We start from the raw sequence: 72,089 nt of genomic DNA on the forward strand, positions 1-72,089 counted from the left end.
ATAGCGCCCCCCACTTCCCTACCCACCCATTCCCATTCTTTTGGCCCTGGCATTCCCCTATATTGGGGCATATAAAGTTTGCAAGTCCAATGGGCCTCTCTTTCCATTGATGGCCGACTAGGCCATCTTTCGATACAAATATTCTAACATCATTGTACATTCATGGAAAATATTTCTTCCCCAAAATAGATGTTTAAATAAGAGCTGTGATATACTACAAATATATTCCTGCTGGGTCTCAGCGGTACCCATAACTCACCTCCCCCAGGTCCCCTTGTATTCTTCTCCCCATCACTAGTTCTTTTTCACACATTTTCAGAAATTGGCTTAGAAGTCTTTGTCTCTACTTGAATTTAAAGAGTGTCTGGAATAAGTTGCTCAGAAGTACACCTCATCAACTACTCCTGGAGAACTTTCTATCGGTGCTGGTCTGGATGCTTCCCTACTCACAAGTGAAACAGTGAGATCCCGGAACACCTGCATCTCCTGTCTTAGCAGACAGCCACCAAGGAGATGTAAAATGTCTTTGCTTTTGTGTTCATTGCCATAGAGTGATGACACTACTTTCTGAAGTCATGGTATATAAAATGGCAGACAAGCAATATATATCTGTAATTCTATCATGTTTGAGGTGTCAGAACTAAATCATAAGAAGAGAATTTTATTCCCATGGATATGTTCCAATCATATGGTGGAGTACAGTAAAATTTGAGAAACATATTAATCACACATGTGGAAAGATGAGAGATGGGCTAGTCATTTTTGCTCATCTAAGAGTTGTGATTTGGGAAGTCTTTTTTTTCTGTTGTGTGATATGATCAAATATGCTGAAATGTTGAGCAGGTATTGTGTAATGGGTGTAAGGGTGTACACATGGTAATATATTTTAGTATTTTAAATTAAAATAGGCAGTATCTTGCATTCTTTTGTAAAGTCTATTAGCAAAAAGCAATGAAATGGCTTTTACCCGAGAATGAAAAGTATCTAAAGGAGAAAGTGATCATATCTAAAGGTCAAAGCAAGAGAAAAGTGGCATGATTAACTGAGGGTAAACTGACATTAATTTCTTGACTGGAAACTACTGAATCCCGCTCTTAGAGAACAGAGGGAGCCCTGTAAATCCACATAATGATGCTACCCCAGAGCAATGAGCTCGTCCTCACAGGCTGTCTCTTAAGACTTTCCTGGACCTGATCTGTTCTGTGGCTCTTCTGTAGAAACCTGTGAAGAGCTTCCTGCCTTGCCAGTAATACCACCTACTCACTGTTGCCCAGTCTCCCCTTCCTCTCTGTGTAAGCTCACAGAGACATTGGCAAGAAGCTAGGTGGTTTTGGCAATTCCTGTGATAAACAAGCAATTAATGAAAAAAAAAAAAAAAAGGAAGCAAACACCCTCTACTTGTGAGTATAGTTTAGGGAGTCTGAAAGAAGTCTCAACACATTTTTCTGAAACCTCTATGGATTTGACTTTTTTTCTTGCTGAGAAGTATTCTGGCGTTTCAATATTTGTACCTAATTACCTAAACAGATGGTGCTGAGACACACCAGTACTCATTATAACACTGTAAAAATGTATATCACTTGTGTTTCTTTAATTTTCCCTTACACTGAAATTCTGTGCTTGTGTGGCTCCTCCCTGTTCAGCTAAACACGGCAAGAAGACATTATTCATCGAAAAAATATTTAAAGAATGCATATTAGGAGCTACACAGAGTTTGACTTTGTGGGTAATCATGTCACGTTAGTCTCTTGATGTATAGACTGGATGGTATGCCTGGGGACATGTCATATTTAAGCCCTCATGAAACATTTGTGCTTGCTAGCATATCCATAAAGGGCTCAGATAATCATTTTTATGTACATTGTAAAGTAATTTAAGGTTCAAATGAGAATATTTATTGCACAAAAATAATGTATTCTCATAATTCTTTAGCTCATCAACATTTTGTATTTCATCAGCCATTCTTAGCAGAAATCTGCATTAGATATAAATTTGCAAGTGCCTACATATGTGACCTTATATGCAGAAGTAGTGGTACATTTTTTGAAACTTAGATATGCAGCTAAGAAAGCCTTTGACCTCGAACAGACAACTAAAGAAACAAAGTTGTCTTGTGGAAAACTGACTGCTCTTGAACCTGGCATATACCCTTTACCAAATCCAGATCAGGCTTTCAACAATCTTGCTTCTCTGGAGAGCTTGACTATTTTGAATGTCTTCTATTGTGTATTGGTCAAATCACTCATTGAGAACATGGGGCTATCGAATTCCTTCCTTCACTTAAGTGAATTTGGGGGACAAAGAGAAGTCAACAACTGAAAATGTTGTTGTCTATCGTTCGTGGTATCAATTCCTGTGGAGTTTTGTTGCAGATTCATGCATAGAGATTTTTACTTTTTTGTCCTTTGTGCTGAATCCTGTCATGTCATCAATATCTAGCCTTCTGCTTTGCCCACTCCCCTACTCCATCCATCTTTCAAGTTATCCCGTGGTTAAGATATTAGACTTGTTTGTAGGAAGACATAGACCAATAAATGGCACAGGAAAGGAAGTCCACAGACAGGCCAAATATATATTGTGCATATGTTTGAAGTCATCTGGATAAAGATGACATTTTTTATCAGGAGAAAAAGGGATGAATTATTGAACATACAGAACTGGGCCAATTGGCTATCCATGTGGAAAAGGAAGACAAACTAAATCCATACCTCACAACATGCAGACTAATAAAATCCAGATGAATTAAACATTCAGATGTCAAGAATGGGAACCAAGAATCTCTGAAGTGAACTGTAGTTGGGTATATGCTGCTGGCACAAGCTGAGGAAGGTATAGACTGCAAAGAAGTGGGTAATAAACTGACGGCATTATATGGATTTTCTGATAGTCATAAAGTATAACTATTGGCAACACTTTGAAGCATGTAACACACAATATTTATATTCATTTCAGAAATATATAATATTAAAATGAGTATAGCAGCTGAAAAATGCATAGTATGCACAATTGTTATTAACCATTGAAAGTAAGTAACCAAAATTCAGGGGAGAAATAATAGACAAATGCAGGAAAAAAGTTAAATAGTGATACAAATCCTAGTTTACCTGTAAATGTGGGAAGTGGTTTGGCTTATGTATTATTTGCAGAAATATAAACTCCTTGTATGACACTGGGATTACACTGATTGTTGATGGTGGGTAGCTCAGAAAAATATGGCAAGATAATAGGAAAGATATATATTTAAATTTAAATTGTATTCAAGTGCTTGCTGGAAATGAAATATGCAAGCATCATGTTGTTTAAGATATTTAAATGTCCTATATCCCCAGTGTTGTTAGTCACAGCTAAGGTCATCCTGAGTGAGTTTTGGATGCCATGCTTATCCCAGAGCTCCGTCCTGTCCTGGAGATGCCTCTCACCTTCTCACCCCTGTCAGTTGCAGGTTTCCATTTATTTTCATGGCCATTTGGCCATCTCTTCTACAATCTGAAGAGGCCACTTCCTGTAGTCAGACAGAAACCCCATTGGAGCGATAGAGACAACAACTCACAAACTTTTCTCTCCAAAATTTATCCTGTCTACAAGAAATACAGGCATAGGAAATAGAGCAGAGACTGAGGGAATAGCCAAGCAATAATAGACCTAACTTGAAACCTATACCATTGGCAAGCAACAATCCCTTACACTATTAATAACATTATATTACAGGCAGGAGCATGTTGTCCTCTGAGAGGCTCCACCCAGCAGCTGACTCAACAGATAGAGATACCCACAGCCTAACAGTGGATGGAGCTTGGGAACTCATAGGAAGAAGGATTGCAGGTCCAAAGGGGATAGTAACTCCACAGGAAGACTAACAGAGACAACTAACCTGGACCCTTGGGGCTTTCAGAGTCTAAACCACCAATTGAAGAACATGCATAGACTGGACCTAGGCCTGCAAACATATATGTAGCAGATGTAGAGAATTTTCTTTTTGTTGGTCTCAAACAACTGGAGTAGGGCTATCCCAAAAGCTATTGCCTGTCCTTGGGATATGTTCCTCTATCTGGGCTGCCTTGTCAGGCCTCAGTGGGAGAGGAAGCACCTAGCCTCAGAGACACTTGATGTGCCAGGTGGGAGGATACCTGAAGGGGTGGGGGGCACCTACCCAGAGGAGAAGGGAGGGGTGATGGAATATGGATTGTGGGAGGGGATGACCAGGAGTGAGCAGTAAATAGGATGTAAAGTGAATAAGTAAAAAGTAAAATAAATATTAAAATGACAAAGGAACATAAAAAATATGGTTTAATGTTAAAAGCTGTGTGTGTGTGTGTGTGCGTGTGTAAATAAAGAATAGACTAAAACATACAGAACGTCAAATGAGAATTTAAATATTCTATTTATACTGATTAAATGAGCTTAAGAATCATCTTATAAATGTATATTATTTAAATTAACCTGAGCTTTAAACTAAAAGTCATTACTGGCTATCCCTAGTCATATTTAATTAAACAATAGGCACATATTACTAGTTGTTACCATATTAGAAAGATGAGAAAATAGAAAATTTCCATTACTGCAAAAAGTTCATTTAGTAATTCTGTTAAATAATGATAAGCACAAATTAGCATAGTTTATTAGATTATATTCTGGGAAATTTTAATGACAACTTGACTAGAATTACCAGCAGAAATTCTCTATGAGGAATATTCTAGATAACCTTGGCCTGTAGGCATCTCTGTGAGACATTCCCTTGATTGTTAATTGATTTAAGAGAACCCAGCCTGCTGTGGGAGGCATCATTCCTTAGGAAGGTGATCCTGAACTACATAGGAAAACTAGTCCTATCTCTGAACAAGAAAATAGCAGCATCTGTGGTTCATGGTAACATTATTTGGCTGTGATGTGGATGTTTTGGTCAGAGTAGCAGGAATGCCTGCTTTGGCAGAATAATGTCTTCAGTTTCTTTACTCTTAACCTTTACATCCCTCAGTGGTGGACTATTACCTGGAAATTTAAACTAAATGAATGTTTTCTTACCCACTGTTGCTTTGTTCAGGTTATTTTCAAATCGATTGAAATTTATTTATAACATATAGACTCATCGAAATAATAAATTTCTGTACTATGAAAATACTAATAAACAGACAAGAATTAATTTACATATACTGCCTTTACTTCATAAAACCACCAGTAATTTTGATGAAATCATTAATAAAAATGAGGAAATAGGAAGAATGTATAATGTAATTATAGAAATAACTATAGACAAAGTCCAATTGAAAATAATTTTTGATGAACTGGTAAACTAATTTCAAAATCTTCTTATGAACACTTTTGGTTCTATCAATAATTTGCCCAACAAATGAAAGAAATCGCTACTATGTTTTCCTTAAAGCTTTTACCAGAGTACTAAGAACAGAAAAGTTTAAGCAAACATATTAAATTTTGACTCTATTTTGTTACTAAATTTATAGATTAGCATATTTCTCAGCCTTTTTTAAAGATGCATTTATATGAGTACACTGTTGCTGTCTTCAGACACACCAGAAGATGGCATCCGATCTCATTATAGATGGTTGTGAGTCACCATGGGGTTGCTGGGATTTGAACTCAGGACTTCCAGAAGAGCAGTCAGTGCTCTTAACCACTGAGCCATCTCTTCAGCCTATTGCTCAGCCACTTAAAAAAGGTTTTATTTGCAATTGGTAATTAACACAGAGACCCACACCTGGACACTATATGAGAATGGGATACTTTGAAATATTGAGCCTGAAGTGGGGTGTCTTTTTCACAACCTTCTTTTCTGGGCTCAGAGATCTATATAGAAAGAAAGAGGCAGAAATAATCCATAAGAGGTAGTGTTGATGGATAACTCCAGGGAATAGAATTTCTAGACATAATTGCTCTGAGGCACATGCAAACTGACTAAGGTTGTTACAGCACATACATGGCCTGCATAAGTGTGAGGCAGACAATATCGCAGCACTGAGAAGGTGAGGTGGACCCCCAAACAAACACTAAACCAAAAAGCTCTTTGGAATTGAGACATTTGGGAGAAAGAAAAAGGTTTCATCCATGAGGTAACATAGGGTATATCAAACACACCCTAGGCCAGGCTTCATGCTGAGATATAGTTGGACAACACAAAAGAAACCCCATAATTTTTGTGTGTGAACAGGCCCTTGCTTACTGGGTTTTAGAGAGAAAGAAAAGTTAAATGTGCATAGATGTGTAGACAGTGGGAAGATATCCAAGTAGGTAGGGAGAGAAAAGAATATAGTAAAATATATTCTAGGAAATTTTAAAAATTAAGTCAATAAAACTGTCTGGGTACGTATAGACTTTTATGGTATGGTATGATTTCGTTCTTATGCTCCTCCATTTATATGCACTGGTTCTCTTGTCAAATTAGAATATTTCAAGTATCGTGCCTGTTTATAATCCCAAAACTAGTGAATATGGCAGTGATATTTCAAATAAAACAAATGAAGGTGACTGTCTCTACATGAAGCTGCTTTTGGTTTTAATTTCTTGTATAATCACAGATATACACACAGAATTTTCAACCATTTATTTACTAGAGGACATATTCCTCTTTTTGTTATGTTGACACTGAAGTCTATAGTGCCTCCTGTAAAAGTTCACTTACTCTAATTTTCTCATTTGAAACTGTGAGAATCTTGAATTTGTGACTCTCAGAATCTGCTGACAAGTAATTGAGAAAGTTTTTTCTTTTTTTCCTTTTTTATTAGATATTTTCTTCATTTACATTTCAAATGCAATCCTCAAAGCTCCCTATACCCTCCCCCCACCCTGCTCCCCAACTGCCCCACTCCCACTTCCTTGCCCTGGCATTCCCCTGTACAGGGGCATATGATCTTTGCAGTACCAAGGGCCTTTCCTCCCATTGATGGCCAACTAGGCCATTCTCTGCTACATATGCTACTAGAGACACAGCTCTGGGGGGTACTCTGTCAATAAGACAAAAGGGCCACCAACAGATTGGGAAAGGATCTTTACCAATCCTAAATCAGATAGGGGACTAATATCCAATATATATAAAAAAAACACTCAAGAAGATGGACTCCAGAAAATCAAATAACCCTATTAAAAGTGGGGTACAGAGCTAAACATAGAATTCTCAACTGAGGAATACTGAATGGCCGAGAAGCACCTGAAAAATGTTCAACATCCTTAATCATCAGGGAAATGCAAATCACAACAACTCTGAGATTCCACCTCACACCAGTCAGAATGGCTAAGATCAAAAATTCAGGTGACAGCAGATGCTGGTGAGGATGTGGAGAAAGAGGGACACTTCTCCATTGTTGGTGAGATTGCAAGCTGGTAGAGCCACTTGAGAAAGTTATTTCTAATCACAGTGCTTTTTTTCCCAGAGGTATAATGTATCTGACAAACCTTTGCTTCTTAAGTGACTTTGCTGAACATTAGGAGATAACAGCGATTGCTGTGCCTCATTGGTTTGCTGTCTTCACAGAGACCTGATCTAACAATCACCAACTGCAGCAATCTATAAAGAACTCGTGTACTGTGTTCTCTTCTTCCAATCCCCTAAATCCAATGAAGAAAAGAGTGAATGGAAAACATTTTACCTTTTGACACTGAGCGTGTTGCTTAATCATAAAGCACCCACACATAATAACTAACAATAATTACTTAGTAAAGATTTGCCATGATATTGAAGTAAACTTCCAGCCACCATAATAGAACTAAGGCCTTAGAAAACTTCCCAGAAACCGTCTTCTTCTCGATAAAGGGATACTCCTGGTCCTAAACAGAACTGCTACCACATGGCAGGGGAGCTCATACTCCCTTGAGCTTTTGTGTGCAACAGTTTTATGGGTTGCCATATTTTTAAAAGAATGCCAAAGAGTAGAGGTAAACTCTTACAGTGTGAGAGAAAACCTCATATTTGTCTAAAGTATAAATTCAGGGACAAGAGCCATTTCCATAATTTGGAGTTCAGTTGTCTACAGTATTTGGAATTAGAAACTTTTACTTTAATTGGGAAAAAAATTAAAATGACAATTACACTTTCCCATCATGTACTTAAGATATTAGATGGGATCCGCAAGGGCTAGAAGACCTCTATAGTTTCACTAGGATCACAATTTATCTTGTTAATATGCATGAAAATGGGATAATTCACCCTTTTGTTAGTCAAGTATTTATATCTTTGCTATGCTAGAATTTATGTCTTAAGTTTAACTTTGCTTCTTGCCACATTCAATAGATTGATAACTTTTATTCAGTTTGTAATTAGGTCTGTTATATTTGATTCAAAGAAGTTAAAGTGCCTTGACTGTTTATCAGGTCTTAGAGTCAGATGCAGATATTTACACTCAATCAATGAAAAGCAGCTGCTGACCCCTGTGGTTGAATTAGAGAAAAATCAAGAAGAAGCTGAGGAGGAGCGTGATCCTGTAGAAGGATCAGCAGTCTCAATTATCCTGGACACCCAAGATCTCTCAGGTCTTGACTACCAACCAGGCACCATACACCAGCTGATATTAGGCCCCCAACATGCATACAGTAGAGGACTGCTGGATCTAAGTTCAACCAGAGAAGATGCACCTAACCCTCAAGAGACTAGAGTCCCCAGAGAGTTTAGAGGCCTTGTTGGGTGGGTGATAGGTAGTGGGGACATCCTTGTGGAGATAGGGAATGGGTTTTAGGTATGGGATGTAGAACAGTTGGAAGGTGGACTGGAAGGGGATTAAAATCTGGAGTTTAAAAAAAGAAAGAAAGAAAGAGAGAGAGAGAGAGGTAAGAAAGAAAGGTACTAGAATGAATTATATCTTTGTAGTAATTTAAATATCATCATCAATATGCTGTACAATGGTATCTGCCTTTGCTTTAGAAATGAAATGTACCTCTAATTTATATGAATGGTTTATTCTCCTGGTCTCAATATAATCCATTAGTTCTTTTATCTTTCACCTTTCTTCTATATGTATACTGATGTCAATGAGTACTCAGTGAAGGACTCTCTTAACAGGCTTTTTTTCATCTCTCTGTTCCCCATTTTGCCTTCCATGCGCCTTTACATCCTGAATAGAACAAGGAGGAACTCTCATATCAGGCCACTTTAGGCTCGTTTGGCACCTGCCTCTCTGATTAGTTACATAAGACATTCTTAAGCTTGATTTAACCTACCAAATCAGTATAATACTAACCTCTCAGAGAGGCTGTACCTAATGAAATTATCATAACAACTTTTCCTATTCAAAATATTCAGACTTCCAGTTTTTGAAATAACATTCAAGATTATTCAATTCCTTATTTAGAATAGATAACTACTCTAATAACTACCTATTCTTTTTATTTTCCCAGTGTTGTTATAGATATGCTTTTGCCCTAATACTAGAGACACAGATTGCTTCTCACTGGAGTTTCTTATTCGGGGCAATTAACTGTTTAATTTCTTATTTTACAAGCAAAATCCTGAGTTAAATCCCTGCATGTGCTATAGAATTGTTCTTAAGAAAATGATGGCAATCTATGTTAAAAAATATGACATTAGTTGGTGCTAGCTAATTCCATAGTGCCTTCACTTTTATGCATCTTTTTTATTAATTATTCCACTGAAGGAAACAAATATGGGATTATAAGTCTTCACTCAGTCTTTTTAAAATACAGTGATGGATTCTACGTGGGATGAGTTACTTTCTCACCATCATTCCATTTCCACTCACAAGAGTAGAAGACAAACAAAATATGCAATATGCATTCACTCCTAGAATCAGTGCTTGGGAAGCTTACTAGTCAGTTTCAACATCTTATTTTACTAAATTCTCTTGATAGTATAAGGTTTGAAAATATTATTTATCTGACATCCATAAGAAAACATAAAATGGCATGACAGAAACTATAGTACTTTCTCTTGCATAAAATGTGACTCTCTGGAGTTCATATAATAACATATACCCTAGCAGTTGGCTCTCCATATGTGGTTGATTCTTGAGTTAATATATATTGTCCCTAATCCCCAAATGCATTATTACTTAACTGATCCCATTAATATTATCATTATTTATGTGGCAGGCTTGATTCTGCATTCTCTTTTGAGCAAAGAGCTCAAATCTTGAATACATCTAAAGAGGTGGAAAATGGGCATGAATAATGTTCACAGGACTTGTCTTTCCCTGGGATGTTTTTTTAGGTCTGAGAAAGGACACAATTAAAAGGAAGGATACTTCACTGTAGAACTGTATCCATTTAATCAAGGTCAGAGAAAAGACACCACCAGGAAGAGCATGGGAGGTTCACTATGAATCATTTACCACCTGTCACTGGCAGGACAGGTAGTGGATCAAAAACCAAGCAGTCAGAGATGAACATAGATGAGATGGCAGAGAAAATAAGCACAGATCACAGAGTTATTCATTGGGGCTGGAAAGAAAGACAAAGCAGTTTAGAGGCCAGAATGTCCCATGAAATTTCAGAGCCTTTTGTGTGTATGAATAGAGTTCTCAGAAAGCTATAGATGGGAGAATTTCCTTGATGGTTACAGATTCAGAAACACGACCATGCCTAGCAGCTATTTTGAATTAGTTTCTTCCAATTCATCCATTCCAGCACATAAGAATTCAAGACATACTGAAACTTACCATAAAAGCTAGAGGTTTTATATGTCTAACAATTTCTACCTGTGAGATCCTGGATGAGGAGCCCCTGGCTGAAATGCAGAGGCTGTGCATAGCGAAGTGTAGCAGCTAACAGTGGGAACATAGATAGGCATTTCCATGCCTTTCTTTTTAGTTGAATGGCAAGAAGTGAAAATGTGATGGGAGCTATCTAAATTAAATCCCCAAATCAAAGTCGGCTTTGTTAGTTTGTTCATGGCCCAGCCTTGTTTGGAAGAGTCTATCTTTTGGAATGAAATGCTTATCAGCTTAATCCTATTGAAGAAGCTTAATTGTTTCTGTGTTTGTTGTTCTTCACTTTATTGTTTAATTCTCTTAGCAACTTGCATGTTCTTCAAGAAGAATAAGAAGAGCAAGAACATTCTCAATTAAAGCTAAACCTTTTCAGCCATTAGCCCAATCCCCTGATTAACAAAGGACATTTTTTTGTCTCTTTTAATGAGTTGTCAGTTTTACCATAGGGTAGACTTATGAATTTAAATTAAAGCAGGAACAAATGGAATTTCATCTGTTGTAAAACACAAACAGTATGGTAGTACAGGGACTGATGCCAAAATGGTGTTATTCAAGGTTCATAAATGATCCCAGTGGATACACAGCAGAATTTCCCTGTTTGAAAATTCAGTTTTTTGAAGAAATGCTAAGGCAGTAAAAATCTAAGATATGTCTTATTGAATCCAGATTTTTCTTTTCTATGCCTTCTGACCCACTTTTTGTATGGCATAATATTGTATCTCGTATGAATTTGTGATGGCAGCCTCTCATTATTTGAAGATCCAAACATCAAGAGTCAGAATATACTAATCATCACATCATGGTCTAAGTCAGTGTGGTGTTGACTCCCTTAGGAATTACAGGTGGATTTGACTGTAGAAAAATAAAAGACCACTGACGGTTGGGTGTAGTAGCAAACTTCCCTAATATAGTTTTATAAGTAAGACTATTATCATATCACTGTGACAAGGTTATAAAAATAAATGAATAATGAGCAATGAACAGCTTACTTGGCTTGTTAAGAAAAAAAAAGAGCTGATTTTTTTAATGCTGATTAACCAATTTAATAATTTATGCAAATCACTTAATCTATTCTTTATTTTTTATTTTGATCAAGCACATGCCTAAGCAATAATATAACATTTTAATAATCAGAACTCAAAGCAATTTTTAAATTATACCACCTGTATTACTGTAAGGATATTTAATCATATTTCAAAAATACCATTGTTACTGATAAATTAAATTCACTCTGTATAAGTAGCTAGTTTTGCTAATTTTTATTTTAAATAATGACTTATCTGCAATTGATCTTATATTAATTAGGTTTGTCTTTTTTTTTTTTTTGACCTATCAGCAACTTTAAATACAAAAGTGGTGATGACAAAAAAATAACTTCAAAGATACCCAAAAATTTATCTAGGATGATTTTAATAAGTGACTCACATAGTTATATAAGGCATTTTCTTAACATTATATTATTAACAATGTTGATTAATGTCACTTTCTTATAAAAGAAGCGGATACTTTTGCCTAATTTGATATATGTTTTAGGAAAATTCACATTTCCTACCTATACACACACATACACACACACAGAGACACACACAGACACAGACACACAAACACACACATATAGTCATAGCTATATATGTATATTTGTGTATATATAAACATACATATGTATAGTCTTAGTTACTACTATATATATAAGCTATGTATATGTTTGTATATATGCATATGTATATATATATATACACACACAAACACACAAATTACATTCATGTCATAGAACTGCTTTTATTCATCCTGGTATTGTAATGGATGCTTAAAGGTATTTGTAATACTGAAAATCAGAAATATAAAACTGGAAAGACTCTTGGTATCTGTCTTATTTGTGCTTCCTGAAACCCATCTGAACTTCATATAAACGCAGGCAGGCATGGGAAGGGCTGGGAGAATAATGAGTCCTCCAAGATTTTTTGTATAATTTTAATTTATTGGAGTGTTCATGAAAAATGTCTTAGCATTATTATTATGCAGTTTAACAAGAATAATTTGAAAATAAATTTTCTAATTTTTATCTGTTACATGAAGATCTACCGCCCTGAAGATGTATGTGCTCTTATTATTGTTATATCTTGCAAGCAGAATGGTTTAGAATCTTGTTCTCATTTTTATTGTATATATTTTATGACTTAGAAAAGACCCAGACAGACAAGGAAATGCCTGAAGCAATCAAAGCTTCTACAGTGTGAGTTTTTAATGTAAAGAATAGAATTTAAGAAAAGCTTTGAATCCAAGGCTGTATCTGGTCTTTAATCTATTAGGGATGGGAGGTACTTTGGTGTTTCAATGCAGCATTTCCTTTTAAGGACTTTAAGTTTCATTGTGTTGCTGTGCTAAAACATCATGACTACCCCCACATCCAAAAAATCAATTTAGTGGAGAATTGATATATTTGTCTCACAGTTCCAGGTTACAGTCCATTACTGGGGGAAGTTAAGGCAGAAATTCAAGCACCTAGCCAAGTCCTATCCAAGTCCAAGTGAATCAAGGACCTCCACATAAAACCAGACACACTGAAACTAATAGAAAAGAAGATGGGGAAGAGCTTCAAGCACATGGGCACGGGAAATTTTCCTAAACAGAACACCAATAACTTATGCTCTAAGACCAAGAACTGACAAATGGGACCTCATAAAATTACAAAGCTTCTGTAAGGCAAAAGGTACTGTCAATAGGACAAAATGGCAAACAAAAGATTGGGAAAAGACCTTACCAACACAACATCCTGTAGAGGGATAATATCCAATATATACGAAGAGCTCAAGAAGTTAGACTCCAGAGAACCAAATACTCCTATTAAAAATGCGGTACAGAACTAAATAAAGAATTCTCAACTAAGGAATATCAAATGGCTGAGAAGCACTGAAGAACTTTTCAACATCTTTAGTCATCAGGGAAATGCAAATCAAAGCAACCCTGAGATTCCACCTCACAGCAGTCAGAATGGCTAAGCTCAAAAAGTCAAGTGACAGCAAATGCTGGTGAGGATGTGGAGAAAGAGCAACACTCCTCCACTGCTGTTGGGATTGCAAGCTGGTACAACCAATCTGGAAATCAGTTTGGTTGTTCTTCAGAAAATTGGACACAGCACTACCTGAGGACTCAGCTATAACACTCTTGGGCATATACCCAGAAGATGCTCCAACATGTAGTAAGAACACATGCTCCACTATGTTCATAGCAGCCTTATTTATAATAGCCAGGAGATAGAATGAACCCATATATCCTTCAACAGAGTAATGGATACAGTCAATGTGGTACATTTTCATAATGGAGTAATACTCAGCTATTAAAAAACAGTGTAGGCTCGGTGTGGTGGTGCACGCCTTTAATCCCAGTACTTGGGAGGCAGAGGCAGGTGAATTTCTGAGTTCGAGGCCAGCCTGGTCTACAGAGTGAGTTCCAGGACAGCCAGAGCTACACAGAGAAACCCTGTCTTGGAAAAACAACAACAACAACAACAACAACAACAACAACAGTGGATTTATGAAATTCTTAGGCAAATGGATGAAACTAGAACATATCATCCTGTGTGAGGAAACCCAATCGCAAAAGAACACACATGGTATATGCACTCACTGATAAATGGATATTATCCCAGAAGCTCGGAATACCCACGATACAATTCACAGAAGCTAAAAAAAAAAAAAAAGTAAGACCAAAGTATGGATGCTTTGGACCATCTTAGAATGGGGAACAAAATATGCATGGGAGGAGTTACAGAGACAAAGTATAGAGCAGAGTCTGAAGGAATGACCATTTAGAGACTTCCCCACTTGGGGATCCATCCCAAACACAGTCAACAAACCTAGACACTGGTGTGGATGCCAACAAGTGCTTGCTGACAGGAGCATGGTATAGCTGTCTCTTGAGAAGCTCTCCTGTGCCTAACAAATACAGAGGTGGATGCTCTCAGCCAACCATTGGACTGAGCACAAGGTCCCCAATGGATGAGCTAAAGAAAGTACTGAAGAGCAGAACGAGCTTGCAGCCCCATAGGAGGAACAACAATATGAACTAAGCAGTACCCCCAGAGCTTCCGGGGACAAACTTCCAACCAAAGAGTATACATGGAGGGACCCATGGCTCCAGTGGCATTTGCAGCAGAGGAAGACCTTGTTGAACATCAATGGGAGGAGAGGCCCTTGGTCCTGAGAAGGCTTGATGCCCCAGTGTAGGGGAATGCAGGACAGGGAAGCAGGAGTGGGTTGGTTGGTGAGAAGGGGAGGGGGAATGGGATAGGGGAGTTTTGGAGAGGAAACCAGGAAAGGGGATACAATTTGAAATGTAAATAAAGAAAATGTCTAAAATAAATAAATAAATAAATAAACAAACAAACAAACAAACAAGTAGATAGATGATAGATAGATAGATAAATGATTTAGAGCCAAAAATAAATAAAAATAAGCAAAGAGAGAATGAACCAATGTACATGTGCCTACTGTACTAAGACATCCAGGATTGATGCTTAGGAATTGTACTGAACAAGCCCTCCAGCTTCAATCAATGAAATGAATTCAGTGTTATGAATTACATAAAAAAATAAATCCCTAAAATTTTAAAATTCAACTAAAGCAATAGTTCCTAATAGACCAGCTAACCTAACTGAAGAGTTCCTTAGTACCTTCTTTGCACGTGGTACTAAGTTGTATCAAGTTATCATTTAATGATCATAAGATGTCAGGCTGACTGATCTCAATTGACCCTAGTCCATGACTTTATGCACAGGGGAGGAATAAAATATGAATGGTTGAAGACAACTGCATCTTATTTTATTGTAGTTTTGTTTTCTGATGATAAAGCCCTGATGTGCAGATAAAGGTTTTACAGAGTGACACCAGGGATGACATGGAAACAATGTCAAGGTCAATCTTGATACTATTGAAATATCTGGCAACTCAGAGCACAGGAGAAGGTGTTCAATGATTCACAAAGACAAGGAAAAAGGAGTCCCACCCCCATGAAACCTGCCCTTGTTTTCCTGACTGACATCTTTTTCCAGAACAGTAAGTGATACACAATTATTCTTTTCAATATAGTTTATCAAATGCAAAGCAAATATATTTAGAGCTCATGGTTTGTTTTTTTATTTTGTTTTGCTTTGTTTTGTTTTGTTTTGCTTTTCCATATTCAGATAGATGAAAAATCCATTATCAAGGTCAGCTGCACTGACAAGGACATCACAGTGACCAAGTGGCTGACTCTGCGGCACTTTGCCTCGATGCCATTTTGTTGCTCAAAATGAAGATAAATTTCACTATTTCCCTTGCTTGCATAATCTTAGTGTCACATTCCAGACTGCTAGTAGCTTTTCCACATATAAATTATTGGGCTATCGCTTCACAGAGTCTGGTGTGCTGCTATTTTAAGCAGACTGTGCATCTTCTCTGCCCTCTCCTTGGAAGTATCTCTGTTACAGACCCATTAGAGGGAACAGAACTGCTGTTAGTGGTCCACGTTTGGAATCAGATTGCTAAAAGCATGCATATTTGATGAGGCTAGCCTAAATAAAAGGTTATGATGTTTAATAGTCTATAAAAGGCAAATAAAAATATGGAAATATCATCTTAGTATTAGTGGATGTCAAACTCAAAAATTAGGAAAAATATTTTTGTTGGGCTAATAAGAATTATCCTACAGCATTTCCTGTTAGAAGAGTGAATTTTTTTTTTAATAATTAGGTGTTAAAAGTATTAATTCATAGCTTCAATTATTAGCATTATAAGAATTATAATTAATTTTATACTACAAATTAATCATAAAAGGAAATACTCTATGTCAAAGAATAAATATGGTTCATGCATAATATATATTTTAATAATATCATATTTGTTAGTTTTTATGCTTTTAGCCTATGAATAACTGAGAGTTTAAAGTCATCAAGCAAGCAAACAAAAGGGCATGCCATTCATTTGCATATGCCTTTAACTGAAGATAACATACAGTGAGTGGAAGTAGATCTGTCCCCAAGCCCACATGTCCAGATATCTTCTCCTTTTCAAAACACTATGATGGTTTACATTGAATTTAAAGTTCAAATGATAATATTAAATGAAGGCCAACACCTATTCTCATATCTATTGTTTGCTTAAGTCTTTCTCATATCTATCCTTTGCTTCCGACTTCTCTGTTTGGTGATAGTGTTTCTGCCACACCCACAGCTCTCATTTAATGATTTCATTTCATGTAATATCACTGTAATGTCTGATAAAGCCCAGGACTGGCTTTGTGCAAACCCTTTATGCTTCCTTTTAAGGATCTCTTTGACATTTCGCATGTAGATGACATTTCAAATAAACCAGAATGTATCCTGAAGAATTTTTTCCTTCGGTGTAAATTCAATTGGTTTATTGGATAAAGGGTGATGGTCCCTCCGGAAGTGACCATCAATGGCTGGGGAAGATATCATTGATCATAATAACACTTTGAAAATGAGCGTTAAATCAATTTACTTAGTATAAACTCACACTTCAATATTACTGAGCAATCATTGAAAATTAATGATATTTTTGTTCTAATATTTTAGAATATATCAATAATTAAGCCTTGATTTCAATAAAAGTGTGTACTACAATCCACTTTTTCAAATAAAGATATTTAAAAAAAAACTCACTGACAACCTTTAAAGAGCTGCCTGAGGTTTAAGAGTTAAGACACATTACTTGAATCAGCCCTTATGACTATTTCTGTTTACATTAATTGCATTTATTTCTATTCCATAACCAAAGTATTCTTATAGATTCTTGATTATAATTTTCTGAGAGAAACTTGCCCTAGCACAATGATTTAGAAAGAAATGACCAATTGTGGTAGAGAAATGGATTCTCTTCTAGATGGTGTTGGAGATAAATAAAGAAAGTAGGGATTTGTAGAGGTCATTTGTTTAAAATAACATTTTAATAAAGTGCATTTGTCCTTGTAATTTATTTCGTCTCCCAGTGTATACATTTTTAAAGCAATGATAGTTAACATTTACTTTGTGATAAGATCAACATTCAATTAATCATTTTCTTCTTCAAAGCCTTGAAAGCTAGGAATTTTTATGTTTCCTATGCTTTACTTTCTATCGTTTTTTATTTATATGACATCTACATGCACAAAAGATTTAATGGTAAGGGAAAGAAAGGCAAAAATAAGTTATCAAAATGATTATGATGTGGGAAACAACCCTGAGTGTAATTTGTTGCTGAAAGAAATAGCAGAGTAGACGCTTTGTGAATTATTTTGTAGGTCTTGAAAATGTAAACAAACCATATGTGATATCTTAGTTATGTAATCTCAATATCCAGAAATGCTAATGCAGCTGCTCCTCCTTTTTGCTGCCCCTTCCCATGTTATCCCTGCTGCTTTATTAGCTAATTGACAACTGGAGCTATGATTTCTGTAAGATTAGTCTTTCGTTCCTTCACCTAAAATGAGCTACATACGGATTACGACTGGCCTAAATCAGGCTAAAGAAAAGGTCTAGTTTCAAAAATATTTTTACAAAGAAGATCATGTTAAATTATGGGAAAATATTTTCCAAAACTCATCTTTCACATACCATATCTGTTCACATGTTCAACTGATCATGTGAACAACAGCAGTTCTTGCACTTAACTGCTCTCTAAAATACATGTGAGTTCATACATTCCCAGTAATATTCAAAATCCTGAAGTCAGGCTCAGTTCTTTTTCAGTTTTCCTAGTATTGCAAGGCAGAATCCCTAAATTTGATGTATAGTGTGTGCTTTTCTCAATCTTTCACACATTCCTTCTGTTGATATTGACTTCTAATGAAGCTGTGAAGATCACACATTTTTGAACACTGACTATTGCACAGCTTAAAGGAAGAGGAAGTTGGCTATTTCCTTTTGGCCAAAAGGATATAAAGGCAGGGAGAAATACCACAAGGGAGAGCATCGAAACTGTGCACACACTTGTAAACAATAAATTACTGAGGACACTGATAACAGCGAAAAGAGTAGAGCTAAAACCTCCAGAATTCAAAATAGCTACAGAAAGAGGGCACAGTAAGTTTCGTCATTTGGATAGAGTAACAGTACCTTCTCAGGTCTAATCTTGGTAGTTCACCTGGATTGTATTTCATCTCTTTATAGTAATACCACACCAGAATGAGAGCTGCAAATGGATCTCCTTCCTCCACTTCAGAATAGAGGTGCTGTAAAGCTCATATTTGCCCTGTTGCTTCCATGGGGAAACTGAAATTAAGGAGATTCTGTTCCTACTGATTTAATTTTCTGGGGTTCTAAAGGAAAAAAAAAATTTTTCAATTTTTTATTAGATATTTTCTTCATTTACATTTCCAATGCTATCCTAAAAGTTCCCTATACCCTCCCTCCCTGCCCTGCCTCCCTGCCCTGCCTCCCTACCCACCCACTCCCACTTCTTGGCCCTGGCATTTCCCGGTACTGAGGCATATAAAGTTTGCAAGACCAAGGGGCCTCTCTTCCCAATGATGGCTGACTAGGCCATCTTCTGCTACATATGCAGCAAGAGACACGAGCTCTGGAGTTACTGGTTAGTTCATAATGTTGTTCCACCTATATAGGGTTGCAGACCCCTTCAGCTCCTTGGGTACTTTCTCTAGCTCCTTCTTTGGGAACCCTGTGTTCCATCCAATAGGTAACTATGAGCATCCACTTCTGAATTTGCCAGGCACTGGCATAGCCTCACATGAGACAGCTATATCAGAGTCCTTTCAGCAAAACCTTGCTGGCATGTGCAATAGTGTCTGTGTTTGGTGGCTGATTGTGGGATGAATCCCCAGGTGGGGTAGTCTCTGGATAGTCCATCCTTTCATCTCACTACTCCGTTGCTGGTGGGATTGAAAGCTTGTACAACCACTCTGGAAATCAATCTGGCAGTTCCTCAGAAAACTGGACATAGTACTACTGGTAGATCCAGCATTTCCTCTCCTGGGCATATATCCAGAAGATGTCCCAACCGGTAAAAAGGACACATGCTCCACTATGTTCATACCAGCCTTATTTATAATAGCCAGAAGCTGGAAAGAACCCAGATGCCCCTCAACAGAGGAACGGATCTAGAAAATGTGGTACATTTACACAATGGAGTACTACTCAGCTATTAAACCAATGAATTTATGAAATTATTGGGCAAATGGATGGTTCTGGAGGATATCATCCTGAGTGAGGTAACACAATCACAAAAGAAGTCACTTGATATGCACTCACTGATAAGTGGATATTAGCCCAGAAACATAGAATACCCAAGGTACAATTTGCAAAACACAAGAAAATCAAGAAGAAAGACCAACATGTGGATACTTCATTTCTTTTTAGAATAGGGAACAAAAAGAAAACTTTTGATGAGAAGAAATAAAATATTTGAAGCTCTTTTATAGGGCAGAGTTAATACTTTGGTATAGAAGTTTCCTTACAGTTAAAGAATTTTACCTTTCCTCTAAAAATGCTCATGCTCAATATTTTGAACATACTGATACATCCTGAAGAAGCCTGGGTCAACAGGTATCTGGGAGCTTTCTATCTGAGGGTGTTAGCAGGTCTGCTAGTCAGTAGGCCATGATGCTTCAGGATAAGAAATGAGACAGGAAGGTGACTTCACAGGTCCAACATGTCCAGCCTTAATGCAGCTACATTTAGAAAGCTGATCCTTGACTTACAACTACTCCCCTTGACATTTTTATGTTTAACCCTGCATTTGATACAGTTTATCATTGTGGAATTGTTTTCACATTACCAGGCAATAAAAAAATCAAAAGTAAATGATCATTTTAGTATTTTTTCAACCCTATGTCTGGAGAATATGCTACAACAATGCATATGGGTTTCAGAATACCTCTTCAATCAAATAGTTACTTTTAATTTTTCTTTAATTTTTAAAATATATAGTTTTAAAATAATATTAGTTTTCTAATGATCGTATTTTGTTTGATATTGCATGAACATTTGAAAAGGCCGAGTTAATAGTTTGATACAAAAGTTTCCTTTACTGATAAAACAAACATTTTGCCCATCCTCAAAGTATTCTGAACACATTGAGACATCCGGAAGGAATTGGTGTCTGCAGGTATTATGCTATTATAGAATATCACTTCTAGGTTGCAGTGGGAATTATTTTGTTATAAACCCAAGATTCATAAAAGAAAGATATCCATTTACTGGCATTCTATATTCATCCTTCAACACAAATAATACATTTATATGTATCTTACAGACAAGTATGATATATATTCAATGTACTCTTGAATCTTCTTTGGACTATCTTTGTATTTTTATTTTCAAATTTTCCTTTGGACCCAGTTGAGTGATTCTCCCGCATGAAATTTGTAGAAGAGGAATTTATATATGGCAGTAAGATTATAGCATCATATAAGTATCCACTGGAAGAAATACATGGGTACATATCTCCAGATTCTGATGGACACTGTGTTGTCCGTCCTTTACACAATGTAATAAATGTAGTTTATTTAAGCATTAAAAGCATTCCAAGAGATGTTTCTTCATCTTCTTAAATAAAGATAATAAAGTCATTCCTGAAAAGAGATTAGACAGTAGTGGAACTAACATCTCTTACCTGTGAAGAGCATCAATAATATTGTTTTCTAAAATTTCTAGCTTTCAGTACCTCCCTCACCTCAAAAGAAAATATCATGTTCATCTTTATCAATAACCTCATGAAAACTGGAAAACATCATTAGGATGTAAAATCTTAGTATGAATACATAAAAAGAGAAGATAAATCACATATAACCTAAAGGCCTGACTAAACTTAGTAAAATTCCTCATACTGCAATGGTATGAAGGAAATTGTGAGAAGTTTCTGGGTAGCTTTCACTAACTAATATAAAGAAAGGTATATTTGGGAGGTTATACTTAGCAGTTGGCTAAATCTTGCAATGATGATTATTAAAAGTAGTGATTTTTACCATCCAAGACTACATTGAGGTGAGTTAGGTCACTGAAATTCTAGGTATTTTAAACTCAAATAACATTGTAAGATGAAGCAGTTCAATGTAGGCTTGATAAATCATGAAAGGTATCACAGCATAAAGGCAATTATAATTAATATCAGCTACACCCCCAAACTGAGTACCATATACTGTGACATATGTGACAAGGTGACTATTTATTTTCACTGCTCACTAGAAACTGAGGTGCTGTGGTCTTCAAGCTACAACACTGGATTTGTGTGAGGGGTGTTATATGGATGAATGGAAATGGCATTTACACAGCTGGGCCTGTGCAAGTTAAGTGGAGCCAAAGTTAACTGCAGTTTGTGATAATGTGTCCATTAAAGAAGCTGGCCATTTCCATCCTATATATGCAATAACACAAATGCATATGATGTTTAATTATCTGTAGCAATTTGACAGGCAGTTTAGGGGAAATGATCCAACAGTTATTATATGATTAATATTTTCAGTAACATTGGGAAGAACAATATTATCCTGGAGAAATTAATGTTCATCTTTGAAAGACATTTCTTCTTGTTAATCTGAATAATGCATATCAGATTCCTCTTTTAGGCTGTTTGTTATTCTAATAACTGGCATTTTATTTTCATTTTGTAAAATTATTACTTTTATTTTTAACTTAGTATTTAAGGCTGAGTTATCCAAGTCTTTCATTTCCCTGCACATTGAATAGTTGTAGAATCTCAGTGCTAATTACTGTCTATTGCAAGAAAAAGATTCTCTAGTACGGACTGAGTAAGGCATTGGCAGGTGGGTATAGCAATATGTTCTTAGGCATCCTTTTATTAGCACATCTCTTTAATAGAATAATTATAGCAGGCTTTCCCTTAGGGCACATGATCTATATATTCTTTTTTTTTCCATTTTTTTAATTAGGTATTTAGCTCATTTACATTTCCAATGCTATACCAAAAGTTCCCCATACCCCCCCCCACTCCCCTACCCACCCACTCCCCCTTTTTGGCCCTGGTGTTCCCCTGTACTGGGGCATATCTATATATTCTTAAATTCTCATCCTGGAGGGTATAGGGAGCTTTGGGGATAGCATTTGAAATGTAAATGAATAAAGTATCTAATAAAAAGGTAACTTAAAAAATCAAAACAAACAAGCAAACAAAAAACAATGTCAGGTATAGGTTCCATCTCATATAGTTGATCTTAAATCCAATTCAAAAGTGGTTGTTTACTTCTGCCATATAATCTGTAGCACTATTGTGTTCATAGATGTATGTTGCAAGAAGATTACTCTTGGAGTTCACTGGGTATAAAACTCGTGGCATTGATTGTAATTTTTCTTCCCCAGGAGCATGTATAAGTACCTATTAGCACCATGAAAGTTATAGTAGGAATAAAGGATCTTTTTATTTGAAGGCCAGCTCAATTTCTTCATGTTAAATGGCATAATATGTGATGTCTTCAGAAATACAGGCATGTCAACTTGTGGAGGGTAACAAATAGAATACACATTAGCCCTTGTCTTGTCTTGTCTTGTCTTGTCTTTTCTTTGATTCTTTCTTTGATTCTTCCTTTGTTCCTTCTTTCTTTCTTTTTCTTTCTTACTTTCGTTTTTGTTTTTGTATTTTTTTTTTTACAGATCTATTGGAATCCTATGGCCAACAATTCAAAAATCTATAACAAATTTCAGATACTTAGACTTTTGGGTAGCAAATCTAGTTGTGGCATTGTCTCCCCAGTTATATAGTAACCTCATTTAACTTCCGATTTGTGAGTTTATTTGAAGAAGCTTCTGTAATAGCAGGCTTCCTTTTGGCTTTCGTAGGCCCTTAGGGTTACTTGTTCTTAACCATACTCCATTCTGTACCACCATGTTGTATTTCCTATTTAATCTTCATACTTTAATTTTATCTTTATCCGTTTACAACAATATATTCTATTTTCCCTTCCTTGAAAGATCCTCTTGTTACTCTTGGTTCCTTACTGGATAATTAACCACTGTAGATATATGAAATAAAGCACAGATATCTAAACCTTATAAAATAACATAGTCAAAAGAGAAACTATGCAGGAATTGTCTTTTTGTGGCTAGGTTACCTCACTCAGAATAATTGTTTCTAGCTTCATTCATGGCCATGCAAATTTCATGAATTCTGTTTTTAAAACCTAAATAATATTTCATTGTGTAAGTGTTTCATATTTTCATTATCTATTAATCAAATGATGGTTAACTATGCTGTGTCTAATTTCTAAGTTTGAACAGAGCAGCAACTGAAAGATCCTGGCAGAATGGAGGCCCAATGAAAGATCCTGGCAGAATGTAAAAGGACACAGAAGCCCTGAAATTGGCAAGATAGACGTCAGTGTTAGCAGAATTAGCTTCACTGGTTTAGAAAAGTAGAGGTGCACAATGCTCTGGCCACTCCTTGAACCTGTGTGTCTGCCAATGTTCTGACCAGGTGTGTGCCCATTGCTGCACCTTCATTAGACTCTTTCCTCGTACCCCTCCCATACCCATTTCTTGAGAATATACATTGTTTAGATCTGGAAATCCCCTACTCTGCCTCTCCCCCCCCCCCAACCAGGGCCTATAAAAAGTGGGACCTCTTTCCCCTTGGTGTCGACTCCTCTACCCCTGCGTGGGATATGAATCATCCCCAGAGCTCTGGCTTTCTCTGAATAAAGCCTCATGAGGTTTGCAACAAGCTTGGTCTGTCGTGAGTTCTTGGGTGTCCGCTATTGTCCTGAGGCCTGAGCGAGGGGCTCCTTTCGGAGTCTTTCACAACAAATATAGGCAATCATATAGTAGAAACATGTAAAATACTTCAGGTATACCCCCAACAGTGGTATATTGGATTTGTGGTAGAGTTTCAACACATCCGTGGATTACCCAGTGCTGATGGCAATGATGCCAGGACTTGTTTGCATTCTTTTTTTTTTTTTTTTTTTAACGTGTGCTTTATCATTAATGAACAAGTACTCTCATTTCCTGTGGTATTCACAAGCCTCTGCTGCTCTTTGTTTTATGTATTTGAACCATTCTAACTGTAGTAACATGCGACCTCAAATTAGGTTTAATTTTCATTTTCCCAGTGGTTAAGGATGTTGACAACTGTTAAGTGTTTCACATCCATTTCCATTTCATTGTTTGAGTATTTATTCCCATACCAACATTTTTAACTGGGTATTTGTTTTCTTAATGATGAGTTCATTTGTGTTCTTTATATTTTTTTATATTAACCCTGTGTCAGTTGCAAAATTGGTAAGGAATTTTCCTATTCTCTAGGTTGCTTATTTGTTTGAATGATGCTGTCTTTTGATATACAGAAGTGTTATGGCTTTATGAGGTCATATATATTAGTTTTTATTTAGTTCATTTTGCTTTTATTTTGTTTGTTTTGTTTTTTCTCATAATGACTGAACTACCAGTGTGATAGATATTACTTTTTGATTTTTAAATTTATTTTTACTTTTTTGAAAATAGTTTTTTCATATAATATATTATGAATATGGTTTCCTGTCCCTCAGTCTCTTCTAGATCCTTAACACATCTTCTTTCATGAAAATACATTTCTGTCTGTCTTTAGTAAACACACAGGCACATAAAAATAAAAATAAAAGACGCTAAAATAAAATCCCATAAATCTATATAGAACAACAACAAAAATGAGTCAAAAAAAAAGCACAAGAAACATTTTTGTTTTTGTTTTTGAAACAGGGTTTCTCTGTATAGCCCTGGCTGTTCTGGAATTCACTTTGTAGACCAGGCTGGCCTTGAACTCAGAAATCCGCCTGCCTCTGCCGCCCAAGTGCTGGGATTAAAGGCGTGTGCCACCACTGCCTGGCACAAGAAACAAATTTTGTAGAAAGTAATTAAATCCTGGCCCAAGATTTCTACCCTGCTTTTGACCCTTTAGATCCCAGATGAAAGACACTCATAGCCTTTACATTCACAATTAGCCTTAAACAACACAAGAGCTGGGCAGCTGCCTACCCTCCGTGGTGTTAGAATATACTTTCCTATTGATAATCTGAGTTATTAATTACTATTTACTATGTTTCACCAGGGCTGGTCTTAATTCCAATTGGCCAGCCCACAGGGACATGTTCTCTCAACTCCTAGACCATGGTCCCTTTTCTTCCCCTTCCTGCCTTTCTTCTTCCCCTCCTGGTTCTCCTCCCACTCTAAGTCTAGGAAACCTAAACCTCACCTATGTCTCTTCGGCCCAGTTATTGGCTGTGAGCATCTTTATTTACCAATCAGCAAGAACTTAGGGGCAGAGTCTCTTAGCATCTTACATTGGAGACTCTCACATTTCTGGGACAATTAGTCTTGAGAGCCCCAAATTAGCTTTAGAACACATGCAACATAAGGCTATACCACTACAAACACATATAGACATAGATACATAGACAGGAATTCCACAAAAATACAAAACTGGAAACCATAATACTCATATGCATTATGCATACAAAGGCCATTTAAAAGTAAATAAAAATACAAATAAATAAATATATAAATATCTTGAAAAATTATGAGATAATGAACCTACAGAGAAGCCACTGAGTTTTCTTTGAGTTGGCCATCTAGTGATGGGTGTAAAGCCTGGTCTTAAGAGTGGTTTACTCAAGAAGGTGGACTCCAGAAAATCAAATAACCCCATTAAAAAATGGGGCTCAGAGCTAAACAAAGAATTCTCACCTGAGGAATACTGAATGGCTGAGAAGCACCTGAAAAAGTGTTCAACATCCTTAATCATCAGGGAAATGCAAATCAAAACAACCCTGAGATTCCACCTCACACCAGTCAGAATGGCTAAGATCAAAAATTGAGGTGACAGCAGATGCTGGCTAGGATGTGGAGAAAGAGGAACACTCCTCCATTGTTGGTGGGATTGCACGCTTGTACAACCACTTTGGAAATCAGTTTTGCAGTTCCTCAGAAAATTGGACATAATAATACCAGAGGATCCAGCAATACCTCTCCTGGCCATATATCCAGAAGATGTTCCAACCGGTAAGAAGGACACATGGTCCACTATGTTCATAGCAGCCTTATTTATAATAGCCAGAAGCTGGAAAGAACCCAGATCCCCCTCAACAGAGGAATGGATACAGAAAATGTGGTACATTTACACAATGAAGTACTACTCAGCTATTAAAAAGAATGAATTTATGAAATTCCTAGGCAAATGGATGGACCTGGAGGGCATCATCCTGAGTGAGCTAATCCAATCACAAAGGAACTCACACAATATGTACTCACTGATAAGTGGATATTAGCCCAGAAACTTAGAATACCCAAGATATAAGATACAATTTGGTAAACGTATGAAACTCAAGAAGAATGAAGACCAAAGTGTGGACACTTTGCCCCTTCTTAGAATTGGGAACAAAACACTCATGGAAGGAGTTAAGAGACAAAGTTTGGAGCTGAGACGAAAGGATGGACCATCTAGAGACTGCCATATCCGGGGATCCATCCCATAATCAGCTTCCAATCGCTGACACCATTGCATACACTAGCAAGATTTTGCTGAAAGGACCCAGATAGAGCTGTCTCTTGTGAGACTATGCTGGGTCCTAGCAAACACAGAAGTGGATGCTCACAGTCAGCTATTGGATGGATCACAGGGCCCCCAATGGAGGAACTAGAGAAAGTACCCAAGGAGCTAAAAGGATCTGCAATCCTATAGGTGCAACAACAATATGAACTAACCAGCACCCCCTGGAGCTTATGTCTCTAGCTGCATATGTATCAGAAGATGGCCTAGTCGGCCATCAGTGGAAAGAGAGGCCCATTGGTCGTGCAAACTTTATATGCCTCAGTACAGGGGAACAACAGGGCCAAGAAGTTGGAGTGGGTGGGTGGGGGAGTGGATGAGTGGGTGGGGGAGTGTGTGGGGGACTTTTGGAATAGCATTGGAAATGTAAATGAAATAAATACCCAATTAAAAAATAAAAGAAAATCTGAAAAAAAAAAAAAGAGTGGTTTGCACCCTCAGTGACACTCTGTTAAAGAAAACTGAATTTTCCTTTGTAAGTCGTTATCAATTGTAGATAGCTCTGGGATAGGAATGAGGATTAAGTGTACTCCCTCACTCAGCACTGGTATTCCTTTTGGGTCAGATGCAGGCTTTGTGCATGCAGTCACATTTTCTGAGAATTAACATGTGCCAGGTGTTGTTGTATTTAGAAGTCTCTATTTCCTTGGTGTCCTCCATCTGACTCTCACAATCTTTCTGTTTTGTCTTCTTCAGGACTCCCTCAGCCTCGAGAGATAGCTTTGATGGAGACATTCCATTTGGACTAAGTGTTCCAAAGCCTCCCTCTGATTATTGTCTGGCTTTGTGTAGCTCTGTGTGTTTGTTCCAATGTGTATAAGGAGAAAGCTTCTCTAATAACGCTTATACAGGACACTGATCTATGAATATAACGGAATGACCATAGGAGTCTTTTTATTGATGCATTCCTTTAGCAGAATACTACCATTTCATTTTCCCCTCGACCTCTACCCTATCTAGTCTCAGGTTCTTGGCTACCTGAGATGCCTTAGATATAAAACAAAATCAAAAACAAAAATAAAAAAGATATATTTACATAATGAAGTATTACTTAGCTGCTAAAAATTTAAATAATAAATTATTTGGTAAATTGATGGAGCTAGAAAAAACAGAGTTGGATAACTTAGACACAGAAAGAAAAAATATTGTTCATATTCACTCAGATGTGAATGTTTGGTGTAAAATCTTTGATAGGCAAATTTTAATTCATAAACTTACAGAGATTAGATATAGAAAAAGTGATAGTCAGTGGTGGAATGAGGGTTCTCTCTAGAAATGAGGAATAGAATAGATAATTATCGAAGGACAGGTAAGAAGAGTTGAAGGTTAGGAACTAGCATGGAGAAGGAGGGAAGAATGGGAATGTGGAGGAAATACAGACAGGAACAGTTAAAACTATGTGTCATTTGAGGAGTTGTATGAAAATCTAATGAAGTGAAATTATATGCATTGTATGTTATAATTTTATATATATATATGAAGAAAATTGGAATGTTACTGGAAAAAACAAGAGACAGAGAGTTTCAATTGTACTTCTTTCTTTTTTTTTTCTTTTTTTCTTTTTTTTCTCCTCCAATTTTTATTAGATATTTACTTCATTTACATTTCAAATGCTATCCCAAAAGGTGACATTTAATTGAGTTGTTAGCTAAAGGGGTCCCATGGGAACACTCAAATGTCTGAGGCTGTGTCAAGCCTATAGGCTACACCCCACAAATTGATGGTAAGATCCTATTGCTGAAGAAAACACCAACAAAGCTCATTAAATACAGGGAATTAGAGCCTATCTAGGTGTTCTAGAAATTGGAAGAAACTCTGCTTGCTACAAAAGGATGTACTTCAGTACCAAACCCCTATTAACCCTACACTCTAGAATAATCACCTGCCTATAAGATGTGTTTATGCAATAGTGGCAAAATCTCATGAGAGTAACCAACATCTTATTGGATTCAAGAACCACTCCATGAGGGGGAACCAAATACAGATACTTGTCAATGTCCCAGAAAGTTGTAAGAAACTATCTTTGGTTAATATTTTTGTACAGAAAGAAAACTTTGATCTGTTTCTTAGGCAACTGAAAAGTACAATTCAGTAAGAAATCTCACACACAGTCTTGTGGCACCCATGTAGGCTGATATTTTTTCTTTCAGTCAGATTTCCCCCTAGTTTTTCAAATGCTAGTGCACTTTCAAAAGAAGAGAAAATATTGCCAGTCAATCCTGGCAAGATTAAGAAAGGTTGAAGGGCTTAGAAGCATGTTAGAGTATCACTGCATCTGGCTACATTTCAGTGACAATGAATTTAAGGTTGTAAAGACTCATTTTACACTATTCTTGTACAATTCTATACTTTCTTACTTTCAACTCTGATACAGGGCATAATAAAAATAAAATATTGAAAGGTGATATGGAAGTTTAAATGAAAAATCAAGAATATTTTTAGACAGATGGCAGAGTACTCATACCTTAAAGATATTTCTCTCTGCAATGAAATTTTCCATTACTTTTTATCATTATAGTCATTTTTCTGGTTGACTGCAACAGCTTTCAGATACCACATCTGCTTCATGGATTCTGTAAACCTGAAATCAGATATCTGAAGTAGATCTTAGAAATCACCCTGAAGAATGAAGTCATTAATTTGTCTCTGAGATTCTTAAGGTATTTCTCTTATCAAAATTAACTAGAGAAATTTATGATAGATGATCCCTTAGTTTCACTGCTCAAGTAATCATGACATTGAATTAAATCTATCTCTGAATACCTTTATGCAATTTAGTATAATATTTTGGAGACTAAGATATTGAGATCCCTCTTGTTCATATGAAGATTACTTCTCAAGAAATTTCTGGTCATTTTAACTTTATTTTACTAATCTATTTTGGAAATGAGGAGCCACTACAATCTCTTCAATATTATAAGAAAAGAAGAATACTGTTGTAGGTTTTCTGATACTTTTATCTTCTTACAGTTCTATAGATTTTAATAACTTTTAATATTGTATATTTTTCTTTGTATTGTGTTTTCCTAAATGTTTGGGTTTTTTGTTTGTAATATTTCTTTCAAATATAATTCTTTACATTTCAGAAACTTAAACAAGACTTTTCCATATTTTAAATTCTATGATTTTCTCTGGACATATTACTGCTGTCAAGCAGGTAAGCATGAAATCATAAATACATGCAAAACTATAAACTTTTCATAGTTTTTCTCCGTTGGCTCTACTTCTGAGAATACCAGATATGGTAGTGAAGTAGGCCTATAAAGACATCTCTTTGAGTAATTAGTTGGTCATTAATAGACAGTGATTGGTTAGTACTATATTTTAATCTATTTTTCATCATCTATATTTGTTTTTTTTTCTGTTGGCTTGGTTAGTTAAGGTCCAGGTGATTAATATACTAGAAATTTAATTTTGTTGTGTCTTTGACACAGCATTGGGTATTAAATAGTATTTTCTGAAATATTGTATAGTATCATGTTTGTTTTTAATTTATTTCCAAAAACTATGTTTCCAAAAAAAATAATTAAAAAATTTGAAATATTACTGGAACATATTAACATAATTTAGACATAATGAATTAATAATGAATTTTTATCTTTTTATTGACAATACATTTAACAGTATGGATGTAGTTACAGTGCAAATTTAATACAAAGATATAAAGACACACGACACAGGAGATGGCTTCTTGGTATTCATGTAGCACCCAGCACAGTATTTGGGGCAAAATTTAAGTGGACATAAGTTTTGGGTCAACTGAGAAAATAATAGAGTTAGTTGATGCCTTCAATTACCTGAAATTAATCTTAAAATTATTTGAAAAAAGAAAGAGTGAAGTGTGTTTTTAAAATTAATTTATTTTTATTAACTTTATATCCCAACCATAGCATTCTTCTTTCCTCTTTTTCAAGTCCCACCCTTACAAATTCCTCCCCCAATTGCACCTTCCCTTTCAACTCAGAGAAGGGTTCACCACTAGGTTACCACAATGTCCTGGTACATCTAGTTGCAACATGACCAGGCAATTTTTCTCCCACTGAGACCCAAACAGGATCTCTATATAGGGTAGAAGATCCAATGGTAGGTAACAGAGACAAAGATAGTCCTTGCTCCACTGGTTAGGGAGCCCACATGAAGTATAGGCTGAACATTTGCTATATACCTGTAAAGGCTTACTAGGCCCCCTACTGAATGCACCTTGAGTGGTGGCCCAAGCTCTATGAGCTCCTATGGTCCCAGGTCAGTTGACTCTGCATCTTCTTGTGGTGTCCTTGACCCCTCTGTCTCTATTACTTCTATCTCCCAATCTTCCCCAAGACTCCTTAGGCTCTACCTAATGTTTGGATGTGGGTTTCTGCATATACCTCCATCAGCAGTTAGCTGAAGCCTCTCAGAAGACAACTGTTTATGCTAGATTTGTATCTGGAAGCAGAGCAGAGTATTGTTAATAGTGTCAGGGCTGGCTCTCTCACATGGGATTGGTCTTAAGTTGGGGCAGTCATTGGTTGGATATCTGCTCCATTTTTGTCCTGGTATAACTTGTACACATGACAAATTTTGGATTGAAGATTTTGTGGATGGGTTGATGTCCTGCTCCTCTTCTGGAAGTCCATCATGGCTACAGGAGTTGACCTTATCAGTCTCTATACCCTCCTCTGATAGAATCTTATCTAGGGTTACCCCCATTGACTCTCTGTAGTCTCCCCAGTCCCAATATTACATTTACTCACCAGAAGTGCCCCCTACTCATATCCATTCTTACTTCTAGCCCTCTCCAGACCATCTCTCCACACATCTGTTTGTCATCCCCATACACTTCCTCACCCTACCTATCCATATATATATGACTAGACTTTTCATATGAGGAAGAGTTTCTTTTTATTTTGTTTTATTTCTGAGGTTTTGTGACATATTTACTATTATAAAATTCTAACTCTACCACTGAACTTTTTAAGATTGGTAGAAGGTAACATATTCCATAGTTAAAATGTAAAATCCAATATAAAGATATACAGCTTTCATTATAAGTGGTTATTCTAGCTGCATAGAAGTTTATTAAAATATATGGAAAATGGGTCTTGTTAGTTTTAAATATGATTTAGTTTTCTTTGCAAGTTTTAGATTAAAATTTATTTTTTATAAATGTGTTTATTTATTCACTTTATATCCTGATATAAAGAGCTACCTTCCCCCCCCCTTTTCTCCCAGTTCCCCTCTCACATACTCCTCCCATTATCTCCTCCCATTTTACTCAGAGAAGGGGAAGACCCCTTTGTGTAGCTAACTATCCTGACACATCAAATCACAGTAAGACTAAAAAAATCCTCTCACAATGAAGTGAGTTAAGGCAGCCCTGCTAGGGGAAAGGAAATCAAGGATATACAGCTTAGTCAGTGACAACACCCCTTCCAATTATGAGGGGACCCACATGAAAACCAAGCTGCATATCTGTTTCATATGTGTAGGGGGCCTAGATCAAGCCCATGCATGCTCTTTGGTTGGTAGTTCAGTCACAATGAGTCCCATAGACCCAGATTAGTTGACTCTGTAGGTCTTCTTGGGGTGCTCTTGACCCCCTCCAGTTCCCTCAATCCTTTCCCCAACACTTTCTTGTGAGGAATTTCAGGCTGGTAGCCAGTTGAGCTGAGGACTAAACCCCAATGATCATAATTCACCTACATGACATGGTAGGTGTTCCCTCATGCTCCTGGAACTCTGGCCCCTGCCTAAGTTATCATCTCCCACAGCCCCCACAAGAGAAGCATGGTTTGTAGTCACTTAAGCAATGGCCCAATCTTCTGACCTTCAGGCTAAACTCCTCCTCATTTCCTAGCAACAGTAAAGACCATAAAAAGGGGTGCTCAGCCCCCACCTTGCCCTCTTACTCTTACTCTTACTCCTTTGTCCTCTCACCCCTCACTTCTCTCACTTTTCTCCCCCTCTTCCCTTTCTCTTTGTCTTCTCCTCTCCTCTCTCCTTCTCTTTCTCTCTAGCCTTTCCTCTTCTCTCTCTCTCTCTCTCTCTCTCTCTCTCTCTCTCTCTCTCTCTCTCTCTATCTATCTCTCTCTCTCTCTTCCCCTACATTTCTATAATAAAGCTCTTAAACCATAGAGAGTCTCTGCTCTTTCTAGATCCGATGCACCACTCTCGCCAGTGTTGGGAGCTCCTTCCCTCATCCCTCTCTCCTGCAACTCTGGGGCTTTAGCAAGGTAACTGGTGGTGGTGGGGATCCCTGGTCGGGGGCATGGGTCAGGCATGCTCACCTGGGGCCCTGTGGAAAAGCATCAGCAGCTCTGCCTACGTCTGCCTGCCCAGAGTACAGGAACTCTGGCTGGACATAGGCCCCTTTTCCTTTCCCTCTCTTCCCCAGGGCTCTCCCCAGCGGCCTACCCCATTTCTTTTGCTCCAAACACTTTCACAAGACTTGTCAAGCTCTGCCTAATGTTCAGCTATGGGTCTCTGCATCTTTTTCCATCTGCTGCTGTATGAAGCCTCTCTGAAGACATTTATCCTCTGCTCCTGTCAGCCAGCATAGTAGAGTATCATTGAGAGTGTCAGGGGTTACCTCACTCCTATGGAGTAGTTCTAAATTTGGGCCAGTCATTAATTGAACATTCACTCAATCTCTGCTCCATCTTTATCCCTGTACATCTTGTAGTCAGGGTCAAATTTTGGACTGAAAGTTTTGTGGGTGGATTAATGTCCTCCTCACTTCAGTGGGTGTACTGCCTGTCTACAGAAAGTGGCTTCTGGGTCTGTGTTGCCTCACTCAGGAAAATATTTTCAAGTCCTATACATTTGCCTGCAAATTGCACAATATCTTTGCTTTTTTTTTTTTTTTTTTTTTTTTGGTTTTTCGAGACAGGGTTTCTCTGTATAGCCCTGGCCGTCCTGGCACTCACTTTGTAGACCAGGCTGGCCTCGAACTCAGAAATCCGCCTGCCTCTGCCTCCCGAGTGCTGGGATTAAAGGCGTGCGCCACCATGCCCGGCATATCTTTGCTTTTAAAAGCTAAGCAGTATACCATCATGTAAAAATAACACATTTTCTTTATCCATTCCTCAGTTGAGAGACATCTAGGTTGTTTCCCATTCCTGGTTATTGTGAATAAAGCTGCTATGAACATAGTTGAACAAGTGTCCTTGTGGTATGGTATAGTATCATTTGGGTATATACTCAGGAGGATCAAATTTTAGATAGATAGATAGATAGATAGATAGATAGATAGATAGATAGATAGATAGATAGATAGATAGATAGATGATAGATATACATAGCACACCAAAACCAAGAAAAATCCATGCTCACCAAAACAAGGACCAAACAGACCAGCTGATAAGCAATATTCAGGCATCTTAAACCAAAAACATTCAGTCAAAGGCTACCCACTGGAGGTCTGCTGCACTGGAAAAAATCCATGTTAGGACTGCCTTCCCTATACTTGCTACACCAGGAACATCCAGGGACAGCCAAATGGCTAAAGAATGCAAACAAGAGCCAGGGCAGTATTACAGCTCCAGAGCAAAGCAATTCTAGTACAGTAAGCCCTGGATATCCTAATACAACCGCAAGAGAAGGAAATGACCTTGAATATAATCTTATAAGGATGACCAAGACCTTTAAAGATGAAATGAATAAATCCCTTAAAGAAATACAGAAAATCAATTAGAAACAGAACAATAAGAAGAATCCAGAAAACCAAAAGCTGGTTCTTTGAGAAAATCAACAAGAGAGACAAAAGTTTAGTCAAGCTAACTAAAAGGCGGGATACAGTACCCAAATTAACCAAATCAGAAATGAAAAGAGAAATTACAATAGAATGAGGAAATTGAAAGAATTACTAGATCCTACTTCAAAAGCTTGTGCTCCACAAAATTGGGAAAATAAATGAAATGGATGATTTTCCAGATATATACAACTTAGGAAAGTTAAATCAAAATCAGGTAACTGATTTAAATAGTCCTAACACCTCTAAGAAAACAGAAGCAGTCATTAAAAATCTCCCAAACAGAAAAGCCCAGCTCAGATAATTTTAGTACAGAATTCTATCAGACTTTCAGAGAAGAGCTAATACCAATACTCTACTTAAAGTATTCCACAAAATAGAAAGAGAAGGAACATTAACCAAACTCCCCGTGGTCTCAGTTACTGTGATACCTAAACCCCACAATTACTCTCCAGTGAAAGAGAATTTCAGAACAATTTTCCTTATGAACACTTATGCAAAAATACTCAATAAAATATTCACAAATGGAATCCAAGAACTCAAAATGATCTTCCAATATGATCAAGTAGGCTTCATTCCAGGGATGCAGGGATGCAGGGATGGCTCAATATGTGAAAATCCTTCAACATAATCCACAATATAAACAAACTAAAATGAAAAAAAATCACATGATCATCTCATTAGATGCAGAAAAAACCTTTGACAAATACTCTTCATGTAAAAATTCTTGGAGATATCAGGGATATAAGGTGCACACATACCTGAACATATTAAAAGCCATATACAGCAAGCCAATAGCTAACTCCATATCAAATGGAGAGAAATTTAAAGCAAATCCACTAAATTGGGGCTAAGCAAAAGGTATCTAATCTTTCCCTATCTATTCAACATAGTACTTGAAGATCTAGATAGTGCAATAAATCAACTAAAGGAAATCAGGGAAATACAAATTAAAAGGGAATAAGTCAAAGTATCACTATTTGCAGATAACTTAATAGTATGCATAAGTGACACACAAAATTCTACCAATGAACACCTTCAGCAAAGTGACTGTATACAAAATTAATTTTAAAAATCAGTAGTCGTCCTTTATACAAAGGATAGGCACGCTGAGACAGGAATTATGGAAACCACAGCCTTTACTATAGCCATGGATAATATAAAATATCTTGGGATAACTCTAACCAAGCAAGTAAAAGACATGTATTACAACAACTTCAAGTCTCTGAAGAAAGGAATTGAGGAAGATATCAATCAGATGACGGCTTTGGTTGGTAAGATTAACATAGTTATTGGACCTCCTTTCTCTCATTTTCTTCTCCATTTTTGTCCCTGCAGTTCCTACAGACAGGAACAATTCTGGGTCACAGCTTATGATTGTGGGATGTCAATCCCATCCCTCTACTTGATTTCCTGTACCTCCACTGGAGGTGGTCTCTACAAATTTCCCCTCCCCAATATAGAGCACTTCATCCAAGGTCCCTCCCTTTGAGTCCGGAAAGTCTCTTACCTCCCAGGTCTACAATACATTCTATGGTGTCACCTAACCTCCTACCTCCCAAGGTTGCCTGTTTCCATTCTCCATTCTTTCCACTGGCCCTAGGGCTTCAGTCCTGTTTCCCCATCCACCCCCAATCCCTGCCCCAATACCTGAACATGTTTCCTCCTTCCCTTCCATATTCCCTCTCCCACCCACATTCCTCCCTCCCCCCACCCCCAATGACAGGCCCAAATTGGGATCCAGCTCAAGGGGAAGCACCAGGGCCTGTCACTTTTTACTGTGGTGTGCTTGCAGATAGGAGCCTAGCATGGCTGCACTCCAAGAGGCCCAACAAGGAGTTGAAAGAGTCAGATGCAAACACTTAACACCCAACCAATGGACAGAAGCCAGGAATTCTATGGTTGATTTAAGAAAAAGCTGGAGGAAGCTGAGGAGGAGGGCAGCCTCATGAGAAGACCAGCAGTATCAACTGACCTGGACCCCTGAGATCTCTCAGAGACTGAGCCACAAACCAGGGCAGCATACTCAAACTAATATGAGGCCCCTGACATTTATACAGCAGAGTACTGCCTTGTCTGGTCTCAGTGAGAGAAGATGCACCTGACCCTCCAGAGACTTGAGGCCCCTAGGAAGTGGGGAGATATGGTGTGGTGGGGGTAGGGGGTGAAGGGTGGGGCATCTTCTCGGAGACAGGGGTCCGGGATAAGAGGTATGGGATGGGGAGCCTTAGGGGGCAGATGAGGAAGGGGATAAAGACTGGACTGTAAAAAGGGATTAAAGAATAAAAGAAAAATGTACAGTGAAACTAAAATAAAGTTTGCAACTTTAAAAAAAGATTAACATAGTTAAAAATGTCCATACTACCAATAACTAACTATAGATTCAATTCAATTCCAAACAAAATTCTAATACAATTCTTTACAGATCTTGAAAGAGTGACTCTCAACTACATATGAAAAACACAAAAACATCCAGGATACCTAAAGAAAATCCTGTACAGCAAAAATACTTCTTGAGGTGTATCCATCCCTGAAATTAAGCTCTAATATAGAGCAATAGTAATAAAAACATCATGGTATTGCAATAAAAATATAGAGGTTGATCAACAAAATAGAAGACCCAGAAATAAACCCACAGGTATGGGCATTTGATTTTTTATAAAAACATACAGTGGAACAAAAGAAAATGTCTTCAACAAATAGTACTGATCTAACTGGATGTCTGCATGTAGAAGAGTGCAAAAAGTCACACATTTATCACCCTGCACGATACTCAAGTCTAAGTGGATCAAAGACCACACACACACACACACACACATACACACTAACTCTAATAAATTAAGTGCAGGATTACCATGCCACAGTTCACAGGCCCAAAGAAACTTAGTAACCAGGAAGTCCTAAGGAAAGATTATGTGAATCTCACCCAGAAGGGGAAACACATAGTCATTAAGATAGATGGAGAGAGGTAAGTGGGTGGGAGCGAGGGTGAAGAGGGGTATGAGGATAGTGATCAGGTGTAGGGGGAGGGGGACAGGAGGGGGAATGGAAATTGGTCTGGGTCATCTTTGGGACTAGCTGAGACCTGGGTCTGGGGAGGCTACAGGGACTCCGTAGCTGAGATTCCAACCATCAGGGGATATAGAATCTGATGTGGCCACCTCCTCTAACCAGGCAGGACTTTCAGTGAAAGGAGGGAAACATCAATCTGCCTACACAACCTTCAACTCAATATTCGCCCTGCCAATAATATGCACTTGAATAAAGATGGAGCAGAGACTGGGGGAAGGGCCAACCAATGACTTACCCAATTTGAGACCCACCCCACTGGAGAGAGTCACCCCTGATACCATTAATGATTCCTTGTTATGCCTGCACACAGGAACCTAGAATAACTGTCTCCCAAGATATTTTATCCAGCAGCTGATGGAAACAGATGCAGAGACCAGTAGCCAAACATCAGGCAGAGCTTGCAGAGTCTCATGGAAAAGGAAGAGTGGAGGATAGAATTGAGAGAGAAAGAGGGTTCAAGGACATCATCAGAAGACCTACAGAGTCCACTAATCTTGGCCTATGTCGATCACAAAGACTGAATCACTAACCATGCAGGAACTGAACCTAAGACCTCCAAACATTTGTAATAGACATATACATTGGTCTTCATGTGGGTCCCCTAACAATTGGAACGGGGTCTGTTTCTGACTCTGTTGCCTGTCATTGAATCCCTTACCCTACCTGGACTGCCTGTTTTGGCCTCAGTGGGAGAGAAAGTGCTTAGTCCTGCTGAGATTAGATGTTTCAGGGTGGGGTGGCACCAAATGGGGCCTTTACCTTCTCTGAAGAGAAAGTGAGAGAGTTTTAGGAAGAGGAATTTGTAAGTGCAGACCTGGGAGAACAATATGGAGTGCTGTGATTGGGATATAATGTGAATTAAAAAAATAACTGTGGGGGAAAAAAAGAAAATATCTTTTTCTGATCATTGTTGGGTTCGGTTCTTATTTCATTTCAAGAAAACATGTAGAAATAGAGTTGAACAATCCATGTTTGTATGGCTATGTGGTCCTCCTAGCATTTGATTCAGAAGGCAACAGTCTCTATTGGGAGCCATTCCTTTCTATCATGCCATTCAACTTCCTGCTGATTTCTGTCAATTCTCAGAAACACATCCCTGTTATTGTTATCTCTACTAAATCATTAGGTGGTTTCTGCTGGGTGAGGTGCCTTCTATATTGGCTTCTATAGCATATTTCAACTAGCTACAAATAGTCACAATTCATAAGCACTGTTCTCACACTTTATGTGTTTTCTTTAATGAAGTTGCACCTCTTGTTGGATTTCCTGAGAGAAGACTCAAATCGTATGCCTTACCCATGTTAAGTGTGCAACGCGTACATTTCAAATCGCTGTGAAATCATTGTCATAACCTAACTTGAAAGCTTTGTTTCTCCTTTTGAAGAAATTCTGTTCCTTAGCTGTCATTAATCTGAAACATTCCTTGATGGGTTCTCCAACTTAATAACATGGGAAAGATTTCATTTCCATAACCACATGGCGTTATCAAGCCAATCATGTTTGCCCTTGAATCATTCAAAGCATGACACTATTACTAAACCTAATTGTGAAAAGGTCTGTCATATTTTGTATATGTTCCCATTCCACAGAAATCTTTCTGTTCAAATTCAAATTTTTTTTTGTTCAAATTCAAATTCAAATTTCTGTTCAAATTCAAAGATAAATTTTATCTCCAGAATAATTCTTATATCAAAAGAATCTCTGAGTCTGACCTCATTGATTGACCAAAAAAAAAATATTGATATAATTCATCAAACTACCTATGCTAATTTATGATTTATACGAGAGAGAGAGAATTTGTAAATAACATTATAACAACCTGAAAGAAACAGAAATTAAGCCTAAAGGAGTAGGTCATCAAGGTAATTTGCAAACTGAGTGGAAAAAAAAAAAACAACCCACAGAGAAGAGAGACAATTCCTTCATCCTGACTTTATTAAATGTTTATACAGCTATCATTTCTTGAAGGCGATTTATGGGTAAAGTCTAAAGCCAGATCTCCAGCTTAAAAGACGGAATCAGTTGAAAAGGAGTTTCAAGTGCTTGCCTAAGTGAGTCATTAATCTTGTGAGGCTTAATCTAACTACAAAAGAAACTTTTATGGGAATCAAAGTAAAATTACCAAATAAATCACTATTATACCTTCTGTACATTTTCTAATTTTCTTTCTATAATTAGATTTTTGATTTATAATATGTTGCTTTTTATATTTCAGGAAACTTGATATTTGATACTTTAATGTCTTTGATGACTTAGCTTCCACAAATGTCTTTAATATATTAACTTGTTTTTCTGCTAAAAGCCACACCAAACTTAAAGGAGGATTTCTATTAACAGGAACTGTCTCTTCTGCAATGTAACCAACTGTAGACTTTCAATTTTAATTGCTTCAAGAAGCATTATGTTCTAAAACTCAATATTGAGGGTTGAGTTTTGATATTAACTAAATTATTTTGATTTGTAATTACAAAAATTTATTCCAGTGATTGTCATATATGAAAACTGAACAATTGTTCTGTATAGTTTTGCTTCATCATCTGATGAAAGATAGGAAAATAATACAAAGCAAATTTTGATTTTTAAAACATTGAATAATTACATTTTTCTTTTGATTAAGAAATTGTTTGGTATATTGGACTAATTTCCTTAACAGTTCCAGCATTAGATTAATAAATGGGATAAGTGAACAAATAGAGTGAGGGTCCAAGAATAGGTTATGAGTGAAAGAAAAAGTGTGAAAGAATATTGTTTGAATCATCAATTCAGATTACTTACAAATCTGATACATAGACTCCTTCTCCCAAAGTATTTCATGTTTTGTAATTTGACCTAGAGTTTTAAAGGGAAAATTAGAGCAAAGTATAGCCATTCAAGTGTTTGTATAAGTGGATTAATGTGCTTAATATAGGAAAAGGAGAATTGAAAGCTTAGATATCAATAGAAGAAAGCATTCTTCCTGGAATTAAAGGCTTTTTAAACTTTCATTTGTTTGTTTTCTTTATAAACAGAAGATATGGTTTATAAGGTTTCCACTTCATGTCTTGTCTTTAGATCTTGCTTTCTTGGGTCACTATGAGAAAAAAAAAAAAAAAAAAAGAAGCTCATCTATTCTTTGTTTTTATCTGGAAACGGACTTCTTTACATTCATCAAAAATCAAGCATTTGACAAAACACAAAGCCCACTTTATAAAAAGATACAATTTCTTTGAAGGAAATCTTACCCTAAAATCTGAGCCTTTTAAAAATTCCTCAGTGTTTTTACAAACTCAGAGAACCTCGTTGGTAGTGATATACTAGAGATTTAAAATAATATGAGGGAAAAGATAAGCAACACTAAATGACTTAAAGTTATTTTGTGTCTCAGGGTTATGGGGACGCTTACACAGTCTGCACTGTAGGCTCGAACAGGCAAGATTAGGAAGGACTCATGTAAATAACCCAAGCATCTAAATGTGGCGGTGAAAAGATTTTTGATAATGACTAAGACAAGTGTGATAGCCTGACTCAAACTCTATGCAAAGATAATTCTTATATTAAAAGCACCAATCTGATAAACAGACTATCCCTATTTGAGATATATTGTAATATTATTCACAAGCAATTAGAAATAGTAAATAATTTAATAGTCTCATAGTTTTCAGACTAATTACTTAATCACTGCACACACAATGATTTGAAACTATACGTGATTGTATCCTTTCATTCTATAGTATAATAGAACATACAAACCCATAATTATGTGACATACACCTGAATATTAAAATTACAATATTTTTAAATACATAACTCAACATTACAATGTATATGAAACTATGTTAGTGAGGCAAAGTATGTTCAAGGCATTGAGTTGGAATGACATTGTGGCCGAACAGTAAATGTTGCCTTACACCACACACTCGTCCTCATTGAATCCAGAGATACGATTTTCCATATGAGTGGCATGATATATATGTAATAAATTTTGTAAAGCTCAATTCATCAAAAAACACTACAAACATGTAATTTGGCAGGAACATCTTACTATAATTTAACATTTATCAATTAATTCTAATAACTTAATAATGTATGTATTATACATCCTACAAGTATTAAAATCCCTGATTTTGATACAAGTGCAAGCATATCCATAATCTCAAGGAAATTGTCTTTGATACTGTGGTCTTCAGATTCCATTAGGAAACAAAACCTGAATTAGTCAGGAGCCCTTTGTGTAATTTTAATAACTCTTTCACCAACTGTGCTTCCTCACATATTTTAAACTCTTAAATGATTCTACCTTATACAGATTTGCATACAATAAATGTTATCATTTGTTTCATAAGTTTCTGTTTTTGATTAACTTATATTGACATGCATTGATCATCAAAGTAATATATTGAATACTTTTATTGCCCTGAAAAATGCTCTGTGCTTTGCTTGATATATAATATACTACTCATAAAATAATTATAGTATTTCTATAGTTTTATCATTCCTTGAATATTGTACCTTTGGAATACTTCTTTGCAGACTTCTTTTTACATTTGCTTTTTGATTCAGCAAAGGCAAATTTCATCACTATGAATTTCTTGAAGGGTAGTTTATTAACTTACAATATTGTGCTAGCTTTTCAGTTATGTTCAATTTACTTATCTATTAAAAAGATTCTGGTCACTCTAGATTTGGGACAATTTGAAATAAAGCAATTATAAACATTGACTCACAAATTTTATGTCGATTTTTTCCCAAAAAATAGAGAACTCCCTCAGAACCCAGTGGTGAGGCTGCATAGGAAATTATGCTTAAATACATCAGAGATGGCCAATTCTTCTTCATAAGCACGTGGTGTTACTGAAGCCTTGGGATTCTTGTTATTTAAATAACTGAAGGGAATCTTATGGTTGTAGTTGGCAATTTCTGAAGAAAAGTATGCAAAGTACCTTTCACATGCTTTATCTTGGTGAAGTGCCCTCATCGCTGTTTGATTTCAGATATAAATCTTTGATCAGATACAGAACTTGAAAATGCGGATCCATTTTCAGTTTCCAGCAAATTTTCAACATTCATTTATTTATTTTCTTTTTTTTTAAATTAGCTAATTTCTTTATTTACATTTCAAATGCTATCCCAAAAGTTCCCTATTCCCCACCTCCCCTGCCCTATGCCTTTATTATCATTCTTTAGGTTGCTTTAAACAATAATTTAATTTGTTCTTTGATATTTTCCATAGTTGTGTGAAAGTCATTTTAAGTATTCCTTCCTGCTCCTCTGGCTGACTTTCTTGCTTATGAATCCTGCATGTGAATTTTGCTCCCACATTCACAACTTTGTGTTTTGGTTTCTGACCCACTGAATTTAAGAAGTCTGTCTGTGTGGTCATGATTTTAGAACCGTCTAGGGGATCTTGGTAGGGGGACCAGCTGCTACAGAATTGTAGACCATGACTCCCCTAACCTTAGAGTATTATGGTAGGTTGTATGTCATCAGAGAATAGTGGGGCCCTCATTAGCTCCACCCATATGTATAAGTGATTGTTAACAATGTTAGTTTTTGTGTTCTAAATTCAGTTAAACACAGTACGTGTTCAAGATTACAATGGCAATCTCATGCTCAGAAGACTGAATTGGACTGCAGCCCTTAGTTTTAGATCTTATGTTATTTCTGCCCCTCTTCAGCAATAGCTCCTGAAACCTTGTGATACATGTTACATACTTTGTTTAGCTTTGAGTCCTCAAGATTCACCTATTCTTAGCAAGCTTGTGCAATAATGATTCACCGCATTCAGTGCAGTTTACTGTGAGGAGAAGTTTCTCTTGTTAACATTCAGAGTGAAATTATCTTTTTTTTTTTTAAATTTTTTTTATTAGGTATTTTCCTCAATTACATTTCCAATGCTATCCAAAAAGTCCCCATTATACTCCCCCCCCCAGTGCCCTACCCATTCCCACTTTTTGGCCCTGGCATTCCCCTGTACTGGGGCATATAAAGTTGGCAAGTCCAATGGGCCTCTCTTTCCAGTGATGGCCGACTAGGCCATCTTTTGATACAAATGCAGCTAGAGTCAAGAGCTCTGGGGTACTGGTTAGTTCATAATAATGTTCCACCTATGGGGTTGCAGTTCCCTTTAACTCCTTGGGTACTTTCTCTAGCTCCTCCACTGGGGGCCCTGTGATCCATCCAATAGCTGACTGTGAGCATTCACTTCTGTGTTTGCTAGGCCCCGGCATTGTCTCACAAGAGACAGCTATATCTGGGTCCTTTCAGCAAAATCTTGCTAGTGTATGCAATGGTGTCAGCGTTTGGAAGCTGATTATGGGATGGATCCCTGGATATGGCAGTCTTTAGATGGTCCATCCTTTCTTCACAGCTCCAAACTTTATCTATGTAATTCTTTCCATGGGTGTTTTGTTCCCAATTACAAGAAGGGGCACAGTGTCCACACTTTGGTCTTCCTTCTTCTTGAGTTACATGCGTTTAACAAATTGTATCTTATATCTTGGGTATCCTAAGTTTCTGGGCTAATATCCACTTATCAGTGAGTACATATTGTGTGAGTTCCTTTGTGAATATGTTACCTCACTCAGGAAGATGCCCTCCAGATCCATCCATTTGCCTAGGAATTTCATAAATTCATTCCTTTTAATAGCTGAGTAGTACTCCATTGTGTAAATGTACCACATTTTCTGTATCCATTCCTGTGTTGAGGAGGATCTGGGTTCTTTCCAGCTTCTGGCTATTATAAATAAGACTGCTATGAACATAGTGGACCATGTGTCCTTCTTACCGGTTGGAACATCTTCTGGATATATGGCCAGGAGAGGTATTGCTGGATCCTCTGGTATTATTATGTCCAATTTTCTGAGGAACTGCAAAACTGATTTCCAGAGTGGTTGTACAAGCGTGCAATCCCACCAACAATGGAGGAGTGTTCCTCTTTCTCCACATCCTCGCCAGCATCTGCTGTCACCTGAATTTTTGATCTTAGCCATTCTGACTGGTGTGAGGTGTAATCTCAGGGTTGTTTTGATTTGCATTTCCCTGATGATTAAGGATGTTGAACATTTTTTCAGGTGCTCCTCTGCCATTCAGTATTCCTCAGGTGAGAATTCTTTGTTCAGTTCTGAGCCCCATTTTTTAACGGGGTTATTTGATTTTCTGGAGTCCACCTTCTTGAGTTCTTTATATATATTGGATATTAGTCCCCTATCTGATTTAGGATAGGTAAAGATCCATTCCCAATCTGTTGGTGGTCTTTTTGTCTTAATGACGGTGTCTTTTGCCTTGCAGAAGCTTTGCAACTTTATGAGGTCCCATTTATTGATTCTCAATCTTACAGCACAAACCTTTGCTGTTCTATTCAGGAATTTTTCCCCTGTCCCCATATCTTGGAGGCTTTTCCCTACTTTCTCCTCTATAAGTTTCTGTGTCTCTGGTTTTATGTGGAGTTCCTTAATCCACTTAGATTTGACCTTAGTACAAGGAGATAGGAATGGATCAATCCGCATTCTTCTACATGTTATATTTGCTGGTCCTTTGAGTTGAAAATCTTCATTCTCATCTACTCCTATTATCCGTAGATTTGGTCTTCTCACTGTGTCCTGGATTTCCTGGATGTTTTGAGTTAGGATCTTTTTGGATTTTGTATTTTCTTTGATTGTCGTGCCGATGTTCTCTATGGAGTCTTCTGCACCTGAGATTCTCTCTTCCATCTCTTGTATTCTGTTGCTGATGGTCGCATCTATGGTTCCAGATTTCTTTCCTAGGGTTTCTATCTCCAGCGTTGCCTCAATTTGGGTTTTCTTCATTGTCTCTACTTCCCTTTTTAGGTCTTGGATGGTTTTATTCAATTCCATCACCTCTTTGGTCTGGTTTTCCTGCAATTCTTTAAGGGATTTTTGTGCTTCCTCTTTAATGTCTTCTACCTGTTTAGCAGTGTTTTCCTGTATTTCTTTAAGTGTGTTATTAAAGTCCTATTTGATGTCCTCTACCATCATCATGAGATATGCTTTTAGATCCGGGTCTAGCTTCTCCGTTGTGTTGGAGTGCCCTGGACTGGGCGAAGTGGGAGTGCTGGGTTCTGATGATGGTGAGTGGTCTTGGTTTCTGTTAGTAAGATTATTACGTTTACCTTTCACCATCTGGTAATCTCTGGGGTTAGTTGTTATCATTGTCTCTGTTTAAAGATTGGAGCAGATGCTGTGTTCTACTCACCAGAAGTCTCAAGATCCTGTGGCGGGTGTCGTGGGTCGCTGGTGGGTGTCAGCTGACCCTGCGCCCTAGCTACCTCGGTGCTGGTCAGTCCGGAAGAGGCTTGTGGCTCTACTCAGGCCGGTTTTCTGCCTCCCCAACCAAAGCAGTCTCAGGTGCAGTGCGATTGGACTGGAGCAGAAGCTGTGTTCCACTCACCAGAAGTCTCAAAATCCTGTGGCGGGTGTCGTGGGTAGCTGGCGGGTGTCAGCCGATCCTGCGCCCTAGCTACCCAGGTGCTGGTCAGACTGGAAGAGGCTTGTGGCCCTACTCAGGCTGGTTTTCTGCTTCCCTAACCAATGCAGTCTCAGGTCCCGCGCACAACTGGACTGGAGCAGAAGCTGTGTTCCACTCACCAGAAGTCTTAAGATCCTGTGGCGGGTGTTTTGGGTTGCTGGCAGGTGTCAGCAGACCCTGGGCCCCAGCCACCCCGATGCTGGTCAGACAGGAAGAGGCCTGTGGCCCCACTCAGGCTGGCTTTCTGCCTCCCTAACTAAAGCAGTCTCAGGTCCCGCGCGATTGGATTGGAGCCGAAGCTGTGTTCCACCCACCAGAAGTCCCAAGATCCTGTGGCGGGTGTTGTAGGTAGCTGGCGAGTGTCAGCCGACCCTGCGCCCTAGCTACCCTGGTGCTGGTCAGACCGGAAGAGCCAGAGTGGAATTTTCTTATGGGTATAAACAGAAATTTACAGCTAAATTTGATGTTACATCAATCTAATTAAACAACATTTGAAAGTTTTGTGCTAGGGCTTCTCCCGACATGTGTTAATGAATGAATCTTCAGTACCATGCATGCCCCCCCACCCCCACCTCTAGACAGAACTGATATCCAGAGTCTCAAAACAACATAACATTTTCTGCCTTGTAGTTACTAAAGTTTATGGGGCTCACATTTGAATAAGACTAGATATATTTTCTCCCCAGCAACCATCCTAGCACCTTCTTGCACTATGAATTCTAGCTGACAGGAAGATTTTTCTAGATCACTTCTCCCTGTTTTCTCCTTTTCTTCCATACAACCTGAGTTGGAGGATAATTTCATCAATAGGACCATATCATTTTCTTTGCAACCAAAGGAAATCAAGATTAACGTGTATTGTTTGGATGTCTACGAGAGAACTATCTAAAAACTCATAAAGAAGTACCCCTTATCTAGTGATGAGTGTTTAGTATCCCAAGGCATTTATTTGTGTTATATAATCATAACATTATTCACATATACAATTACATAATATTATACAATATATTTCAATACATAATCATATATATGTATATATATGTACATATATATATACAATACTTGCCAAATAAGCAGCTGTAACCTTATATACATGCCATGTGTTTAAGTTGTTGCACTCTTTTGAATATACAAATAATCTTTCAGAGGTGAAGTATTTAAATTGCTATTAATTTTGTTATCAAATACCTGTAGAGATATTTACTTTTAGTTGAAACTATAAACATGGACTTCCGTTCAGAGTCAAACATTATGACAGATTAAGCTGTGAGCTGCTTACAAATAGGTATTACATTCACAGTAGCACAGTTAGGAAGTTCAAAATAATATTCTCCTATTCTCTATATCCATATCACCTAACTTCTCCTCACATTACTATTGTATTAAAATTCATGCCACAAAGGTAAAAAAAAAATAATAATAGGTACATTGATTTAACTACCCATCTGGAAAAACTCCAGCAACAGAGCCTGCAAATATTAATAAAGAAGTTTAGTTTTTAGTACTGACAGCTGACACTATTAGTTAACCTATAAAACACTATTAGTTAACCTATAAAACACTATTAGTTAACCTATAAAAGGGTACACGAATCAAGTCAACATGGCATTTGGAAACAAAAAAGCAAGCAACAAAAGACAGACAATTGAACAGGTTATAGCACACAGAAAGCCCAGAACCAAAAACCATATAAATTGTCTAAACTAATATTTGAATATATAACAAATACAATATTATGGAGGATAAAAATGTTTTTTAGTGACACTGGGAAAGTAGATATCAGAAAGAAATGATAAGACAGAGAAAGACATAGGAGATGAAGAAAGGAGGGGGACAGTTCAATAGCAACTCTATAATCATATCACTCAGGCAGCAGAGGATAATCTTAGAACACAGGAAAGAAGGAAGGATGGAAGGAAGAAAGGAAGGAAACAAAAAAAGAAAGGGAAAAAAGAAGAGGGAGGGAAGGAAAATAAAAGAAGGGGAAGGGAAATAATCTAGATAGAGTATTCAAAACTGCATGTAAATTTACTCAATGCCTGTACTGGCTACTTTTGTGTCAACTTGACACAGCTGGAGTTATCACAGAGAAAGGAGCTTCAGTTGAGGAAATGCCTCCATGAGATCCAACTGTAATGTGTTTTCTCAATTAATGATCAAGGGTTTCAGGCCCCTTGTGACTGGGACCATCTCTGGGCTGTTAGTCTTGGTTTTATAAGAGAAGCAGGCTGAGCAAGCCAGGGGAAGCAAGCCAGTAAAGAACATCCCTCCATGGCCTCTGCATCAGCTCCTGCTCCCTGACCTGCATGAGTTCCAGTCCTGACTTCTTTCATTGATGATGAACAGCAATGTGGAAAAGTAAGCTGAATAAACCGTTTCCTCCTCAACTTGCTTCTTGGTCATGACGTTTGTGCAGGAATAGAAACCCTGACTAAGACAATGCCAATCAAGTACCCACATGCAAGTTGTAGATCTATAAAATTTGCTGAAGATGAAATTGGAAAATCCCTAGCTGCTTTCTGATTTGTCAATGACTTTTAGCTGGAATACTAATAAGAAAAACCATGAAAAAAAGATTTGATAGCTGAGCATCATTAAAATTAAAACACAGTGCTTTGTCAAAGACATTGTGAAGAGAAAGAAAAGACAAGCCATAAAAAGAAAGGAAAATATTTTTGAAAGGTAGTTCTCATTAAAGACTAATCCGAATGTAGGAATAATTCTTTAAAGTTGGTAATAAGAAAATCAACAACCTTTCTGAAAGGGGAAGAGAATCTCAATGAACACATCCTTGTTTCCCTGAGAGCTTTTCTTTCCTTTACAAAGGCAAGGCTGATTTCCTTGCTGCCTCAGTAAGGGAGGCAAGGTCTTAGCCATTTCCTTGTCATTAAAGGACAATAAAATGCCTCACAAAGAAATAAGAGGAGAATTTAACAAAAATATTATCTTCCATCTTTTTCTCACCAAATCACTTACAGAATGTGAAACAATGGTTCATATAATGTATTTCTTAGGCCAAACTCACCAAATTAAAACATAGAATATATTTTAAAATAATAACCTAGTCAAACTCCAAAATTAATATACCTTTGAGCTACACATTTTATAAATTCCTAATTGTAAAATAACTTTTATATATATATGTGTGTGTGTGTGTGTGTGTGTGTGTGTGTGTGTAATTGGGTAAATTAAATATTGATTCTTTAAAACATTTAATTCTCCAACCTGGAAATTATTAAATATCTAGGAACACACTTTATATTTGAAATTCTTAAAAGAAGAAGGTTTACTGGGGCATATAGCTTTATGAGAATCAATTTCAGTTTCTAAGCTTTTCAAAAATTCAAGTTAAAAACCATATAATCCTTCAATCCCATTCATTTTCCCAGGCAAGGCTTTCTGTGATCTTTAGTTCATACATATCTAAACTTTGTGTTATGTATATAAAATACATTTACTATAGAGAATTGTAGAAAGATACTGTTGAAAAGAAGATTCATAAAATTTAAAAAGCACGGTATAAAATAGCTGCACCATCCTGTTCATCTTCAGAGCTCTGATTTAAAAATGTTGAGAGTTGATGATTTGGGCAGGAAGTTTACCTGGTCAAGGAGAATGGCATCTGACAAATGTTGCGAAGGACATTAGCAGTTACTAAGGAAAATATTTCTTATAAAATATTATTTTTCTAGAGAATGCAAGTGTTTATATTATCCTTCCCTCTTTCATATTAAAGAGAGAAATTCTGTAGGTCTGGGAAGATATTGCACTTCTAGAAAATTATGAGAAATTTCTTATACCTTTGATCATGGTACATCAAAGCTCTCTTTGCTTAACAGACCTACACATATTTAGAAGCAACTGGTGCCCAATTTAATTTCTAGTTGAAGAACTGAACTCCAAATCAACACACCAACTCTCCGCATTTGGGTCAGTAATGTATCCATCTATTTGATGCAGCTGTCTTGTTTTCCTTTGAATAATGTCACGATTGCGTCCAGTCTTCATTAACCATCTATACTTGATGGAGGATTGTGCAGAATTCTGCTTATGTATTGGTGCCTCTGTTAATTATACAAACATAACAATATTTTGTTGTCCTTACAAGATGTCCTTACAAGATGTACATAGTCCTGTCATAAAGAATAAAAAGTTTATGTCTCTCATTTTTTCTTCTTTTTTCTTTATATTCATATATTGTCTAAAGTAAATTATTTTCTTTCTACCCTGCTTAATGACATTCATTATTCCATGTTACAACCTTGAAATGTTGTAGATATTTCAAACTGTATTAGGGTCTATATCTAGATATAGTTGTACCTATAGTAGAAAAGTAGATAACAGATATGAAAAATAATACAGGCTACTGATTTCATACATTTTATTATGCTTTGTCATTATTATATGCATTATTTCAAATCATTCAGTTAATTTAAATTAAAACTATGAATTGCATATCTTCTAAAAGTCCTTAAGTCATTAGACTCCACCCTTCTCTACATAGTACAAAAATCTCCAGTATATTTCACTGACAAAAATACTTTGCTGGGCATTGTGTGAGGGCATCTATATGTTCATTATTGGAATTGTTCATACATATTTAGCCAACAAAATGATGTTGAGTTGTTTTAATCTATGTATTTAATTTGCAAATATTATCTTCCATAATCTTTAATGTCTATTTAATTTCAGCCTTCTGACTGCCTCTTCACAGAATTTGAGCACTTGCAATTTTACTATACTTTGTGCACTAGTGATTCATTTATGCAAATGTTCTGTGCAGTAGTCATTATTGGTGTGCTTTTAATCAAAATTTAAAAGTATAGTAATAGTGTTTCATATAGCATAAAACGACTAATTTTCCTTTTCACTCTCCTTTTTCTAGCACCTTGAAAATGTCTAGTTTTGATTTTTTTCTCATAAGGTTCTATATACATATATTATTTTACATTTGTGTCATTAATTGATAAATTAATGACTCTGATAAATAATTTTGGGGTATACTGTCAAGACATATTTTTTTCCATATGGACATATATTATGCCTAGCACTTGTCATGGAATATGAGAATTTGTGGTTCTAACTATCATAAAAATACCTCCATACGGTTATGTTAGCATTTGCACAAACACTTTATGGTACAATTCTTCTGAAGATTTATATGATTTATGTTACATAGAGTTCCCTAAGATAGCAGGATTTGAAGGATGAATCTGAGTTCTTACATTTTTGTCCATGAGATTGAGCCTTACACTATGGCAGCTCTGGATTGAAACATGGGCCTCAGGAATGTGCAAGAAATGACCAACCAGGGACCTCTCTTGGCTTTTTGGACAGATTTTTATGTGCAACTAAATTAGACTAAAAATGTCTGTCCTCCTTGCTCAACTTCCAGTGTAGTTCAAGGATTTCAGTTTTAAAACATGAAGCTTTGTGTGTTACTTTTAAATACTTTGACAAATTATTTGAATTGCTTTTACTTTAAAAAAAAGCCTATTTTGTATTCTCATATTCTGTACCACATGAAATGCAGTAGAATTTGGCAGTGTTTTCTTTTTAATTACCTTTGGAATATTAGTTCTAACAATGCTGTTGTAGTCATTCTATACTGTGATTTCTTGCACAGTCTGTTAGAGAATTCCTTGATTTTTCAGTAAAAATATTTTGTTGTTTCTTTTCATATTTTTATCACTTACATGCTATTTTGTGGATGAAGGATCCAAGCACAATAATGTGCATATCAATTTTACAAATCTGTAATCAATTTTATCTGTGACCTATTCCATAATTTAATCAGAGTATTACTAACAATTACAGTAGATAATGTTTCAAAAATATTTTAAATGGTATGTCTCTTTGAGTGTGCCTGGGCGACTGTGTGTATGCATTTCTGGGTATGTGGGGGTGGGGGGAAGGGGAGCATGCCTAACAAGCTACATGTGAAATCACGTGTGAGTGACAGTCCTTTCCTTCCATCATGTGTGTTCTAGGACCAAAGTTAATTGTTAAGGCGTGGTTGATGGTGCTTTTGCCTGCTGTGCTACAACAGGCCTATATTTCAGAAATATTTTTAAATATTTATTTTTATTAGATAAAGGGGCTATCATTCAGTCCTTATTTTCTAGGTACATTGTTTCATTACATTTTTATAACACATATTTGTAATTTTAGCAAATCAGTCATATTATTCTTCTAATATACTTGCTTAGCATGAAGCATATCATGTGCATACACTACTTAATATTTCCTGAAGATCATTTCTTGGCCAATTTAAGTTAAACTTTTTGTATTTATGTTGGCTTGTTCATTTACATTTTTATTGATAATGATAAAGCACTAGTATTCTGTTTTTTTTTTAATTTTCAATCTTAGTTTTTGTCTGTAATTTTTGTTTCTCAAAATATCTTTGCCTGGTTTAGCTATTACATTTATAGCAGCCTGAAAAATGAGCTTGAACACAGTCATTTTTGAAGTGTTTTGGAACAGTGTGCATCATTTAGAGATTACTCGTGCGTCTAAGGTTTTATAGAATTTGATTAGAAACTCATGTGTCTGGAGTGGGTGGGATGGGAAGAAAATGAAGGATTCATTGGAGATTAAAACTCACCTTTTGATGATTTAATTTCACATATGTTCAATGAAGTTTGTATTGAATCTGGTGCCAATCATAATCATTACTTTTAAGAAATACCTGTTACATGTAGATTACAAAGTCATTTATGTAACTCTTTTGTTTTAGTAGATGTAGAAACCCTCACTCTACCCTTTTATCTCTTCATATTTCTTGCTTACTTTCTTTAATCTTTTCTTGAATCATGATACCTGATTCTTTTTTATTTTATTATTTTTTTCTGGTTTTTCAAGACAGGGTTTCTCTGTGTAGCCCTGATTGTCCTGGAACTCACACTGTATACCAGGCTGACCTTGAACTCAGAAATCTGCCTGCCTCTGCCTCCCAAGTGCTGGGATTAAAGGCGTGCACCACCACTGCCTGGCTGACACCTGATATTTTATGTTTAAAAATTAGATTTTCAAATCTTTTATGTACCTTCTTTGCGTAATAATTTGTTGAATGCTGACTTATTTTGTTTATTAACTATTGATTTTATTTTATCTATAACTATTAGTTAATGAAACTTATTTATCTTCATATTCACATCATATGTATGATATATATCTCATATATATATATACATATATACACACATATATACACACACACACATATATATACATATATATGTATATATGTATGTATATATATATATATATATATATATTACTTCCAAGCATATATATTTATGTGTATATAATGTACTTTCCACCATTTTTCAACTTCGAAGGTTCTCCAAGTTAAGGAAGTATTACGATGCTCATTTTATTACTTCATTTTAACTTTACACATGGTTACAATTATTTACTCAAAATCTGTTTCATATGACAACAATGGATTCAGGTCAGAATTACTTAATTGTTATTTGTCATATACTTTATATAATATTTTAAATTATCTTTCATTAACTATATTCATCGATATGAATGTAATATATATGGCATTATACTACTGATAAATTCTATCTCAAGTGATACATAATCTTCTGCTTGTTAACTGAGAATTTAATGTTCAATATCTACGTTATTTCCTTAACTTTTATTCTTTTCATGTATGTCCCTAAGTCTTTGTTGTAATGTCGTTATTAGGTATCTAACAATTCTCCTCTTGTCCTGTTGTATCAGCTGCACTAACTTTAATAGACTTTACATGGGAGGGAAGACTGGATAAATTGACTTACCCATCCCATATTGTCACAGGTACTTGTGGGGACCCTGCAATTTACCAATAAGCTGACAACTGGTATCTCTCTACAAAAGCAAGCAGGGGACTCATTTCTGTAGTTACTCCCCATGAACATGTCTCACTGCTTATGACCTCAGAAGTACTCCTTGATGTATGATATGACCTCACTGGATCTTTGTATCATGTTTTGTATAAGCATACATCACCACAACAATGCACAGAAAGAGAAACCCGTGCTTATGGACTTTATCTTTGTTTCTCTCGTTGCCCTGCTCTCAGCTCTCATAATATTGGCATCAGAAAATCTTCCCCTCCACTTTATATTCAGTAGTTGGTTCTTCCCTGCTGGCTTCTCCTGGTTCCTTCATCCTGTGCCAAGTCAAACTGTTATTAATAAACTACAGGGAGTAAAAAGAACCCTAAGGAAAAAGTGTCAATCATGTCTGTTCTATCACATATTATTTATTTACAAATCAGTTTATGTTAAATTATATGCATTAATATTCCAATCTTCATATTATAATCAGGTAATTAGAAGCAATTAGTATAGTTTAACTCCCCTAAAATAGATACCTTAAATCATACATGCTTTTAATGAACTTACTCAGGCCTCTACAACAGTTAACCATTTAAAGGTTTTCTTCAGAAAGAATATTTGAAACTTCATACAAATCATTGAGTTATTGCTTTTTAAAGTCTACGGTCCCCATAGTTAACACAGTTAAGTGAGCCTAAACTTGAATGTCATCATTGGAAGTTTCCTGAGGATATTGGGTAGCTTCTGGACACTCGGCACTTATTAAATAACAGTTGACACTCTCTGGAAAGGGTGCTGGGACTTTACACAGCAAGAGAAGTTGTATGGATACGGTGAGTGTGAACATTTTGAGAGAAACCTACTAAAATAAGCCAATGGATCAACCACACATACAAAGTGGTGGGGGTCAGATAAGAATGACAGAGGAACAGAAGTTTGGTTTCTACATTTTAAAAGAGAACTTTCTGATTGTGGTTAGGGAAGCTGGGCAAAGCTTTTGTTATTGTGAAAAACAAGGAGATGAATATCTTCTAGTAGCTACTGAAGGAAGGATTCCAGCCCTTGAAATACCCTACTAATAGCCAGTTAAACCTATTTCAATATTTTGGAGAGCAAGATAAGACTTTTGTCTGTGTTTATTCTATAAATTGATCACACAATAATAGAAACCTACACAAGTCTACTCACTGTTAAGAGTGGGATTTCCAACCACAGGGTCAGTTGGTTTCAACATTTATATGTTCTAAAATGGTAGTGAGGAAGAGAAAGAAGACCCATGAAGCCATACTACATGCATGAATTGATATGGCATTCTGGGAAGATCAATGGAGCAAAGACAACTAGAGACCTGTTTCCCTGGTGACTCGTGTTGTAAATATTCTATTTTCTTCTTACCATGGGACATTTTTCATAACATCTTTAATCATAGCATATTTGGGCCATTTCTTTATTACCTTCTTCTGCAGACACCCTGTATCCTCTTTAAGATGTCTTAACTCTTGAAATAGCTGAGCAAATGTGTATTGTTTAATGTTTATGTCAATATTTTCAATTATGTGTTAGCCCTGATTGCCTCTGCGGACCTTTAATATTCCATAGGAGAGTCTCTTTGTTCTATGACATAAGGCTCTTATCAATCCCAAAACACCTCAGAATTATCTTTGAACGTACATTTTTATGAATGAAAATTTTGAAATGTTCTATTTTCTGACATTTAGAAAATCATAAGCAATAAAATGGAGACTTTTTAAAAAATAACTTGTATAGAAAGAAATGTGCATAATGAAGAGACTAAATTTGAATTCCTCAAACCAACTGATAAAAATCTCTATACTTTCTCTTAGTTTTTCATGTTGACCATTTAAGCATATGGACTTATACAAGAGAATTTGTTATTGCACTGACTTATAAAAGATTTATTTCCAGATAAGCTATAGACTCAAGACTATGGCATTCTATTGTCACATTCAAATGTACTCATGAATGCCTGCCAGAGCTCTTAGTAGACATATGGAATGATAAGTGTGCAGACAGCACACATCATTTTTATCTGGCTCAATTTAACAATTGAAAGGCAAGTGAGTCACTCCGTAAGAACTTTATATAAATTAAGAATGAACAATTATTCCAGGGACAATCATGAAACTATTGACTTGGATCAATTTTTTTTTAAGCAGCTGTAAGAGAAGAGTTAACATCTATGGCTGTGAGAACCATTGTCAACATCTGGAGTCTTTAGTGAGCAAATTCCAACAACCACCATTTGATTTCCCTTCTGAAAGAAGAGATTAAATAACAATCCTTCAGACACCAGAAACCTGAGATGTATCAGTAGAAATACCAATGGAAATTTTCAGTAGGCATAAAAAGCATCAAATTTATCATTGAGAGAGACAGAGAGACAGAAAATTTGTATTCAGCATGCTTTTTTATTGTAATGTTAAGAATATTTTAGAGATTTTTCATGCACACAAACCAAATATATTCTTATGTGTGGATCATAATTCCAGTGGCAGAGTGGTAGCATTATAGAAGTTTCCAGAATTGAGTGAGGAGACTAGCTATATAAAGATGATTTGCCTTATAAGTTTCAGAGTAATGTGACAAGACAATCAGGCTATTGGGTTATATTAGACATGAAATTTGCCAATGAATAGATCTGAGGTTAGTAAATTAGGATTTACAGAGAATTACTACAGAATAACTTTTCCAAAGGAAACAGTTTCTGTAACTGGAAGACATATTAACATAGCAACGCTTATCTCTGAACATGCTGGGATATTTGTGCTGCCGAAGATCCGTCATCCAGCAGAAACAGATAAGCCTGGTGTCTAGAAAGAGATGAAAATGTCTAAATTCTATAGCTAGGAGTCCTAGTAGCTAGATATTTGAAGACAAGTCCAAGTATTGGTGTCATCAGCATTTTACAGGATGCCTCTGTAAACTAAAGAACCATGAACAGTTGTATGTGAAAAGTTAAACTTAATCATATAACTTTGAGAGTATTCAGCTAAAAAACATCTACCAATCATTGGCATAACAAATTTGCTCATGTATATACCCTCCCACACAAATACTGTGATGGTTTGTATATGCTTGGTCTAGGGAGTGGCACTATTAGGAGGTGTAGCCTTGTTGGAGTAGGTATGTCATTGTGGGCATGGGTTTCATGAACTAGTCCTAGCTACCTGCAAGTGAGTATTCTGCTAGCAGCCTTCAGATGAAGATGTAGAACTCTTAGCTCTTCCTGCACCGTGCCTGCCTGGATGCTGCCATGTTCTTACCATGATGATAATGGACTGAACCTCTGAAGTTGTAAGCCATCCCCAATTAAATGTTGTTCTTATGAGTTGCCTTGTTCATGATGTCTGTTCATAGCAATAAAATCCTAACTAAGAAGTTGATACTAGGGACTGATATATTGCTGCCATAGGCCTGACTATGCTTTTGTTTGGGAGAATGTAGATTGTGGAACTTTGAATTTGGAAAGTGGCCGAATGCTTTATATGGGGCTTACTGGGCTATCCTAGTAGGAATATGGAAGACTTCCTTGCTGAGAGTGATTTGAACTGTGCAGACTTTGCCTAAGGGGTTTCAGTGGAGAAGGATTTTAGTATGTGGCCTAGAAACTGTTTTTGTGGTATGTTGGTGAAGAATGTGGATATCTTTTGCTCCTGTCTGATGAGTCTGCATGAAGCTAAGGTGAAGAGACTCAGATTAATTTCATTGGCAAAGGAAGTCTTGGAAATGCAAAAAAAAAAAAAAAAAAAAAATCCTAACAAAGACACAGACTGTATGTGTTAATACTGACATAAATGCACATATGCAGACATATGCATATTATAGATAGACATACACACATACACACACATACACGTATAAACATACATACACATATACATATAAAATGTAAGACCATAGTTATCACACATCTTCTATATAACAAAATAATTCTTACATTTCATTTTATAATAATGTTCAGGTATATACAACTGTTTGTAGCTAGTTATTTTTCCAGGTATAATTTTAAATGGAAAGATATGAAATAACATGTAATCCATTTAGTTGAGATGCAGTGAAAAATACTGGAGTAGAGACATTTCAAGGTTGAAGAAAGATTTCTAGTATTCTGGATATTGGAACATGACCTTACTGCCCTTTGGGTATATCAAAGAATGTTTAGATAGTAGAAATAGGGTCCTCTATGTTTATTGCTTAATAAAGTCACTGAACTAGGCCTGCCTTCAAAATAAGATTTAATTATTTTCAAATCATGAGTTATATTGTCAGAGAAATGTATAGATTTACAAATTTGCTAGCTGTCTTCCTTTGCAACTGCAAATACAATATGTCATCATGTTTGTGTTTAAGGAAACTCAGAAGTGAGAAGAGAGTACTGGAGACAATCGCCTTTGTAATCAGAAAGGAAGTATGTCTTTAAGTCCGCAAGAGCCTTGGACTGGGTGCACTTCCACAGGCAGCTATCTTCAAAGGGAAAATAGGAACTCTGGGAGCCACAGCATTTGGTTTAGTCCTCACACGTGTCTGAGCTGCCCCTCAAGTACCAAAAAACATACTTAGAAACTTAAAATCAATTTTCAATCAGTAACTCTATAATCATTGCATAAAATCTATTTTGCCTTTTTGACTGTGGCAGCCATCTTCCAGAAACTAGCCAAGGTGACCAATATAAAGAGAAAGAAGAAAGGGCACTCACTATATGTTCTCCAGGACTTTTAGGAAACATAGAATTGTTCCATTGGCCACATACATTGGAAACTACAAAATGGTGATATTGTAGATATCAAGAAAATGGACAGTGTTGTAAAAGGAATGCTACTATGGTAAAACCAGAATAGTTTACAAGGTCAGCCAGGCAAGTGAAGGGGAAGATTTTTGCCAAGAGAATTAATATGGGGATTGAGCACATCAAGCAGTCAATAAGCAGAGACAGATTCCTGAAGCAGGTAAAGGTAATATATTTTTTAAAAAAACAGGAAGCCTAAGACAAATGCTGAAACATGAGCCTGTGCCACCCATTTTTTATAAGGCCTAATGAGAAGGAGCCTGGGATTCTGGAGCCCATTACATGGCCTAATGTACAAACATATACATATACACACATACACATACACATATACACACATACACACACATTATATATGCTTGGAACTTAACTTCCACCATTATCTCCCTGAAACATGACAGTTACATCAAATTTACTAATGCCTTAAAGATGAGTATTTTTTGTAGCATTTTATCCTTCTGCTGACTGAGATGATGGTTTTAATATGAAGAGTAGAAAGAACTTAAGAGTCATTATTTTTCCCTAGTTTCTGCCTCCAGCTGTATGCACTAATATAAAACAGAAATCTTTCCACTCACACCTAGGGAGATATATAAACTTCACCACCTTCTCTAATGGCGCTGTCCACTGTCTCCGTGCCTCTTACCTAAAGGACACCAGCCTAGTATCTTGGGCTTTGTCATGAAGAGCTCTATCAGCAGCAGGGAGCTGAACCCAGTGAACTCTCAAGGTCTCTTCTACAGATATTATCAGATTTGCCTGCACATGGAGTCTCAGAACTTGCTTATATCCACACGAGGTCAAAGCTGCTTCCCTCCTATTAATTTTCCTGCCATCTGTGCTGCCAGATGTAGTGAGAACAGTGGAGGATCTCCACCCTTGGGAAGAAAAGCTGCCTCCACCCAATGGCTCAGCTTCTGCATCAGAATTGCTTCCCTCCTTTGTTCCTGGGTGTTTCTGTCCCTTACTGAAGTCTGAGTGCACAATGGGCTTGAAAACAGACATCCACTTAGTGCAGCAGCATGTTATGACAAATGGTTTGATTTTGCATGTTTTTCTTGACTTTGTTATTCATGAACGACTCGGGATTTTATTTGCCAGCTACATTACAGCTTCATGCTACTGTGTGCCTGACCTAGTTCAATAGAGAAGAGATTCAGTTAAAGCCGGAATTAAAACAATAAAGAGGCAGGGAAAGTCAAAGTCTGAGGTCCCTGTAAAGGAAGGAGGTTGTGCCCATATCTGCCCTTGTTTTTGAACAAGTTTATAAACTTCCCAGGATTTTAAGATTTACCACAATTAGACCATATACCCTTGCAATATACAAGTTACTTTCATTTTTAACATTTAAGTCTCTGCATGTTTGTTCATTTATTCACTTCACATGACAGCAACTAGAATCTCGTGACTTCAGGAAACTGTATTACAAAGTGCTGAACACCGATGTGTTCACTATTCCCACACCGTCTTTCAGTTCACCTTAGATGGTGCAAATGGCGTCATAATCTCCCTTTTATCCTGTAGAGCGGTGGTGCACAGCTGAGGGAGGGCATTCAAATTCTTGCAAGCTGAAATATATCTGGCATGCTGATACTTATTAGTTAACTTCATACATATAATCACAAATCCAATCTGGTAAAGTGAACATAGCACTCACTTCATCTTATGTTATTATCAGGAACTTTCAGGAAAAAAAAATAAAACTAAGTTAAATGATTTCATGGTGTTCATAGCTTTTGTTTATCTGGATCAAATAGGAAGTGATGGTTTAAAAATAATAAATAGTAAGGCTGTTAATAAATAATTTCAATAGGTTATTATTTAGTTTTACTTAAGGTCCCTTTTTTTGTACCTTTTTAACTTATAAAAGACACTTAACATTAAGAAATTCCACTACACAGAAATAGACTGTAAGTCTCTCTCTGAGCTGTTATTTTTGAAACCTGAGGGCATTTATGTTGTCGTTTTAACTCTCTCCAATTTTTAAAATGTGGTTTGTTTGTTGTTTGTTTTTTTATTTGTTTATATTTGTGGATGGTGGAGGCATGTATCATGTGAGTGTGTGGAGGTCAGAGAACAACTAGGCAGAATTGGTTCCCTCTTTCCACCACAGTGAACCCTGGAATGGAATTCAGGTTTAAAGAGCAGCATCCCAGGCTATTTTACTGGTCCTATGCAACGAATTTTAAATGTAGCTTTTGAAGGTTCTCTACAGCTCTTCTGGTGAATTTATGAGGCAATTTTAGAAAGAAACAACAACAACAACAACAACCAAAAATAACATCCCAATTTCTGCCCTTTACCGAAAGCACAGAGGGCTTGGGATCATGGTTACAGTGGACCCTTCAGTCCCAGCCAGTTGAAAGTATAATGCAAATTTATCATCTTAGTCTGGGATCAACCACCTACTCCCATTTGTTAAGGTGCCCTGAATTTCAATCCATGGATTAGCCATGCCTAATTATGCCCTGTAGCTTTGCAATTCAATGGAGTTTTACATTAATTTAAAAATTAAAACCCAACTCACTGGAAAAATTGAACCTGAAGTATATAAATATTATCAGAATTTGATTATCCACACCATCCCAGACATAAGTGTCCATGGACTGTATTAATAAAAATAACTTGTCCACTGTTATGTGTTATGATATGAAATGTATAATATTTCATTTGAAGCATGAACATCATCTATATTTTAGCTAAAGTAACCTTATCAAATAAAATGCAGTTCTGATCAGTTTTATAGATGTAACACAGTGTTATGTCCATTCTAGTAAACAAATTTTAGGTAGACTAGTTATATTTTAACGTATTTCCCCCCTAGCCCAACTTCTTCCAATTTTTCCCATCCCTTAGCCACTCAACTTCATGTCCTCTCTCCTTAAAACAAAAAACAAAGAAAACTAAAAAAAAAAATTTAAAAATTACAATCATTCAAAAGATATCAAGACAAAACAAACCGAACACCCACACAGTAAACCATGGAGTTCATTTGTGTTGTCTGCGTGTTTCTGCGGATGGCACCTATCCTGGAGGATGGATGCCACACCCAGTGACATGCTATTGGAGAACACTAAGGATGGATGCCACACCCAGTGACATGCTATTAGAGAACACTGATTTTTCCTTTGTTAGCAGATATGAATTATAAGTAGTTTTTTCTTTCTTTTGTTCTTTCTTTCTCTTTTTTTTATTATGGGGTGGGAATTTGTGTTTACTTCCCCTTTTCCATGCTAGCTTTTGATTGGTTTGAACTTGTGCAGGCTGCCATGCTCTCTGTGTATTGTATCAGTCATGTTTTCCTGAGATACATGCTTTCTTTGGGGTGATCCACGACCACTGACTCTCACAGTCTTTCAACTTCTTCTTTTTATGGATCCCTGTGTCTGGAATAGAGGACAAAAAGACATCCTACTGAGATCTGAATACTCCAAATTCAAACCTTGGCACATTGTCCCCTTGTGGATCTCTCTATTACTTCCCATCTGCTGTAAGAATCACCTCTTCTGACAAAGGTTTGTGATGCTCTGATGTATGAATATAGCAATTCTATTAGTAATTTTATTGCTATGTTCCTTCTGGAGACTAATAGTAGTAAGTTTTATTTTAAATATTTATGCTGTAATGATTTAAATCTGAGTTATCTTGAAGCCCAGGATCCTATGACCTCAGTTAATTTTATGTCAACTTGACAGAGCTAGCACTATTAGAAAAGATGGAGCCTCAATTAAGTAAATTCCTCCATAAGATTAGGCTGTAGGCGATACTGTGGAGCATTTTCTATCCTACAGTAGGAACTTAACAGCACTCGTGAAAGCCCTAGAACCAAAAGAGAAGTAAAACTGCAGGAAGTAGTAAATAGTCAAACTCAGGGCCAAAATAGACCAAATAGAAACAAAGAAAAGGATATAAAGAATCAACCAAACCAAAAGAAGGTTGTTTGAGAAAACCAACAAGATAGATAAACCACAAGACAAATTCACTAAAGGGTACAGAAACAGTATCCTAGTTAATAAAATCAGAAATAAAAGGGAAACATAACCACAGAAATTAAGGAAATTGAAAATAAAAATCATCAGATCCTACTTCAAAAGCCTATACACAATAAAACTGAAAAATCTAGATAAAATTGATGATTTTTCTAGACAGATACCACATATCAAAGTTAAATTAAGAGCAGGTAAACTATCTAAATGGATCCATATACCCCAAGGAAATAGAAGTCATTAAAAACCTTCCAACTATAAGTACAGGCTTTGGGGATAGCATTTGAAATGTAAATGAAGAAAATATCTAATATAAATAAATAAATAAATAAGTAAGTAAGTAAATAATACCTTCCAACTAAAAAAGAGCCCAGGGCCAGATAACAAAGAATTCTGCCAGATCTACAAAGAAGAGCTAATAACAACACTCCTCAAACTATCCCATAATGTAGAAATAGAAGAAACACTACCTAATTCATTCTATGAAACCACAATTACTCTGATACCTAAACCACACAAAGACGCAACAAAGAAAGAAAATTTCATACCAATTTTGCTCATAAGTATTGATGCAAAACAACTCAATAAAATTCTAGCAAATCAAATAAAAAAACACATCAAAACCATCATTCATCATGATCAAGTAGGCTTCATCCCAGGGATGCAAGGTTGGTTCAATAAATAAAAATCCATTAACATAATTCACTATATAAACAAATGCAAAGAAAAAATCACATAATCATCTCATTAGATGTTGAAAAAGCCTTTGACAAAATATAACAACCCTTCATGTTAAAAGTATTTCAGAGATCAGGAATTCAAGGCCCTTACCAAAACATAATAAAAAGCAATGTATAGCAAACCAACAACCAATATCAAATCTAATGGAGAGATACTTGAAGCAATCCCACTAAAATCAGGGAAAAGACAGGGATGCCCAGTCTCCCTGTATCTACTCAATATAGTACTTGAAGTTTTAGCTAGAGCAATTAGACAACGAAAGGAGATCAAGGGGATACAAATGGGCAAACAAGTCAAGGCATCACTATTTGCAGATGATATGATAGTAAACATAAGTGAACCCAAAGTTTCTACTGGAGAACTTCTGCAGCTGATAACCTACTTTAGCAAAGTGGCTGGATATAAAATTAACTCACACAAATCAGTAGCCTTATTTCATACAAATGATAAATGGGATGAGAAAGAAAATAGGAAAGCAATACCCTTCATAATAGTCAAAAATAATATAAAATATCTTGGTGTAACTTTAACCAGACAAGTGAATGGTGTGTGTGACAAGAACTTTGTTTCTTACGTAAGAAATTCTAAAGGACCTCTGAAAAATACTCAGAGAGATACTCCATGCGTTCAGGTTAATGTCTGTGTAACAAGGTAACATAGCATCGTTTAAAACTAGTAGTGATCTGATTATCCATAACATATCATTAATTTTAGAGAAATTGTAGGTAGGTTACTGATAAAAACTTTTAGAATATACAAAACTATAAAATATCTTAAGAAAATATACAGCATTTTGGAGCACTTTATAAAGTATGTGATCAATAAACCTGATATAAAATTTGAACCTTATTTCATAAAATAATTATTTATGTCTTATGAAAAATGTGAAACTAACTTTTATTCACTTGTGTGGAGGCTTACTGTCACTATCTACTGAACTAGGACTAGTCTCCTGAGCTTCTAGCATCTCTACAATCTAATCTAGGCCTACAGTGCTTTGAGCCTCTGAGACTTGCTGCTGAATAATGTTAACCCTTCTGAGTTCTTTCTGAACTCTGATTGGCTGGTCAACTCAGCTGTTCTGGCTCAAACTCATCTCTAGGTGCCTAACTCAACCTGTCTTCTCTCTCTTGGCCTTTCCTGAATTGTTCTACTTGGCTTCAAATTAATTCTGGCAATCTGTTCTAATCTTCTAGATCCTTTTTCTCTGGATCATTTTGTTCTCACCTGTATCTAGCTTGTTCTCTTCTTGAGTTGTCATTGTAAAACTCTTCTGGTAAAACTTCATTTTTTCTGTCTCTTTTTCTCTGTTGCTCTCCCCTATGTTGCCTTTCTTCTTTCTGTTCTCTTGAGAGTTGGGTATATCCTCTTCTGTCAAAACTTTCTTTTATTCATCACTGTCAATTTTCTTCCACTCAATTAGACATCACTTTCAAACATGGGTGCTTCCTTCTACAACCTAATTTTACCGTCATTGTTTGAGATTAAAAGTATGCTATAAGGGTGTGTCTGTATTCCAGCCAGAAGGATTAAAGGTGTATACTAAGGGCTCAGTCACACTAAAACTAGAAACAAAAATTTTCAGTAAATAATAGAATCTCAGGGTTCACAGTGTGAATAAATATCCTGCAACAGAAAAGAATAGCTTTAAAGGGAATTTGCATTTCATTGAAACAACCAGTTCAGATTTTGAATTTTAATCAAAAGTGAATTAAATCAGACAATTAAATAATCACACAACCCCACAGAAAAACACTATATAGAAAGGTGATTGAGAAAGAGAGATCTGAATGGCAAAGCAAATGTTTATAAAGTCAACAGCACTAAAACATTCAGAAAAATAAAATTATAAGCACCAAATATTATCTCGAACTAGTGATCATTGTGAAAGATAAACTGCAGATCTTACTCCCAAGACACTGAGGCTGAGACATCCAAGCCTTAGATATTATCTCCAAAACAATAAATGAAATCAGCAATAACAAAATATTTTAAATATTACTACTAATTAATGAGACTGTAAAGAACTGAAAAAATCCTGACCAAACCAGGCATGGGTGATAATGATCTGGGAAGGCAAATTTCAGCTTCAGAAAAGGTGGGTTACAGGGAAAGGCTAGAAAGACATACATTCATGAGATTGGAAGCCCTATGAATATGTATGTGGATTAATTAATTAATTTTTTGTTTATTATTTAATTTATTCAACTGATGTCCCTATTACAGACCCATCCATGCTTTCCTCCCAGTCCCACCCTTTTTCTCTAATTCTCCTCTCCCTTTCCTCTCACAGAAGGGGAGCCCCTACCTTGGGTACCAATATACTCTGGCACATCAAGTCTCAGCTGGAGTAAACACATGCTCTCCCACTGAGGCTAGATAAGACAGATGAACTACAGAAAGTGATCCAGTGGAATGCAACAGAGTCCAAGTTAAAGAAAGCCTCCACACCAATTGTTGGAGGACCCCCATGAAGGTCAAGCTGCACATCTGTTACATATGTGTAGGGGGTCAAGGTGTAGTCTCTGCATGCTGTTTGGTTGGTGGTTCAGACTCTTGAAGCCCCATGGACCAGGTCCCATTCATCTTCCTCAATCTTACTACCTACTCTTCCGTAACTCCAGGAGCCCCACCTGATGTTTGCTGTGGATCTCTTCATCTGTTTGCATCAGATGTTAGATGAACCCTCTCAGAGAACAGTTGTGCTAGATTCCTGTCTGCAAGCATAGCAAGGCATAGTTGATAGTGTTAGCGGTAGGTTCTCTTCCATGGGGCGGGTCTCAAGTTGGGCCAGGCATTGGTTGCCCATTCTATCTATTGCTTCTACATTTCTATCCCTCCACTAGAAGTCCTGCCTGGCTACTGGAGGTAGTCACTTCAGGCTCTATATCTCCAGGCGCTAGGAGTCTCAGCTAGGATCACCCGCCTAGATGCCTGGGAGACTCCCCAGTCCCAAGTCTCCAGTTTGTCCAAGAAATGCTCAACCTCCATCCCCCATTGATTTCCCTTTTCTCTCCCAGCCCTTTTCCTCAAACTGTACTCTCTTACACCTGATCTGCATCTCAGTTCCCATCCCCACCCCCTCTCCCACCCAGTTTCATCACTTATTCTGCATCAGATATCTGTTTTATTTCCCCTTCTGACTGAGATGGGGAACTTGGGGTAGCCATCAGAAAGTCACAGATGCCAGGAAATCAAAAGGCTCCCAGGACCGAACAGGGATGACATTAGGTGAAATACCCAATAAAGGGGAGAGAGAACCTACAGAAACCATATCCAGAAGTTAGGCACTGCCCCCAGTTGAGGGATGGGGACACTCACAGATCTCAAAAGTATTAACCCAGATTTGCTTTTTGTGTTAAAGGAAAAAGGGACAAAGAGTGGATCTGAGACTGAAAGAAAGGCCACCAGAGACTGCCTCACCTAGGGATCATCTCATCTGCAGACACCAAACCCCCACATTATGGCTAATGCCAAGAAGTGCTTGCTGACAGGAGCCTGGTATAGCTGTACTCTCTCTCAGAGGCACTGCCAAAGCTTAACCAGTACCGATGTGGATATTCACAGCCAACCATTGGACTGATCATGGAGACCACAATGGAGGAGTTAGGGGAAGGACTGAAAGGGCTGAAGGGGTCTGCAACCCTATAGGAAGAACAACAATATCAACCAACCAGGAACACCCCCCCCCCAAAGCTCCCAGAGATTAAACCACCAACCAGAGTACACATGGAGGGTTCCATGGCTCCAGCTGCACATGTAGCAAAGGGCTGCCTTATCTGGGATCAATGGAATGGGAGGCCCTTCCTCCTGTGAAGGTTCGATTCCCCAGAGTAGTGGAATGCCAGGGTGTTGAGGTAGAAATGGGTCGGTGAATGGGGGAGGACGCTCACAGAAGCCGGGGGAGGGGGATGAGATATGGGATTTGTGGAGGGGAAATTGTAAAAGGGGATAGCAACTGAAATGTAAGTAAGTAAAATAACCAGTAAAAAATAAATTTAAATAATCCAAAAGCACTTTCAAGGGGTTCTGACTGGGTTGTGCTTGTAAATTTCAGCCCCTATGACTACATGAAGCTAGGCTAACTTATGAGCAGAGTGGGGCTATGTCTCCTTTCCTCTACAGTAGAAACAGTCTACAGCCTCTCACTTTACCTTTGGGAACACTTGGAGGCAGGTATCTGTGGGTCAAGTGAAAACAGCAGAGATAGGAACAAGGCTACATATTCAGACAATTGTGCCCAGTGTGAAGTGACTCAGTGCTGTAAACTAGTTAGTACTTACAACTGGTATTATTTTATTGAATAAAATCCAATTGTGTATGCAAGACAAAAAATTTTCCTACTCATTCTTCTTTGATGATAAAATAGGCTTATTCAAATGGCAGCTGTAGGCTTAAAATTTGAGGAACCTACAACTGGTTTCTCTAGTAGTTGAACCAATAGTGTATAAGTGTCTTTGCCACAACAGAGGATTGATATCTAAAACCTACAAAGACTTACAAAAGTTACATTTTAAAAAATCACCTCAGCCAGGTGTGGTGGTGCATGCCTTTAATCCCAGCACTTGGGAGGCAGAGGCAGGTGGATTTCTGTGTTCGAGGCCAGCAGCCTGGTCTACAGAGTGAGTTCCAGGACAGGCAGGGCTACACAGAGAAACCCTGTCTCAGAAATAAAAAAAGTTTTTTCTTAAGAACATGAATTCCAAACTTCACAAATTTCCAGACACAGGACTGAGGGACTACTTTTATTTTGGAGGATTTGACAGCATATTCTGCATCCTGGACAAGGGAAAGTAATGATATGCCTGGAAGTTTTATCCCAACTTCTTTCCCATCCATACATAAAATAACAGCATCTACCATTAGTGCCCTTGGTTTCTGAAATATCTATAAGTATGTTGTTGATTTTAATCCATTTAAAAAACAACTTGTCATGTACAAGAGATTATAATGTTGAATGAATTCAATAGGCACAATTGAATGGATGATGGTTGCTTGATGAGTGAGGTGGCCCCTTTTTCTCCCTTCGTCTTGTTCTGTGATGCACACTGTGAGTCCCCACTCAACTCTCAAGTCAACAACATAAGCATAAAATTTTCTAATTTGTGGTTTCCATCTTATTTTATTTTTCTCTAACTAGATTGTTACAGCAGCATCACTCTTCTGTATTCCAAAACAGATATTTGACATGTGTACTTACTGATCAAAATAAGCAAGGGCAAGCAAGGGATTTATTAATTACACTCTTATATGAATATGTATTTTTATATCACACTTAAGTCCACATACAAACCCTTTGAATATCACACATAAGTGTAATTTCTGTATAATGATTTGTTGCTGAGAATGGAAAGGAGCATGATGCTCAAGGATTTCCCAAATTGCAGCTTTAATAATTTATAAACCAAATCAGAGCTTCTTTATTTATTAGCAGTAATACTAGTGACAATATTTTAATTAAATCTGCATTTTCATGTAAAAGAATGGCTTTGAACAAAAAGTCCCTTATCCATCAAGCCTTGCATTTCCAATGACTTTAATCCTGATGAGATTGCTCAGTAGATGTTAAACCATCTCTATTTCTGCTGTGAACTACAATTTAAATTGATTACAATATTTAATGGGGAAAGAAATAGATGATGGAAATCCCTACTCACTTTATAAGCAAGACAACACAATATAGTGTTTATCTTTAGCAACATGAGGTAGGAAGCATATCAACATGGTATCTGCCATAGGATTTTACTGCTGTGAATAGACAGCATAGCAAAGGCAACTCTTATGAAGGAGAACATTTAATTGGGGCTGACTTACAGGTTCAGAAGTACAGTGCAGTATCATCAAGGCAGGAACATAACAGCATCCAAGCAGGCATGGTGCAGGAGGAGCTAAGAGTTCTACATCTTCATCTGAAAGGTGCTAGGAGAATACTAGCTTCCAGACAGATAGGACAAGAGGGTTAAACACCACACCCATGGTGACAGTCCTACCCCAACAAGGTCACACCTTCTAATAGTACCACTCCCTAGTCCAAGCATTTACAAATAACCACAGTATCACAATTTATTGCCTCATGCAAATCAAAAGAATAATACATATAATTTCCTCTTGCAGTCACTATAACAAGTTACCAATGATAGTGTCAATAGTCTTATTCATGATAATATTAATGACTTCTAACTTTTTACTTAATGTTCTGATGCACCATAAATTCTATTTTAAATCATATTTGGAACCGTGATATTGCTTTATGAACTAAATGAGTGTTTCAGTCCTTTTCACATGGTGCCCACACATGACCAATTTCAGGATTCTGAAGTTACATTATGTGTGATATCCTCCTCAGAAAAAGAAAGAACAAATAATAAATGTTCTTTAGATTAATATTGTATATATATTATTGAGAAAATCTTAAATATATAGAGCAAGAAAATATTTCAAATTTTTGGACTTTATTATAATGATTGTCAAAATATATAAACTGAAATATTATACTTTTTAAAATAAAGCTTTACTTATGCTTTGTAGAATAAAACATTTGAATGTATTGTACGTTTTCATCTTGTCTCCTTATAAGCCTTGGGAACTCCAGATTTTCAAGGGATATTAAGGTGGAAATTTATTTAAATATAGTAGCCTAAACAAAAATTTTAAAATAGCTTCATTGTTGAATGAATTGCCATTTAAAATGTCCCTTTAAATATTCATCACATTCATTTCTTCATAGTGCTCTTGCTCACTGAAACCTATGATCAATAAGAGCAACTTTGAGGTCACAACCATACCTAGAACACTCTCTAACATTTAATTCCTTATATTTATTTCAAAGTTAATCCCATAGTAAAGTGATTACAGTTTTAATCAGCAACTAAAGATCTGTGGCCTCCCAGAAATTATATGGCGGTAGAGTTAAAGTTTAATTACTTCCTTCAACAGGAAACACCTGTTAGTTATTATTTTACAGCGTGATTCTTCACAAACCATGAAATTTCTTATCTAATTTATCTAAAATAGCATCAACTTTATAAGTAAATTCACAAAGATGCCCAAATATATGCCGTTATTCTGATAAATTGACTAACACACACCATGATCATATTGCACAGAATAGTTTCACTGACCTAAAAGCCGCAATGGACACCTTATCACAGTCTACTGATAATCACTGAAATTATGATTTCTGTAAATTATGTCTTCTGGAATTCATGCTGTATTGAATATATCAAACATTGTTAGATTTATGTCCCAGTTCTATGCATTTAAGTTTCTTCTAGTCTTTCCAAGTACTGAAATTTAACTATATTGGAACTAACATTGCCCACATCTGCTCCAGTTCATTTAATCACTCACCTACAGGATCTTTGTTATTTGACAATAATAAATAAAGCTACTGTAGCCATCCCTGCAGGGGTTTATGTTTATTGACATCATTTTCACTTTCCTTAAGAAATTGCTCACAATCACAAAGGAACTCACACAAGATGTACTCACTGATAAGTGGATATTAGCCCAAAACTTAGGATACCCAAGATATAAGATACAATTTGCTAAACGCATGAAACTCAAGAAGAATGAAGACCAAAGTGTGGACACTGTGCCCCTTCTTAGAATTGGGAACAAAACACCCATGGAAGGAGTTACAGAGACAACGTTTGGAGCTGTGACGAAAGGATGGACCATCTAGAGACTGCCATATCCAGGGATCCATCCCATAATCAGCTTCAAAACGCTGACACCATTGCATACACTAGCAAGATTTTGCTGAAAGGACCCAGATATAGTTGTCTCTTGAGAGACTATGCCGGGGCCTAGCAAACACAGAAGTGGATGCTCACAGTCAGCTGGTGAATGAATCACAGGGCCCCCAATGGTAGAGCTGGAGAAAGTACCCAAGGAGCTGAAGGGATCCGCAATCCTATGGTTGGAACAACATTATTAACTAACCAGTACCCCGGAGCTCTTGACTCTAGCTGCATATCAAAAGATGGTCTAGTTGACCATCACTGGAAAGAGAGGCCCATTGGACACACAAACTTTATATGCCCCAGTACAGGGGAACGCCAGGGACAAAAAACTGGGAATGGGTGGGTAGGGAAGTGGGGGGGGAGGTTATGGGGGACTTTTGGCATAGCATTGGAAATGTAATTGAGGAAAATACGTAATAAAAATATTAAAAATTAAAAAAAGAAATTGCTAATAATGCATGTGACTACTGAACTCTATGATAAAAATATGATTTGTTTTAAAAAAAATTATTATTTTT

This window comes from Mus caroli, unplaced genomic scaffold (assembly GCF_978045245.1).
Source record: "Mus caroli unplaced genomic scaffold, Mus_caroli_1 scaffold_10, whole genome shotgun sequence".
Lineage (NCBI taxonomy): Eukaryota > Metazoa > Chordata > Mammalia > Rodentia > Muridae > Mus > Mus caroli.